This window comes from Eptesicus fuscus, chromosome 3 (genome assembly GCF_027574615.1).
Source record: "Eptesicus fuscus isolate TK198812 chromosome 3, DD_ASM_mEF_20220401, whole genome shotgun sequence".
Classification (NCBI taxonomy): domain Eukaryota; kingdom Metazoa; phylum Chordata; class Mammalia; order Chiroptera; family Vespertilionidae; genus Eptesicus; species Eptesicus fuscus.
The window spans coordinates 57,990,949-58,050,261 of NC_072475.1; the positions used below are offsets into that span (position 1 = coordinate 57,990,949).

General features: G+C 42.3%; 2 protein-coding genes across 3 annotated transcripts; one reads left to right on the plus strand and one right to left on the minus strand.

Moving 5' to 3' along the window:
- Positions 1–1,718: 1,718 nt before the first annotated feature.
- On the minus strand, positions 1,719–10,804 carry DTX3L (deltex E3 ubiquitin ligase 3L). 2 transcript variants are annotated; one of them, XM_054713921.1, is made up of 5 exons: positions 10,590–10,804; positions 9,473–9,675; positions 6,395–6,514; positions 4,452–4,669; positions 1,719–3,327 (listed from the first exon to the last, which is right to left on the minus strand). In XM_054713921.1, the coding sequence occupies exons 1-5, from the start codon at positions 10,762–10,764 to the stop codon at positions 3,258–3,260; spliced, it is 786 nt and encodes a 261-aa protein (XP_054569896.1). In that variant the 5' UTR covers positions 10,765–10,804; the 3' UTR covers positions 1,719–3,257. The 2 variants fall into 2 exon arrangements, with proteins under 2 accessions (XP_054569896.1, XP_008144893.2); XM_008146671.3 differs by having other exon boundaries at positions 5,066–6,514.
- Positions 10,805–10,905: 101 nt separating this feature from the next.
- On the plus strand, positions 10,906–41,974 carry PARP9 (poly(ADP-ribose) polymerase family member 9). Its single transcript, XM_054713920.1, has 11 exons — positions 10,906–10,975; positions 14,179–14,282; positions 15,098–15,131; positions 17,078–17,925; positions 21,114–21,341; positions 22,655–22,873; positions 27,024–27,084; positions 32,100–32,477; positions 35,970–36,106; positions 36,726–36,900; positions 41,185–41,974. The coding sequence occupies exons 2-11, from the start codon at positions 14,268–14,270 to the stop codon at positions 41,562–41,564; spliced, it is 2,475 nt and encodes an 824-aa protein (XP_054569895.1). The 5' UTR covers positions 10,906–10,975; positions 14,179–14,267; the 3' UTR covers positions 41,565–41,974.
- Positions 41,975–59,313: the final 17,339 nt, after the last annotated feature.

The following is a 59,313-nucleotide window of genomic DNA, read 5'->3' on the forward strand; positions in this document are numbered from 1 at the left end:
CTTTATAAAATCACCATTTCCACAGTCCTTTTCGACTCCCATGCCAAGCAAATAAAGCTGTAGAGTGACCTGCTGTGTCTTTTCGAAGCTCCGTGAGAAGCAGTGGTTGGAATGATAACCCATGGCATTGTACTGTATCACATCTTAGTTGGCCTCACTTCCCTTTTTGTTTGTCCTTCCTTCACTGATCTGGGTTGGCACCTCCCAAACAAGTTGCTAACATCTTGATTTTTGCCTAAGGCTCTGTTTTGGAGGACTCAGAACCCAACCAATAGAAAAGAAAATGGTACCCAACTCCCATTTGGCAATCAAAGCAAAACCAGTACTACACCCCAAGATAAATGTAAGTAGTAGCACAAAGCTTTGATTTTTCTGCTAATGATTGCTTTGATGACACCTGTGATGTTGTGATTTATAATAGGAAATATGTATTTGGTATCTGTCCCAGTTTGTGGCACAGACCTCCTAAGATCCTTGGAATTTCCCAAAAGCTGAAAGCCGATAAAAATGTATTTTATGTTAATGAAGTGACTTATAATTATAACGAGGTTGTTATAGAATTGGCGTGTAAGAAGACAGTTGGACACTCGGAGGTTCAGGAAAAGCCTTTATTCAAAGCAGTGCTGCTGGTTCAGGGGACTCAAAGATCCAGATCCTGAACAACTTAGACAATGAGATTTTCTCATTATATATTTCTGAGTTTCTTTGTTTCCTAACTACCAAGTTTCTGTAATGGACTCGCCCAGCCCCCCTCGAGTCAGTTAGAATGGTTAATTTAGATTATTTCTAATGCCCATCCTGGATGGTGCCAGTGACCTCCCTCTAGTTAAGCTGTTAATCTGGTTTATGGCCCCTTATAAATTGGAAGTATTTAGGTAAATAGGTCTTGCAATACCAGATAATTAAGGAAGGGGCAGTGACTTCAGGAATGTGCATTAGGGACACTGATTAACTAAGTACAGAGTCCGGCTACTAGTCTCCTACATTCTTTCACACATGGAGTTAACTATCGGCTAGAGAAAGTGTGCAGAAGGCAGGTTACTGGAACAAATTCAGATTGCTAGCCCACAAAAATGTCTTATGCTCCCCATCAAGGTGACTAAAAATAGGGTTTGGTTACCAGAGGAGCCAACCACATGATTAGAGGGTTGGAACTTTCAGTCCCACTCCTGACATCTGGGGAGGAGAGAGGAGCTGGAAATGAAGTTAAATCACCAATGGTTGATGATTTAATCAAATGTCTATGTAATAAAGCTTCCAAAAGGACAGGGTTCAGAGAGCTTCTCGGTTGGTGATCAAGTGAAGGTGCTGGTAGAATGGAATGTTCAGAGGGCATGGAAGTCCATGCTCTTTCCTACATAACTTGCCCTGTGCAACTCTTCCATCTGGTCGGTTGTTTCTGAGTTTTATCCTTTTGTAATACACAGATAATCTAGGGAGTCAATTGGTTTCCTGAATTCTGGGAGTCACTCTAGCAAATTAGTTGAATCCAAGGGGTAGTTGGTGTGGGAAGAAGGAGAAAAGAGATGAAACTGCAGCCTACTCTTACCTTTGTGTTAAGGAGGAAAAATATTAAGAAATGTGATTTTTCATAGCTGAAAATGACAGCAATGAAGTCAAAGTACTTTTGTTGTGCACTGTATGTGTTGTAGGAAACCACCAGAATCTCAACCTAAGGAAAAAGAAAAAAGGAGTAGGGAAAGAACACAGACCATCTGTTCCTAATATGTAACTTTATTTGAAGCAGATACAGCTGATAATACCTCACACAGAGCAAAAGCAACAATCTAAAGCTCACCAACCACTCACACCATTAAAATGCCAATGCACACACTACATTGTAATCAAGGATCTAGACCTAAGCAGGAACCAAACTTTTGGTTTTTTGAAGCAAATTTAGCTAAAAGTTTAATAGATACAAAATAACTACTCACAATGGTTAAGATTTTAATGAATAATCAAAAATTAAATGTATCATCTAATATTTTCAAAGGCCTATCATTTAGTTTAAGCTTCCTCAACTCTCTAGATAAAGGAAAAGATTCTGGGTTTTTAAGTTCTTCAAATAGGACTTCTTTGGAGGAAATGTGCTGTGAGCAATGTGTAGGAATGCATTTTTTGAGAGAAGACCAGAATAACAGGAACTCCTCAGTCACTCCATGGAGAAGTCCCCCTATGGGAGGCAGTATAGCTCTGGGGTGTAGAAGCCTTGCAGCCAAACTGTCTCCTTCAAATCCCAGCACTTCTACTTATTAACTATGTGACCTTTGTCAAGGTATCCTTTCTTTTAATTAGTTTTCTCAGTTATAAAATAGGGATGCTAATAGTATCAATCACACAGATATAAAGATCTTACAAAGGGGACAAAGTAAGTCCACAATAAATATTAACTATTACCCTCTAACCAAAAATGTGTGTGTGTGTGTGTGTGTGTGTGTGTGTGTGTGTGTGTGTGTCTTTAGGAAAAGAAAAAGACATCTTGTTCATCATTTTCAGAGAGAGGCTGGGATGTGATAACCAGATAAGAAATTCAGTTTTCCAAATCAGTGGTGAAGACTTCAGAAATGGCTTCTTACTCCTGACTCTGCTCAAGATTTAGGGAGTATATATATCCCTCTGCTGGGATATTAGCATCCTGAATCAGGCAGCAAAAATATATTATGCACCAACTGTATATACCAGGCTCTATGTCATGAAAAATAATAGCCTTATACTATTTATTAGCAAAGGTTGCCCAATTTTTGCCCCTGGCCATTTTTCTGGCCACCAGGGAGGGAAATGTGTCTTAATTTTCCTTAACCAAAGCCTCTCCCCTCACCCATTCACACTAGGATTTTACCTTTGCGGTACTTAAAGGGCTAGCCAACCAGCCAACCAACCAACCAACCAACAAAAACTAAAGGACCACCCAGAGATGGTAATTTAAAAAGGATCAATTGGCAGCCAATATTTCAACTGAAGAGCACAAAGATGATTTCAGACCCACAGTACTCCATTCCCCCCAACAATGACACAAGAATGAGGCACAAGACCTCTGCAGCAAAAATCACATACTGGTAGATCTTTGGGGCTTTTATCTTTCATAAAAAGTGACAATCCAGAAATGACAGACTACCAGATTCTTACTCTTACATGAATCTCCTTGAGATGAGTATTTTTAAAGGTTGTTTCTACATTAAGATTTACATTGGTATTTACTCTGCCTTTTCAACTGTGTCTTTGGAACGCTTGGCTCAAATATCCTTCCAGCAGTCTTCTTACTCAATTCCTTTATCTTTCAGCTCCTTCTTGACGCGTTTCAGATAATCAGGATCAGGATAGCCATAGCTGCAAAAGGAAAAGCCCCTTAGTTTCACACATGGTTTTAAAGATTCTGTACAGCAGGTCCCTGGCATTAACATTGTGTTGCAAACATTAACAAGCAATCCTGGAGGCGGATGAATTATAATCACTTGTAAGTGTGCAGATGTGAGTCATTCAGCTAGTGAGTGAGCCTAGCTGTCTGTCTAGGATCTGCCTGCCAGCAAGACTTTTCATTTTCAGTTTGTGGTAAGTAGTGACTCTAATAAAGTTATACTTACTCTACTATAAATATATAAAAAATAAATATATAAAATGTATTAAAAACATGTTACATATAAAAATATAGTATAGTATATATTTTTATTATATATATATATGTGGTATATGCTACAGGAGAATTTTCAAAAATCTCAGGACCCATCTGAATATTAAGGATCAGAGATATTCTATCTGAATTTTACTAAGAACAATTGGGTTGCCTACAATACAACTTTCACAACATTAAATAAGAGCTTTTCTAGAGTACTACTAGCCAAGTAAATTAAGGATCTCTATGGACTGATGGGAGGAGAGGGTAGAAGGATGATCTTAAAAGAAGGCAAAGTAAATAACATTCCTAGGATCTACCCTTCAGATAAACAGGAAACCACAAATCAAGTCATCTGAGATATTATTGATCTTGGATTCTGAAGACCCTTGCCTTTTTATGAAAAATTTAATAACTGTATAATAACTGTATCATACAGTTAGGAGGTTATGGGAACTGATCGTTCTGCCTTTAAGATTAACATCTCTCAAAAGACAGTATCCAGCCCTAACTGGTTTGGCTCAGTGGATAGAGCGTCAGCCTACGGACTGAAAGATTCCAGGTTCGATTCCAGTCCAAGGGCATGTACCTTGGTTGCGGGCACATCCCCAGTAGGAGGCGTGCAAGAGGCAACTGATTGATGTTTCTCTCTCATCTATGTTTCTAGCTCTCTATCCCTCTCCCTTCCTCTCAGTAAAATATCAATAAAATATATATTTTAAAAAAAGACTGTATCCAATCCCACTGCTATAAATAGTCCCTTACAGCCATATGCTCAAATTGCCATAGCTTACAACCTCTAAATTCTGTTTAGCAATCATTGTATTTCAGAACTTCTCACTTTGCTGGTCCCCCACTCCTGGAGGTTTTGTGGTGGATATCATTCCATGTAATGACGTCTGACGCTCCTGTAACTCGAGAATCCCCCACTGTGAAAATTAGCTTTTGGTCAAAGGCCTTTTGAAGCAGTGTCAAAACCTCCTTTCCTTCCTCATTAGCAGGCAAGAATGCAGTTCGGTGTGTTCGAGAATATGGCATTCCTGGGCGTGGATGCTCTTTCTGTGTGAAGACAAAACAATGTCACACTCACGAGTCTAAATTTTACTATAGAGGATAGATGTGTTCATTTGCAGATAGAGTAAGTAAAAACAAAAACAAAGAAAGTATAGAAATTTTGCTCATATTCCCAATAATTCATATTTCTCCCCTTTCCCTAAATTCATGCTGGGAATACCATCCACCCTAACACATAATCACCACCCACCCTTCCTCCCCCTTAACAGACACAAAAGGTAAGTTCTAAGCTAACACTTAACTTCATCACTACTTAAAGCTTTAGAAACATGACCATAGAAATAAGTCCCTGGGAAACCCAGTAACTGGCAACAGCAGTCTCTTTGGCCCTGGTAATCCTAGCACAGTGGAAAGAAACACAGGGATCTCAGAAACACTTACTGTTTGTATGCCTCCTCTCATATCGTAATTAATCACGATGGAGCCATAGGCTTCATAACCTGGAAGTGAATCTCTTACATAATTGACAGACATCGTTCCCTCTGGCTGATTCCCTTTTAGGACACCATAAACAGTCTGGCACACAGGACAGACTGGCTTATATGTCATGTATTTGTTGATACAAGGGGTGCAGAATTCGTGCTTGCACTTTGGTAGCACTAGCTTGTTAGCAATGGGCTCCAAACAGATGATACAGATATCCTCTTCCTTGTTCATTCCTGATGCCCCAGAACTGGCAGAGGGCTGGGATGTTGGTAAAACTGTTTCTGAATCATTACTATCTACGTCCATGGGTGTTTCACGATCCTCATTCGATTTCTCTCCAGCTAATGGGGACATGCCCCCTGTCTGTAAGACATATTGTTTTGCCTTTGCTACGTGATTTGGCAATCCTGATTCTTGATTTACCACAAAGTCTACACCTGGATGTCTTTTTGTAAGGTTATCAGCAAACTTGATCCCAGAGAAGTCCTTTCTCTCCTTACCCAAAGGTTTCAGTGAAACAACTTCTCTCATCAGCTGACAAGAAACATGCTGATAGGCATCAATGAAACTTGCATAAGCATGCACAGACAGATCTAACTCCTTGTCCTTAGGTTCAAATAGAATGCTGGTTTTATGACCTTTCCTCAAAATCTTACTTTGAGTGTTGTACTTTTTTTCTATCTCTGGTATCTCCTGGGATAATTCAGCTTCTAAAAACTTATAGTGAGCCGTGTCAACCTCAATCCCATTCACCATGCACGTCGGAGTCAATATTTTCACAGGTACCTTGACACGACTTTCAGAGATTTGAGGGGCAAGAAAATGTGATAGTCCCGGCTTGATTTTATTTGCCTGCTTCTTGTCTGCTAATGCAACATATTCCTGCTCCATATTTCCTATGCTTTTCTGAAATTCACTGGCAAAAGTCTCTTCGGCTGCTCTGAGGTCACCAGATTGACTTGAGGTGAAGTATAAAGAGACTACATTCGGAGAACTCTCCTGGCTTTCTATTTTTACACCAAATCTTCTCTCTATCGAGTTCATTTTTTCAGGGTAGGTATTTTTGAAGTATTCAAATAAAGGCAAGGGAATTTTGTAACAAGTGCTTTTTCCTTCTGACTTCGTTCTTGGTTCAGAGGGAGAAACACAGCTGTCCTGGTCCTGCTGATGGAGTGGCTCCCTCTCTGTTGTCAAAGGGGCCGATTCCTGTTTCTGCTCACTTTTTAGGAGTTGCTCACTCAAGAAGTCATGTATTTTTTCAATATCTCTGAAGTCACCACACACCTTCTCAATTCCATCGTAGCCCTCCATTTTTTTGACATTGGGGCAGAGAGTGGTTATGTGTTCCCTCTGCTCTTTAGAGAACAGGTGACAGTTCAGGTCGGCTGTGACAGTAAGGAAGATCTGAAAATTTAAAAGGAACAAATGAAATCTTTCAGACATCCAGGCCTACAGTCTCTTCTAAGGAGAATGTCTAAAGACTAGAGAAACAACTACTATGTCCTCCCTTAGAAGATTTGTTATTTCAAATCCTTTTCACAGAGGATGGAGCACACTATAGCCCAGAGAGAGGTTCAGCCCTGTCTGCACATTAGAACCACCTGGGAAGTTAAAAGAGAGGGAGTGGGAGGGGGGGGAGCCAAGGCCTATGCACATCTCCAGAGATTCTGATGTAAACGTAGAGCCTGGACATGAGCATATTTTAAAGGCTCTGTGGACAAGCAATCTGGATTTGCCACTATCTGTTTGATGGAGGGAAGGCACTTTGTCTTTTCAAGCAAGCTGCTGTGGTTCTCACAAAAGAGTCTGTAAGCCAGGAAGGGACCCATAAATCTGAGGAGGATGTTTTTTCCTCTGTGTTTCCTAGTCTTCAACCCCTCTCCTTTTTTTTTTTTTTTTTTTTAACAAAACACCTAAGTGCATGCAATGTTGCTGAGTCCTCTAAACCTGAGCCTTTAGTAGCTCAAGTATAAGGCAAGCACAACAAATTAGGCTAAAAAAAATATAGGCAAATTAAATGGAATAAAAAAAGATTTCTAATGTTTTTTCCCCCTCAAGGTCTTTTGCACATGTTATTTCCTCTGCATATAACATCCTCTTTTTGGATCTTCCTTCAAAATGTTTACTGAATCCAGACACTTCTTAAACCTTGATTAGAACCACCCGAAGTCCAAGCCATTCTCATCTTGCACTTGGCCTACAGCAACTCCTCCTAATTGGGCTCTGACCTTCCACTCTAGCCCCTTTCTAAAATCAGTTATCCATGCAGCAGCCAAAGTGATCCTTTAGAGACATAAATCAGATCACTCCACTCCCCTGGCTCAAAACCATCTGATGAATCCCCTAACATTTAAGTGAAAATCCAAAGTCCTTACTTTCATCCCCAAAAACCTGACTTCTGGTTATTTCTCCAAGTTCCTCTCATATCACTCTCTCCCTTGCTCACTGCCCTCTAGCCCACTGACCTCCTTTCTTGAAGCTTTGGGGCTCAGGATGTAAGCTCCCATCTTGCCTTTGCTCTTGTGCTCCCCTCTACTTAGAACATTCTTTCCCCCAATATCCACTGAGCTAGCTCCCTTACTTCATGCATGTCTCTACTCAGATGTTACCTCATTCAAGAGGTTTTTCCAGATAGCCCAAAGTAGTGGTCCTGTCACTGTCATTTACCCTGCTTTATTCTTCTTCCTAGCACTTATCACTGTCAGACATCTATAATAATAAAAGGGTAATATGCAAATCGACCAAACGACCAAACAGCAGACCACCTGTACGACCTTCTGGATGACCACACTATGACACGCACCAGTGCCAGGCCAGCCAAGGTGGGTGTGATGTGATTGGTCTGGGGGCCCCACCATCACCCCATGATCACCCCGCAGGGGGAGACCCAGGTGAGGCAATCAGTTTGGGAGGCAGAAGGGGCTCTGTGATTGCCCCAAAGAGGGAGGCCCAGGCTACCCGGCTGGCGGCACTGCGGTGGGTGGGCAGGGCCTCCCTCTGCAGGGCGATCCATCTGGGGGCCCTGCGATCTGGGGGCCCCACAGAGGGAGGCCCAGGCCACTAGCCAGCGACGCTGTGGCGGGTGTGCAGGGCCAGCAAGCAGTCTCCCCATAGAGGGAGGCCCAGGCCAGCCAAGCAATCGCATCCCACGCCTGTCGCCGCAGAGGGAGGCGACCGGTGGCAGGGGAGGGAGGAGGCAGCACCACACAGATGTCTAGCTGTGGCAGCAGCGGGGGCGGGGCCAGCTGCCAGCAGCCAAGGGAAGGAAAGCCCCGATAGGCCCTGATCACTGGCCAGGCCAAGGACACTACCCAAGGGGTCCCAGATTGCGAGAGGGCGCAGGCCGGGCTGAGGGACACCCTCCCCCCTACACGAATTTCATGCACCAGGCCTCTAGTTTTATTATAAATCTACCAGAGGCCTAGTTCATGAAATTTGAGCACAGGTAGGGTCCCCAGGCCTGGCTGGCAATCAGGGCTGATCCAGGCCTTCCGGATGCTTCCTGGGGCCTTTGTTTGTTCCACACTGCCCCCTGGTGGTCAGCGCACGTCATAGCAGGCAGTCGAACGCCCGAGGGGACAATTTGCATATTAGCCTTTTATTATATAGAAGGATTTGTTTACTATTAGGATCTGTATCCCTCACTAGAATTTGTGCACGGGTGGGGTCCCTATGCCTGGCCTGCAATCAGGGTCGATCTGCGGGGCAATTGGGAGTGGGGAGGGCCCTGTTGGCACCTGCCTTGGCTGGTCTGGGGCCTGTGGGCTGGGGGGCAGCTCCTGTGTTGAGCGTTAGCCCCCTGATGGTCAGTGCACATCATAGAGACTGTTCGTTCTACCGTTCAGTCAATTTGCATATTAGGCTTTTATTATATAGGAGGATTTGTTTACTATTAGGAACTGTATCCCTCACTAGAATGTAAGGTCCCTGAGGGCAGGATCTGCTATGTAGCTGGCTGTGTCCCCAGCTTTTGTGACAGTGCCTGGCACACAGTAGGCAGTTGCTATTGATTTGTCAAATGACTCTTGGCATGGCTAGCTCCTTCTCATTCAAGTCACAGGCCAAATGTCACCTTAGACTTTGTCTCTGACTCCTGGTCAGAAGTAGCAAGACCTCCTTCCCCTTCCTCACCCTGGCACATATTACTGTGTAAAATTGTCTTATTTGGTTTACTTGCTTATTGTCCTTTTACGTAGCGCCCCCCTCCCCCCCTGCAGGGACTTACTGTCCTCTGGGTCCCAGTACCTGAAACACTGCCTGGCTCATAGTAAGTCCTCAGCCAATGGTTGTGGGACAATAATGAAATACATGGTGACTGGAGAGGAAGTTGCAAATACACACCTACCTCCTTTCAATACTCACCTTTTGGACACAGGAATCCACAGAATTAGGAATATGTTCTTCATTTGGATGCTTCTCACCAGACCTTGCCCCTTCTTGTGAGTGTGTTTGCACTGGAGACATTCCATTCTTCTCTACTGAATTTGCAGTGGGTTCCAGGGAAATAGTCACAATTTTGTCATCAACCAGAATTTCATGCTTTTTTTCCAACACTCCCTTCTTAGCTTCAGTGGAAACATTAAACACACACATACACAAAAACAAGGGAGTGATTTCAAATAATCCTCTATTCAGGCATCTGTACCCTGCCCAAGCACCCTCCCAGTGAGGGCTGCTCCCCGCATGCTGGGAGGGTGTTTATGTTAGGGAATGTGAGGGAACTATTCAAAACTCTCACATCGGCAGCTTCCATTTTCTTGCACAAATGAAAGCTCAAGGATAATAAAACATCGACAACTCGTGACAAGTCATGTCTCTGAAACTGTCTCGGTTTCCTTTTTCAATCAGATGGGATAATACTCATGGAAAGATTGGAAAAACAGGGACTGAGATGGGAGTCCGCAGTGCAGACTCAGAATTTTGTAAATATACCTGTGCGTATTGACCTGTATAGAAAAAGGCTGGAAGAAATATACCAAAATGTTCACATTGCTTATCTCCAGGTGTTGTTCTTTATTCTTTTTTTCTCTCTCTTTTCCATGGCGGGCATCTATTATTTTTGTAATCCTCAAAAATAAACCAGTGGAATAATTATTTAAAACATACAAGTGGAATATCTAAAATAGCCGGGAGCGACAGGCCTCCGGGGGACGGGAAGGTGTTAGAGCTGAGAAAGAGGAGTCAGGGCCTGGATGCTGGAAGGTGCCCGCGGCAAGGTGCAGGCAGGCCAGACCAGCCCGGGCACCTCTGGGCTCTGTCCTCCCGTGGGGGCTGCGTCTCTTGGCGGGAAGAGACCCCAGGTCCTGTCCCCCCCGCCCCCCTCGGCCCCAGGCGGTGCCATGCTTTCTCCCGCCCTTTTCCCTAGTCGGCTGGCTCTGGGTCTGCCGGGAATCCCGTGAGGCTGGGCCCCAGGCTCGGCTTTTGCTCCCGCCCCCACCCCCACCCCCACCCCCACCCCGGCCCCAGGCCTGCCGCTCACCTGCCCTTTCCAAGAACTCCACCCGGTAGGCGCCGGAGCCCAGGCTGCGGACGCTGCACTCCCCGCCGCCCGACCGCCGGCTCTGGAAGTAGCTTTCCAGCTTCCGAGTTAAGTTCAGGCCGGGCTCGGACACCCGCACCAGCAGCGGGGAGGGCGGGCTGGGGTTCGAGGCCATGGCTGCGGACGGGCGTCGGGCTGCGCGGCGGCTCCGGACGGTGCTCGGCCTGGACTGAGGGGGGGGGGGGGGGGGAGCGTCCCGCCCCCGCGCCGCCCCGCCGCCGCCCGGCGGCAAAGTTTCAGTTTCGCTTTCCCCGAAGTCGCTCCCGGTTCCCCGCACGGCCGCTCCCCTCCTCACCCTGCAGCCTCCTCTCCCGCGGCCCTCCGGAGTGAGTAGGTTCCGTCCCGCGTCCCCCGGGGCGGTGGGCGACCGGGCGGTGGGCACCGACGGCCGGCGCCCCCTCCTGCGGGCTCGGGCTGGGGCTCGGGCTGGGGCTCGGCGGCGGCGAGCGGGCGGAGGGGGAGAGTGGGGGCGGGGGGGCCGCCCGTGGGAGCGGGAGGGGGAGACGGTCAGGTGCTCAAGTCAAAGGAAGTTTCCCCGGAGCTTGCGATGCCTCCCAACTCTTACTGTTGTTAGCATTACTGTTACGCGCAGCTCGCCTGTCATTCCCGTTCGGAACTCAGATTAATACCTGCATTTTTTAAAAAATTGGAAGTGGTTCGCTTGCGTTATGACGTAGCTCCAGGCACCTCCCTCCAACTTGGTCCTTTAGACGACTCTCCCGGTTTCCCGTCCTCCTTCCTGGACTTGACCGGCACTGTGAACCGGGGCAGCCCCGTGCCCTGGAGAATGAAGATGAGAATGCTCTCGGGCCAGTGACGGGAGGTGCACTTGTGAAGCAAATCTCTTGAAGGCCTCGAAGAGGACATCTGAGGCAAAATCTTAGAGAGAGAGGTGGGGGTGGGGGAATGGGGGGGTGCATCTGAGGCACAGAGAGCACTGGGGCCTTGGGGGAGAGGAGATGGGTGAGGGACATGATGGAGGAAGGGGCTAGATCAGTGCTGTCCGTACAAGTACAATGGAACCAAAGATCTAATTTTAGTTTTTAAAGTGTTATGAGCCATATTTTATAAACAAGTGAAATCAATTTTAATGATGTTGTTTAACTCAATAGATCCTAAATGTAATCATATCTATCCTAAATTAATCATTCAGCATGTGATCATTGTTAAAAACGTTTTTAAATTTTATCTTTAGTTGTTGAAAGTTATACAGATGTACCCATTTTTTTCCTCACCGAACCACTCTAGCCCGTCCCCCTCCTCCCCACCAGGCCTTCACCACACCATTGTCAGTTCCATGTCTCTATGTCTCTGGATCTGTTTTGTTCATGTTTACTTTGTCCTTTAGATTCTACATGTGAGTGAGGTGATGTGATACTTTTCTTTATCTGACTGGCTTATTGGATATTTTACGTTCTTTCTGTCATTCTGAGTCTTTGTGATTCAGTGTTTATCTCACACTTACGTCACATCTCAGGTGGGACTAGCCACACTTCAGGAGCTCAAGAGCGGCATGTGGCTAATGGTCCACACTGGACATACAACACGGGTCTGGACAGTGAAAGGCATGAATATCAGTGGGAAGAAGCGGAAGGGTTGTCAGATGTGCATTTTGGAAAGATGGTGTTGACAACCATGTGGAGGACCAAGCAGGGATGAATGAAGGCAGAGAAGCCAGAGAGAAAGTTTTTGCACATGGCTGGTAAGACTGGAAATGGGTCAGTCTTTATGGAAAGCAGTTTGGCAGTACTATCAGAATTACAACTGCATAGACTTTATGATTCTGCAGTTCGGGGTAGGAGGGAGCCTTTCACACTTCTAAATTTGAACCAGGAAACATAACACCTATTCAAACAATAAAATGTAAAATTAAGTACATTTAAATTTTTAAAGAGAATGTGTTGACCTAGCTCAGGCAAGAGGCCCTGAGGCCCTGAAGTGAAGTGGTCAATGGGTAAGAAGGATAGGAGCGTAAGTGACTTAGGTGTTTAGGCCTAATTGATAGGTTGTTTAAGGGCCTCTGTGTGACCCTTGGACAATGTGTGACCCTGGGCCTCTGTGCTCAGCGCTTGATGTTCATTGGGAATACACCCTGGGCCAGCCGGCAGCCTCCGCCCTTCTTCAAGCACAGGGAAGATTCTAGATTTCTGACTTGAGTAGATAAATGGTATTATCATCGAACTGTGGAGTCTAGGAGAGAAACCATGGACTTTGGAGGGAGTCGGGTGAGGATAGGAAGGTGAATCCAGGCCAAAGGCCTGTAAAGGTAAAGTGAAAGGTAACAAAAGAACCAAGTGAAGATGGTTCACTTCTGCTAAGAAAGCAGAGTTTTGGGACACAATGAAATATAGAAGAGAGTCTGTTGAGGTTAACCTCATGGAGGACACTGATGAGCGGAGTACTGGGGGTGAGGCAGGAACCCACTACAGTGGGCTGAGCAGGCGATTGGCTAGAGGAGAGTCCGTTTCTTCATGTTCCCATGCAGAGAAAAGAACTCCGTAGGAACCAGTGATGGAAAGTTGGGAAGGCTTTTTTGTTGCTATTGGTGTTATTATTAAAATTGAAGAGACTGTATTATGGGCAGTATGCTCCTTGTTCCTGATTTCTTTGGAGATATATACGCACACACACACATCCCTACGCCTTTAAAGCCTGACCTAAAAGGAAAAAAAAAACAAACAAGAGTAACACCATAGAAAGCAAAAGCCCCAGCCAGACTTCCTTCTTTTCTGAAAACAGCAGTGCCCTCTGGAGGCAAAAATGCATCTTGTCCTGGGACTTGAGGATTGGACTGAACTTGCTGTTTGTTCCTGACATGGAAGAAGAATAGTGCACTGATGCTGCAGATAGCTACACAAAATTTTTTCTATTGCAAAGGCATTACAGATCATTTCAGAGGCCTGTTGCCAGCGCTGGACAACAAGTGTAGGCGACTGTGTCATTAAGCATTGTCATTTCCACCTATTAGATAGAAAATCATTAACATAGTTTTTTCAGAGTTTCTGATTTTTATCCAGATATTCCCCTTATTTGATCAAGAATTTATCACAAATTCAGTACACATACCCATGACAGCAAAACTACAACCCTTTCTTCAAACACTCTCCAGGGCTCTTGACATGTTCACGCAGAAGGCTGGTTTTTCCTCATTGTTTTTTTTTTTTTTTTTTTGAAAGCTGTGCTCAGTCTTACCACTTGGTATCATTCTCCTCTTCTAATTGTAAAAACCTGTTCCACCCTTCAGGGTCTTGTTCTAGTCTCACCTTCTCCATGAAGCTCTCCCTGCTGTAGCCCGTATGTCTCTTTCCCCTTTCTGAACTGCCTTTACGGTTTCACTTGGAACCTCATGGCAAAGGATAGAAGGTAAACAGTAACTCTGGCAGCAAAACAATAGTGCTTTTTCACTGGTAAAACTATAACCTACTAATGACCAGAAGTCATCCTGTTTATAGTTTTCCTATGGTGCGTTCTTACCAAATTCCCTAAGACTCTGGTCAGTGCTTATGGCATCCTTTGTATTCATTCCTAGAAGTGGACCATCGTATTTGGGAACAGCAGTCTATGCTTGGAGAAGCAAAACAGGGTACAAACATTTGAAGACCCCCAAGGTCCTAGAGGATGGAGTTTTCTAAGGTAAAAGTACTTATATATAAACATATATAAATCATGAACTCTGATCAGCACATGAATAGTTCCTCCCATAATAGCAAGAAATCTGGGTCTTCGTTTTGGTATTAATAGCCCAATTAAAGTTTCTCCTTGTACCATGTGAGACAAAGGGAATCTAGAATATGCTAATCGAATCAACAGAGGCAGCCTGAGGATGGATGATTTGTAAAAGTGGGACCTCAATGTCATTTTGATTCTGTATACTCATTCAGCAATTCTGCCTTTGCTGGATGGGGCGAAGGGGGAGGAGGATTATGGAGGAAGAATAAAAACAAAGAAATTGAGAAAAGACACCTTATTTTTTCCAACCGTAAAATTCTGCATTCAGGCTTGTGTCATGAAATAAGCAATTGAAAGTGGGCCCTTACTGGTAGATGGGAAGGTGTAGCTGATGAGGCTCGGGTCCCCATGTCTTCTGTTCTGTCTGGAAAAACCCACAAGCCTTTGGAAATTGGAGGCCTATCTGAAAGTTTGGGTAATTTGGGCTGTGACCTTCGGACCTTTTTATGTGTTAATCTCTAACCCTTCATCTTATCCTGAATTAGAAGTGCATTGATTGGCCTCTAGGAAGTGGGGTAGGATCAGTGTTTGCTAGAATATTTAGTATTTCAGGCACACAGATTAAACAAATTAACAAACCTGTAGGTGTTCCCCTTCCCCTCAAACCCAGGGCTTTTAGCAGAGTATCGGTTGCTTTGTGATTTTTAGGCTGCATCTGTTACAGTAATCTGTAGTCATTCGGCTTCAATTTTTTTAAAACCACTCTCATTTTTTCACAGGATGCTGGAGCAGCAGCTTACAATGAGAAATCAGGTACGATCGCCTCATTCTCAGACTTCTTTCAGAAAATCTTTACTCATATCTATCCTCAGTGGAAAAAGGGGAATGCGGAAGGAGACTTTCTTCCCTGCAAGTGTTCAGGTGTGTAATTACAGGACCTGTGGCAACCCGGACCGTGCCTCAGATGGGGGACTGCTTCAGGGGCAGTGTGCATCAGCAGACACCTTCTCTTAGGGCTCCCATTGATCCCTTTCTTTGCCACATACAGTAATGTAAGACTCTTCTGACCACAGCCCTAGAAATGGATCAGAAGAGGTGACCAACTGATCGTCCCGTGCTCAATAAGGGCTGTAAGAGCCAAATGGAACCTGCCTAGTCCTAAGGGTGGCCCACTTGAGATTTTCTACCAAAGTGCAGGCCAATTGAATCTGGCTACTGCATGCTACTTCTATTTATTTATTTATCTTTTTATTTTTTTAAATTGTTGACAGTAATGCAGGTGTCCTCTTTTTGCCCCCCTCCACCACCCAGCCCCCGCCCCACCTCACACTGTTGTCTGTGTCCATGGGTTATGCATATATGCATGCTGCTGCTTTTAGATAATTGAAGCCGTCAGAGGTCTTTCTAGGTAGCTGAGATGAGAAATATAGTTGAAGTAAAATATAATTAATTACCACATTTTACCTATTTTAGGACACACAGTTTTTCACATCTGTTAAATGAAACTACTCTATCAACCAGTAATGTGCCATGTTTTAATTGGCATTGTTTTTCCTTAGTGGCATTTAATAATGACGTCTTAGATTCCATGAAATGCCGTCACAGGTTAGGTTCTCAAAGAAGCAGAAACTGAGATGGAGTTAGGAATGCAAAAGGTTCAGAGAAAGGAAAAGAGATGAAACCGGATTGGGCAGGTGGAGCCATCAGACTGCAGCCTGAGATCTCCCTTTAGGGGAGTCCCACATTGGACATAAGTGGCCTTGATCAGCCACTGATGGGGGGCCATCCTAAGAATAGTGTGACCCTGGATGGAAAGCTAAGATGGACCCTGAGGGGCTAACAACTGGAGGCTGTCAGCTAACCGTATTCCCTCCTTCATAACCACATTGAATGGGGATCTGAACAGCACATCCTATCTGCCACATACAGTAAGTAATTTTTAGTTAGTCAGTTTCAATTCCACCAAAATGGTTCCATGAAACTAGAGTATGATGTTCCACCCATTTGCTGGACCACGCCCCCCACAGAGCATCCTTGACCAATGACTGATACGAGGTTGGATGAATATCCCAGCTCCTTTCCCTTCTGGTGGTATTACTCTGAGGCACACTGTCCCCCAGTGGAATTATGCTTAATTTGCTTCATAACACATCCTTCGCTCATTTCCTTCCCTGTTCTGTCTTTCCCACTCTGCCCTCCCATCTCACGCCCCTGGTATTTTCTAGGATCAGCTCCCAAATAAACTTACGTTCAAATCCTTATCTCAGAGTCTGCTTCTACTAGTAAGAGAGCCCAGACTAAGGCACTAAGACTAAGCAAACAAGTTACCAATAAAGCCTCCACTTATTTTTGACTCATAATTAAATCCTTTCCAATATTTGTGCCTTAAGTGTGGTTCTTCCCAAACTCACCATTTTAATGCAGACTTAAAAATTCATGAGCTCACATACACATAGTTTTCTCACCATCATCATTGTATCATGGTAGTGTAACTACCACTTATGGAGTATTTACTGTATGCCAGACACACAAGACTAAGTACTTTATGGATGATTTACCATTGAAAACTCTTGGACATTCTTGGTCTAATTACATATCTAGGTGAGAAAGAGAATCAGGAAGAGGGGTAGCGGAAGTTCATCTCTCTTTTGTATATGGGACACTTAGTTTTCTGATGTGAAGTGGAATTACATTATTTTCAAAGGAACTCCTACCCGTTTCTTGATTTTTATTTTTTTTTTTAATCTCTTCTTTTCCAGAGACTGACATTCTTGGAGAAAACTATAGTTGGCAAATACCCATTAATCACAATGACTTCAAAATTTTGAAAAATAATGAGAGTCTGCTGTGTGAAGTCCTCCGGAATAAATTTGGCTGTGTCTCTACCCTGGTCTCTCCAGCCCAGGAAAGTAACAGTGAGTCTCAGCAAGTCTTCAGAAAAAGGCTGACTCCGAGACTAGAGCTATCTGTCTGGAAGGATGATCTCACCAGACATGCTGTTGATGTTGTGGTGAATGCAGCCAATGAAGAACTTCAACATGGAGGAGGCCTGGCGCAGGCCCTGGTGAAAGCTGGCGGCCAGCAAATCCAAGAGGAGAGTAATATGTATATTTTCGAACATGGTAAAATACCAACTGGTGAGATAGCTGTCACAGGAGCAGGGAAACTTCCCTGCAAATTCGTTATCCATGCCGTTGGGCCTCGGTGGGCGGAGAGGGATGCAGAGAGATGTAAAGCTGATCTGCAAAAAGCCATAATAAGTATTCTGAATTGTGTCATCTTTAACTATCCATCCACTGAGACAGTAGCAATTCCAGCCCTGAGCTCTGGGATTTTCCAGTTCCCTCTGGGTTTGTGTACACGGATCATTGTGAAAACTATCGAGCTTTATTTCCAAGGGAAGCAACTGGCCAGTAATTTAAAAGAAATTCATCTGGTAAGCAATGAGGATCCCACTGTTGCTGCCTTTAAAACTGCTTCAGAAGTCATTCTAGGGAGTAACGAGCTGGGGTCCTCAGTGAGTCCAGGAGCCATCCTTCCTTTCAATACGATGGTTGTGAACAACGTGACTCTCCAGATTGTCCAAGACTGCATTGAACTGCAGCAGGTAAGTCTTTGTTCCTGTATTCTTGCACTGCCAAAGGGGATCCCGGAACTGTTTATTACCTATCAAGTATGTTTTGAGTATAAACTATTTCAAACACTGTTTAATCTTGTTAAGGTTAAGAGTATGGACTTTAGGGACAGACCATCTGGATTTGAATACTAGCTGTGCCATTTACTAGCAGGGTAACATGAATCTAGTTACTTTATCTTTTGATCCTCAATTTCCTCACCTGAAAAATGAGGATAATAATAAGACTTATATCTTAGAATTGGAATTAATACACATAAAATGCTTAGAATAAATTTTGACACATGACAAGTATTTATAACTATTATTGCTATTATTCTTAGGCACCATGAGGAAATAAAACAATCTTTGATTCTAAGGAACTTAAGATCTGTTATACTCTTTTTATGTTAAAAAAAATTCTCTATTTGAAAAATCTCATTGGGAGACAAACCATCTGAACATTTCTGAAGCAACCTACCAATAGTAAACAATGTATTCATTAATACAGTGAATTCATAATATTTAAGAGTATGTCCATTTGTGACAAAAGAGTGTGGTGGACCAAGAAAGATTACTTCCGAAGATGTGTGTTTTGGATCTGATCTCAAGTTGTTATAGATGTGAATTGGCAGGAGGTGTGGCCTGGTTGTTAGAATGACTTGATTAGAGAGACACGGAGAATAATAGAGAATAATGGGCTGGACCAGGTGGAGCTATAAGTTGTATTCTGCATATATGGCTCTGTGCCACGGGCCATGGATGATACAAAGTGTGACTTAGCATTTAGCCAGGATTCCTTGGGCACAAAGGAGAGGGCTCTGGCAGGAAGGGGAGGGAGTCAGGGTAACAGTGAACTTAAGTATTTCTGGGTTAGTGTAGCTCCCCCGTTAGGCGTAGATACCTTGAGGATGGGGATCATGGCCTGTTCATCTCTGTAGCCCCAAAGCCCAGTCTGGGCCTGCTTCTAGGTGTTGAGCAAATTATTGATGAATAAGTGAAGGAGGAAGCAGGTAGCAGGAACTGCAACAGAGAATTCTTTTTCTTTTCTGGATCAATAATGTCACACTTAATGGCTGTGGCTGCAATCAAATAGACTTAATCATACATGAAAAAAGACCATATACTGCCTGCAAGACAGAAGATTGAGGGGATCCCCACAAAATGCAATATAGTCAGACCTCAGTTCTTGAACAATTCGGTTCTAGAACAAGTTGTTCATGAAAAATGTCTTGATTGTCAAACAAAACTTCAGTTCTAGAACTCTCTCATGCTGATACATGTATGATCAGTCACACATTTCTCAAGTGACAAACAAGGAAGAGGTTGCATGAGTATGAGTCAGTTTACTGCTAAACCTTGAGTTATTGACATCTCAGGAAATTTTACTGTGATTATTATGTTGTTGTTGCTGCTGCTTATTATTAAACTAGAGGCCCAGTGCACAAAATTCATGCACTCGGGTGGGGGGGGGTCCCTTAGCCCGGCCTGCGCCTTCTCACAGTCTGTGAGCCCTCAGGGGGTGTCCCTGTGGGGAGCGGGCCTAAGCTGTCAGTTGGACATCCTTAGCACTGCTGCAGAGTCATGAGAGGCTCCAGCCACCGCCACTGCACTCAGCAGCCATGAGCCTGGCTTCTGGCTGAGCAGCGCTCCCCCTGTGGGAGCGCACTGACCACCAGGGGGCAGCTCCTGCATTGAGCGTCTGCCCCCTGGTGGTCAGTGCACATCATAGCGACCGGTCATTCCACCGTCGGTGGATTTGCATATTAACCTTTTATATAGGATATGAACAGTAAGTCTCATGGGTTCTAAGAAGGTTAGTGATAGCAGCAAAGTGAAAAGGAAGTTGTGAGAACAACAGTAGAGCTTAGACATGTACTGTATATAAGAAAGGTTAAAACAGGAAATCATTTGGGAGTCTGGGACAGATTAATTTAATTTACATTATTTCTATTAGGAAAAATGATTCCGTTTTCAAACAAATTTCTTCTTGAGCAGTCTTCTGGAATGAATTAAGTTCAAGTACTGAGGTTCCACTGTATTTATTTAATGTCATTAATATGTCAATTTAAAATTTAAGTGGAAACATCCTTGTTAAATAACTTTACATTTGACTAAAATTTTATTGTATTTATTTATTGCGAAAAACATTAGGAACCTTAAGATTTAAAAAGGAAGCAGTACCCCCAAGTTGAAAATTCTGATTGTACTTTCAAAGTGAAGCATTCATTAACATCTATGAGAAATACCTAAGTTATCCTCAAATGGAGCCAAAACCATCAGGATGGTTTGGGGATTTGGGCATGAGGGAGAAAAAGGATACAACCCTGTTAGCACAGTTCTTAAAGCTAATTAGGTGACATTACTTAAAATACAGCCTATGGGAATATACAGTCTATTTCTTTTTTTTAACAGAGAGGGAGAGAGAGAGAGAGAGGAATTTCAATTATGAGAGAGAACCATTGATTAGCTACCTCCTGTATGCCCCACACTAGGTATGGAGTCCGAAACCCGGGCATGTGCCCTGACCAAGAATCAAACCGTGGCCTCCTAGTTCATAAGTCGATGCTCAACCACTGAGCCATGCCAGCCAGGACAGATGAAAAACTGATAAAAGTGATTGCCTGTAGGATAGGTGGATGAGTGGTAGATATGGGACCTCACCAAGATGGAGGCCTACTTTTCACTGAAGACTTTTTTGTCTCATTTGTACTTTCTTTAACTATGTACTACTCACCTTTAAACAAAATAGGAGGTGAAAATTTCCTGAGAAATTTTATTTCCACTCTGTTTAAAACAAAACAGAAAATTCACACAAAAATAGCAAAAAGAAATGACAGTGGAGCAAGGAATGAAAGCATTCATTGATAAAGCTTAAAATAAATCACAGGGAATGTGCAGAATCTGGGAATATGGGACGGATAAGCCAGCAAGGGGCTAATAGATGCTTGTAATAAAAATTGTATCATCCACACACTTTACCTAATTACTGAATAGGATAAACAGACTAATCAAATGTTCACTCTTTGGAAATAGGAGTTTCTATCCATTATTAAATGATATTTTTGTGGACTTAGAATCTTCAGTATTTTTCAAAGCTCTTCAGGGAAATAAAGACTTAAATTAGTCATTTAACAAAAAATAATTTAAAAAGGAATCCTGTCCATTGTTTCCCTTTTCAGACGGATGTAATTGTTAATTCTGTAAGTCCAGGTTTTAATTTCCGAGATGGTCCTGTGTCGCTGTCAATTCTACAACAAGCAGGACATGAAATAGAAAAGGAATTTCACAAAAAAAGGCAGCAGACATCTCAGGATTCCCAGTTGGTACTGGTCACAAAAGGATTTAAATTGTCCTGTCAGTATGTATTCCATGTGTTGTGGCTTTCAAAACATTCTGACCCAGATCAGGTAAGCTCAAAATAAATTTATCTTTTTGTTTTGTAGCTTGAAAGTCTGTGTAGTCTTTGTTGAATTTCTATTATATCATTACATTAATGAAATATTGTCAGGTTGTATAATCCCCATTTTCTTTTACTCCTATGAAAATTTGAAATACTGAATAACTTTGGTTGTCTTTTGTTGTTGTTGTTGTTAATCCTCACCCGAGGATATTTTTCCATTGATTTTTATAAAGAGTGGAAGGGAGGGGGAGAGAGAAACATTGATGTGAGAGAGACACATCAATTGGTTGCCTCCCACACACACCCTAACCAGGGCCAGGGATCAAGCCTGCAACCTCGGTATGTGCTTTGACCGGAATCAAACCTAAGGCCCTTCAGTCCACAGGCCAACGCTCTATCCACTGAGCCAAATCGGCTAGGGCTGTTGTTGTCTTAATAAGTTATCTTAAGAAGTTTAATCTAAAATATTACCTAACACATGTCTAACTTTTAAGTGGGTTTACCGCAAATAGGCACAGAAACATCCATCTTCACACTATTCACCTCACCGCACTGTACCCTGTAGGCCTTTTCCTAAGGGGGCCTGGGAGTCCGCCTCTCTCTGTTTCCTTCCAACTGTTAAGTTCCAGGAGGACCTGGATTTCCCTTCTAGCACCATTCTAGTCAGATCTATTCCCTGTGGTGTCTTCCCATCTGCCTTTATCTTTGTTTTGTCACCATTTCCGGTTCTTTCTTGGCTAGAGGGCCCTGTAATCCCTATCATCTCTATTTCTCAGTTTTCCTGTATTAGTATTCAGACAACCTTCCTGTATTAGTATTCATTTGGATGTTGAAACATTGATAGAAAGTTTAAATCTGCCAAATATACTAGGAGAACTACATGGCAGACCTTAAAAGACTTTGAATAAATGCTGCTTATTCATTTTAACCTCTACCTCCTTTATTAAACTCCCAGAGCTCTTTATGTTGACCTGGAAGTGACAGATGAGTGGGGATAAACTGATGATTGGCTCTCTGACCTGGGCAGGTCAGCAAGACTACATAAGCTGGGAGAAATCATGGTGCCCAAAGGTCCTGAATAGCACAAAAAGGACCAGTCAATTACTTCAGTTTCTTTAGCCTTTTCATTTTTCATCATTTAACCTTATAGCTACAATGGGTTGCCGATGGAGTGGGACCTTTTCTGCCCTCTGAGGAGGCATGGACATGACCCTGAGGGAGAGTGGAGATTAGCATTGTTAAATATGGGCAGGATCAAGGGGTAAGTGAAATCTTACTTTTGACTTGAAGGCTGATATTAAAATTGTGTTTTTTCTACAGAGATTGAAATTTGCAGTGAAGAACTGTTTGCAAAAATGCCTTGACCTAAATATAACTTCCATTTCCTTTCCTGCTCTTGGGGCTGGAGGCATTGGTATTTACAACAGTAAAGTAGCACAGATTATGTTTGATCAAGTTTTAATGTTTGCCAAACAACTTCCTGAAAAACAACTAACTATAAAGTTTGTGATCTTTCCTAAAGACCTGGACATATACAAGGTAAGTTAATATCTTAGAAATATCCTACAGTTCATTCATTCATTCGTTCATTCAACAACATCTGTTTAGTATCCATGTAAGACACGGGGCTAAGCTGTATGGCATGGTGATCTTTTCTAACTTGGTGAAACTTAACTTTTGTAAATTGTGCACCTCAGACCTTCCTGTATTAGTATGAGACATTAGAATGCCATTAGAGAAGCCATGTTTAACCCACTACCTTGCTTCACTCTTTTCCTTTGTTGGCACTTATTCTTCCCTCTGGTCCTTAAAGGTAAGCAAACTCCTAATTTCAGTGTAGGATCCTATGTTCCTCTCTCTTCTATCTTATTCTAACACAACTATTCTTACATTTCTGCCATAACTTCTGCAGAGTCCTATCTTCTGAGCCAACTTCAGATCCACATCACCAACCCTCTCTCATTTCCACTTAGATATCAAACTGTCATCTTAAATCCAACATATTTAAAATAAATTATTTGTCTTTTCCTCTCCAATCAACATCCTTGGGCAAGTCCTTAGCTTTAATATGGGGGTAATAACCACCATCTTCAGGAGCTGTTGTGAGAATTCAAGGAGTTAATACATGTAAAACACTTAAAACAGTACCTCATGTACAGTAAGTCCTCTATGAAGGCAAATTGTTATATTAGCTGTAATGGGATAAGGTTCACTGAGTTCTGAACTGAATACTAAATTAAGTGAATTGTTTGTTATCTTTTTTCCAATTAGATTAGTTTTTTAACAGCAAGGGTGTATTTGACTACTTTTGCCATGTCTCAAGTACTGTCTTCAAATTCATCCTATTTTTTCTTAACTCACCTATAGGTGGCTTCAGAGGGAAATCAGCTGTGGTGTAGGAGACTGTGTCTATGTGTCTGAGTGCATCTTGATTTCACTTCATCTCAGCTTCTTGTTTTTGAGTGGCCAGGTCAGCTGAGTTCCTCACATGTGAATAGGTCACTGACGTATTCAGCATAATTAGTATATATTATGCTGAATATGCTGTACTGTTCTGCACTTAAGAGTACTATCTCTTTGCTTTATTCTCACTTAGCTGGCATTTTCCAGAAGGACTTTAATGATGTTAAGAAAGACTAAAAAAGAAATGAGATAAGGTATAGCACCTTGCACTAGATTTTGAAGACATAGGTTTCTGATTCTGTCAACAGCAGCATCGAAGTGCTAGTGCGATTTCCCAGGCATGTGTCTGGGTTTGGGGTATAAAGGGACTTCTGAGGGCCTGGCCCAGAGCATGGCTCTGAACATTAGTCCTCTTTCCCACCCCTAGCCTGTCTCTATGTGGGTGGTTGCCATTTTTTCTCCTTGTACAGGAAAACGGACATATTGGTTCCAGCTTGCTCCTTCCTGGAACAAGTGTAAAGGTTCTTATTCGTTTTGCTGCCTGACTAGACACAAGGAGGTTTGTAGTGTTTGCTGATTTCCCCTGCTGACTTCAAATGATCAATGTGACACCACTGAAGGTGGAGGTGAGAGGATACGTGAACAATGGGTTCTTGTAAGCCAGTATCAGCCGGCACCAGCATACCTCTGTGTATCATCCATAGAACATGGGGGTCAATTACCCAGTGAAGTAGCCTGCCTTCTTGATAAAATGAATCATCCTGTCCTTCAAATGAAATTCACCAGTTCCCCCCACGCAGAGGACTATAATTGGGCCCTGGTTATATCTTTGAACTATTCATGAAGTACCATATCCCTACAAGAAGAATGAACCATGTCTAGAAAAGAAAGTTCATTCTTTCCAACCTACAATAAAAATGTACCTGGCAGTTCCAACAAAAGTAGAAAGACTAATCACAGTCTGAGGGCTAATAATAAAAATAGCTGCTGTGTATTGCATCAGCCAAGTACTGTGCTAAGAAGCTGTCTCATTCCATTCTCCCCCCCCTAAACCTTTGGTGAGACCACTATTGTCATCTCCATTTTACAAATGGAAACTACACACAGCTAGTCAAATGGCTAAACCAAAATTCCAACCTGGTCTGTCTGTCCCAAAAGCCTGTGTTCTGAACCACTAAAGAAAAACAGAAAAAAATAAATGGAGAGATGACACATCTCTCAGTTTTGTAATTCAAAGGAGAGGATAATCTTACACAGTAACTGACACTATACCCTAACATGGACCATCCCTTCAGGTTTATTTCAATACTAGAGGCCCGGTGCACAAAATTCATGCACGGGGGTGTGTCCCTCAGCCCAGCCTGCACCCTCTACAATTAAACGGGCAGTCAGACATCTCTCTCACAATTCAGGACTACTCGCTCCCAACTGCTCGCCTGCCTGCCTTCCTGATTGCCCCTAACCGCTTCTGCCTGCCAGCCTGATCACCCCCTAACCCCTCCCCTGCCAGCCTGATTGATGCCTAACTGCTCCCCTGCCAGCATTTTTGCCCCTAACTGCCCTCCCCTGCAGGCCTGGTCACCCCTAACTGCCCTCCCCTGCAGGCCTGGTCCCCCCAACTGCCCTTCCCTACAGGCCCGGTCGCCCCCAACTTCCCTCCTCTGCTGGCCTGGTCAACCCCAACTGCCCTCCCCTGCTGGCCTGGTTGCCCACAACTGCCCTCCCTTGCAGGCCTGGTCCCTCCCAACTGCCCTCCTCTACTGGCCATCTTGTGGCGGCCATCTTGTGTCCACATGGGGGCAGCCATCTTTGACCACATCAGGGCAGCCATCTTGTGTGTTGGAGTGATGGTCAATTTGCATATTACTCTTTTATTAGATAGGCTCAATACATTACATCCATGTGGAGGCATGATGTGTATGCACACATGTATACCCTCTGGCCTTCTGATAAATACATCTTTGCTTCCTAAATGCATCTTTCAGTGAGGAGTGTGTGTTCAGAAAGATCAGAGGGCAACTTACATATTTCTCACAGGGGCCTTACCTACAGGGGCAAGTCCCTACATTTCAGAAAATGGATTTGTCAGATATTCAGAGTTGACCTGACACAGGAAGACCAGCCTACACTAAACTCACAATAGGGTGATACTTACATTCAATGAGTAATACTTCACAGCTGACTGAAATACTTGTGTTCACCAGTATTTCATGGTGATAAAGGGTCCTGTTTGGAGCTGAGTATCTGTAAAAGGTGATGGATAGTCGTTCATTTGGTTATTTAACAAATATTTACTGTGTATCTACCTTGTGCCAGGCAGTATGTCTCAGAATAAGGAACACACTAGTGGTACCCTTCAATTTTGGCATTGGTCATTTGTGGACAGAGCTGGAATGACTTCCAGATTTCACTTTTCCAAACTTCTTGCAGACCATCTGCTTGGTATCCACACATTCTTCTAAGTTATTGCTGCTAGTTAAGTTATAGATTTCTTTCCAATTTAATTGGAAAGCCTTGCCTAATTGATTTCTCATCCTGAAACACATACTGACATTTAAAGGGACTTTGGGAGAGAGCTGATCTTTATCCATTTTGTGTATGGCAGCTATTCTTAATCTATCATCAGTAGATAATTTATCTCATTTGTTTCATTTCCAAGATTTTAGACAGGGAGTGCAGGGAAGTTTCCCATAATGACCTCTCCAGGTATAAAATATGGTAAGATGGAGGGCCTTTGGCTCTGGAAATAGAAGCTGCAAATATAATTTATGAAGAAAAATGGCTTACAGATTAAGAAATTTTTTCACCTCATTATTTACCATATTTTCCATGAGGTAATTACTGCCATTTGTATCAACTTTAAAAAAAGGAAGACACTGGATATGGTAATTCCAAACTCTAGGAGAGATGAGTTTCTTTAAAATAGACAATCGTCTTCTATGTGCCAGATACAATAGCATTGTATAGGAATTGATCATTTATTCGATCTACAGAAAAAGCAATGTGTGTGTATCTTTTTTTGAAATGAATTTTTTTATTAACTATAAGAGCTTCTGCCTGTTGGTTTTCTTTCCATTTTTCCTATACTTGGTTCTCGTCCATGTTCGAACAGATTGTGGTGCTGCACTTGTTATTCCCCAAGATGTTCCTACAGGATGCTTTAGATTTGTGGCAGTGGAAATGGGGACTCACAGAGTGGATGTCAAGTGTGGTGTGTACAGGTAGAGGGAGGGATTTTGATGACAATGACTAAAAGCCCTGCTCTGCTCTGTTTTGCTTCTTACAGGCTTTCAGCACTGCAATGGACAAGGTTAAGTCTAAGCTGCAGCTCCCCAACAATTACAGTGGTGAGTAGGAAATTCATGGACCTAGAAGCAGCATCTCCCACCCTAGGCTCATTCTATTCTTTTTCTTTTTTTTTTTTTTTTGTACTTTTAAAAAATACTTTTTATTGTATGTCTTTTAAGTGCTTTAAATGAACAAACTTGTGGATGTAACACATATTCAAACAATTTGATATGGTCTGAATTTATGTGTCCCCTTAAAATTTTTATTTTATTTTATTTTATTGTTTAAAGTATTACAAATAGTAGTACATATGTCTCCTTTTTTTGCCCCATTGACCTTCTCCTGGCCTCCCCTACCCCTGGCACATGCCCTTACCCCCCGTACCTCCAGTGTCTTGTGTCCATTGGTTATGCTTATTTGCATGCATACAAGTCCTTCTGTTGATCTCTTACCTCCCCCCCACCAATATTCCCCAGCCTTCCCGCTGTAATTTGACAGTCTGTTCAATGCTTCTCTGCCTCTGTATCTGTCTTTTTATTCATCAGGTTATAATGTTCTTTATTATCAATAAATGAGTGAGATCATGTGGTATTTTTCTTTCACTGCCTGGCTTAATTCACTTAGCATAAAGCTCTCCAGTTCCATCCATGCTGCTACAAATGGTAAGAATTCCTTCTTTTTTATAGCAGCGTAGTATTCCATTGTGTAGAAGTACCATAGTTTTCTAATCCACTCATCTGCTGATGGGCATTTAGACTGTTTCCAAATCTTAGCTATGGTGAATTGTGCTGCTATGAACATAGGGGTGCATATATCCTTTCTGATTGGTGTTTCTGTTTTCTTCGGATATAGTCCTAGAAGTGGGATTACTGGGTCAAATGGAAGTTCCATTTTTAAATTTTTGAGGAAACGCCATATTGTTTTCCACAGTGGCTGCACCAGTCTGCATTCCCACCAGCAGTGAAGGAGGGTTCCTTTTTTTCTGCATCCTTTCCAGCACTTGTCATTTGTTGATTTGTTGATGATAGCCATTCTGACAGGTGTGAGGTGGTTATTGTTTTGATTTGCATCTCTCTGATGATTAGTGACTTTGAGCATGTTTTCATGTGTCTCTTGGCTTTCTGAATGTCCTTTTTTGAAGAGTGTCTATTTAGGTGCTTTGCCCATTTTTTGATTGAATCGTTTATCTTCCTTTTGTTAAGTTGTATACGAGTTCCCTGTAAATGTTGGAGATTAAATCCTTATCGGAGATAACATTGGCAAATATGTTCTCCCATGTAGTGGGCTTTCTTGTTGCTTTGTTTATGGTTTATTTTGCTGTGCAGAAGCTTTTTATTTTGATGTAGTCCCATTTGTTTATTTTCTCCTTAGTCTCTCTTGCCCTAAGATCTGTGTCTGTAAAGATATTGCTACGACATATGTCTATAATTTTGCTGCCTATGGAGTCTTGTAGGATTTTTATGGTTTCCCGTCTTACATTCAAGTCCTTTAGCCATTTTGAACTTGTTTTTGTGTATGGTGTAAGTTGGTGATCTAGTTTCATTTTTTTGCATGTATCTGACCAAATTTCCAAGCACCATTTATTAAAGAGGCTGTTTTGGCTCCACTGTATGTATGCTCTTGCCTCTTTTGTCAAATATTAATTGAGTATAATGGCTCGGGTCAATTTCTGGGTCCTCTTTTCTGTTCCATTGGTCTATATGTCTGTTCTTGTGCCAGTACCAGACAGCTCATTCTGTTCTTGATCATCTAAACTAATGGAGGGGAGGAGAAGAAGAATAAAGAAGCCAAATATATCTCATTGTGCTCCTGCTTAGATACCAACCTCCTCTATACCTGACCATGTTCTTGTTCAGTCCAGTTTTATGATATGAGCAGAAGTGAGGCAGAGTTGCATTAGGTAATTCAGTGATAGTTCATTTACAAATGCCGTCTATAATTTTTTTCTAAGAAAAAGCTCTGTCCTTCACAAACTGACTTAGCCAGCACTCTTTCTGCTCTGAATAAGCAAACATCTAAATGGAGTTACACTTTAATAATTATAGAAAACACATCTCAGTAATAACAGATAACAATAAATGGATTAACCCAATGCTATCCAAACCTAAGTAATCACTAGGATCATGATGGGAACTTTAAAAAACAAACAACCAACAAGCATATGTATACTAGTAAATCCCAACTCTATAGATTCTGATTCAGGAACTCTGGGTCTGGGCCAAGCATGTATATTTTTCAGTGCCCCTTAATCAATTTTGATACGAAACCAAGTTTGGGGATCACTGAACTAAACCAATCCTGATTATTGGGGGCTGGAGAATGTTTAACTCTGTCTTACATTCTTTTTTTTTTCTTTTTTTAAATATATTTTTATTAATTTCAGAGAAGAAGGGAGAGGGAGAGATAGAACATCAATGATGAGAGAGAATAATAATAATAATTAATGATAATTATCTCAGCCCTAGCCAGTTTGACTCAGTGGACAGAGAGTCGGCCTGCAGACTGAAGGGTCCCAGGTTCGATTTTGGTCAACTGCACGTACCTCGGTTGCAGACTAAATCCCCGGCCCTGGTCGGGGCATGTGTGGGAAGCAACCAGTCTGTCTCTCTCTCCCCCTCCCATCCACCCTTTCTAAAAATCAATTGAAAAGTATCTTTGGGTGAGGACTTAAAAACAAAAAACAAATAGACAAAAAAGATAATGATCTCAGGTTACCAAGGAAAAGTTAAACTATTTAACTTTAGTGATCTGAACAATGTAGTTATCTAGAACAATTCTTCTTTCTTATTTTTTTTTAAATATATTTTATTGATTTTTTACAGAGAGACAGGGAGAGGGATAGAGAGCTAGAAACATCGATGAGAACGAAACATCAATCAGCTGCCTCCTGCACACTCCCCACTGGGTATGTGCCCGCAACCAAGGTACATGCCCTTGACCGGAATCTAACCCAGGACCTTTGAGTCCGCAGGCCAACGCTCTATCCACTGAGCCAAACCAGCCAGGGCCAGTTCTTTCTTGATGATGATGGATTAAAGAAATATCAACACATGTTTTTATTGTCTCCTAAAAAGTAATGTAAGCTCCCAAGCAGAACAAGAGTTAAAAAAAAAAAAGTATGCCTCCAATTTAAGAAACACTCACCACTCCCCTCCCATACACACACAGTTCTTAGAGTTGTATAAAACATTGACTTTGATTTTTACTCAGAGAGGGTCATCTTCCCCCCACCCTTCCACATCCCCCACTTCGAAGTCTGTCCTGATACTTTTCCATTGTTCCTGATACCACCCAACTGCTACATTAGGCAAAATATGTTAATTACCGCTATTGTCCTGGAATCACTTACTGGGAGGCAGAATTGTGTGAGCACTGGAATCGGACTGCCCACACCTACTAGCTCCCAGGCCACCACAGACTAGTCCTAAAACCATTGGCAAGTTTCGTTTTCTTTTTTTAATGTATTTATTTAAGAGAGGAAGGAAGAGGGAGAGAAAGATAGAAGCATCAGTGATGAGAGAGAATCATTGATCGGCTGCCTCCTGCACACCGCCCCCACTGGGGATCGAGCCCACAACTCAGGCATGTGCCCTTGACCAGAATTGAACCTGGGACCCTTCAGTCCACAGGCCGACGCTCTATCCACCGAGCCAACCCAGCTAGGGTGGCAAGTTTCTTAATAACTCTGAGTTAGTGTCTTCATTTGTAAGACGGGGCTACTATTAGTACTAATAGTATCTCATTGGGTTGTAAGGATTGAATAAAATTTATAAAGCTCTTAGAATAATGCCTAGAATATAGCAAGTGCTCAACTTACTTTTTCCCCTCAAAATGTTACTGAGATTCGTCCATGTAGCTAAATTCACTACTTTTCATTGCTATAATAATATTCCATTGTTGAAGGGCATGGGTTATTTCCGTTCTTGGCCTTTACAAACAAGAATGTGAACTTTCTTGTACACATTCCCTGGTACACATGTGCCAGAGTTTTTCTAAATAACATAATTATAGGAGTGGTTGCTCCAATTTTACATCTATCGTGAATACCTAGGAGTTCCAGTTGCTCTGTGTCCTTCCCAACACTGGAGATTGTCAGACTTATGAATTTTTGCCAATATGGTGGGTGATTTTTCATGTCCCTGGTTACCAATGAAGAGAAACATCTTTTCACACATATATAGGCCATGTGTGTTTCCTTTTCTGTGAATTCTTTTGCCCAGCTGGCTATTGGGTTGTTTCTTTTTATTAGTGATTTGAGGGAATTCTTTATATATTTTAGGTGCTGCTTCACCTATGAATTCTCTCTCAACTGGTCCACCCTCCCCCCACCCCCACCTCTTTCTTTTGGAATTTGGGTTCAGAGCCACCCTAATCCATCAGAGATTCTTCTTCTTGATATAGATCTTTACTCCTTGTGGAGGGGGTTGCAGAGAGAGGTATGCATGGGTGGGTTGGAATCAGATCCTGTTTCTTTTTCTGCTGGGATCTACTGTGTCCAGCAGCAGGAGCTGCTAAGCTCCCAGTGCTTGTGGAGGGGCGAAATGTCCTGTCACTCACAGATCAGATGTAAATAAGAATCGCAGGTAGTGGAATTATGGGTATTTCCTTATTTCATTATACTTTGATAATTTTCCAACTTTTCAATAATAAACCTCTATCCTTTTTATAATCAGAAATACATTTTTTTAAAAAGAATTTTACTCTTTAAGCTCTGTTGCTGCTGAGATGTTTGATTTTTAAACCTGGGATTAGTAAGAGGTTGAGGGAAATCCCATTCAGCAGAAAATAATAGTTGGTCAACATCCTGAGTGAGATCACAAGGTGAACTCATCTGTGAATTGGTAAATGCAACACAGAAGGGGCAGGGCATGATAAACCCAACTCAGGGAAACTGCAAACTATACATTTAGATTTCCTTTATACCCAACACAGCTCTCAGAGATAGTACTTAATTGAAGCTGCTACAGCCAACAACAGTGACAATATCCTGGGGCAAATACTGGCCATGGGGTATTGTTCTGCCCTGGTTTAAAACTCACCTGTCTTCTGTGGTTGTTTATGATAGTCTTTTCAGTCCCCCAGGAGATCAGAGGGAACCAAGAAAAGGAGCTAAAAGCTAAATCTCCTGCCATCAATCTGATGGGCTCTAACGAGGAAAAAATGAGTGAGGCCCACGAGTGGATCCAGAGGATGCTGACCCTCCAGGATAAGCACATCATTGAGAATAATCATATCCTCTTCCTTGGAAAAAAGGAACATGACATTTTGTCTCAGCTTCAGGAAATCTCAAGGGTCTCTATCTCAGAGATTATCAGTCCCGGAAAGGCAACTTTAGAGATTAAAGGAGCCCAGGCTGACCTCATTGAGGTGGTTATGAACATTGAACGAATGCTGTGTGAAGTTCAAGAGGAAATAGCAAAAAAAAAGGAGCGAGCCCTTTGGAGCTTGTCCGGTGAGTAACTTTCTATTTAGTTGGAAAGTCAGCTCTCCCTGCTGTCCTTTGGGTGTGATTATGTATGTCTGTGTGTGGATAAGAGATAGAATAGAAGAGAGAGAGAGAGCAAACTGTGCAGGTTCTGTGCTAGGCCATAAACTTTTATAACCACTTTGGGGCTCTGTTTCTACCAGCAGGGTTAATTATTAGTAGATGAACACACACACACACTCACAATTGGATCTACTTACGATGACTTGATTACCTAAGAGGAAGTTACCTGGAAAGCCTAGGGTAACCCACTCCTAGGCAGTGGGGGGAAAACGCACATCTCTAATTCTGCAGATGGAGCATTCAAATGTAGACACATTCCACTTGATTTTTTAAAAATTTGTTTTAGTGCATTTATCTGTTGCTGCCAACCTTAGGAACCCTAAAATTACTTACTTTGAGCCTTCTCACCAAAATAAATTATTAATTGGTACTATTAAGTACATGCAAACAGCACCCATTTCGTGGATCAAAAATCCATCAGGCTGATGGGGAATTGGGGTCTGTAGAGATCCTTTTAACATAGTCCTAGAGCTAACTAGGAAATTATACCATTGGAAACACCACCTAAGGAGACAGAAGCTTATCTCGTTCACTTATTCAGGTGATGAATATTGCATCTATGATATGTACCAAGCATTGTTCTAGGTGCTGAGGATACAGTGATAAAATGGACATTGTTTTCACTAAGAATCTAATTGGGGATTCTGAGAAGCAAGTAAGGTTAGTTAGGAAAGAGGGTGAAAGTGCTCTGGGAGCACCTAGGAGAGGCACCCTAACTAGACTTGTATTTTAGAAAGATCACTGGTTGTAATGTGGAGAATGGACTTAGTACAGCAATTCAGATGCAGGATTCTAAAGGACACCTTATTTTCACCTTGTGTTTATAAAAATTATTTAGGCAGAAATGGTCAAAATGAGTGGGAGTTTGCAGTAAATGTTGTAGCCACATTCCACAGAAAACTCAGTGTCCAAAAACATGGACAAAAATCATATGAAAGAATGACACCCAAGATTATGATTTCTACTTAGCTTTTAAAGTGTAATGCCTGTGAATATGTAAACTGACACTGATACCTCTCTAGAGAACAAGAGACCGAGAAATATTGATCTCCTGTAAAGCTTGTAGCATCACTTTAACTGCATTTGTAAGGTTGAGCCCTCCTCCAGCTACTGGCAATTTAGCCAGATAAGTCCCTTGTTCTGCTGCTGCAAGGTGGCATTTTTAGTAGCTGATGACTACATTTCAGAGGCTCATACAGACTCATCCTCTCTTAATCAGATTAAGATCATCGTTAACAAAATGGATAAATTTGAAATGAGCTCTTACTACAGAGAACATCAGCTATCCATCAGAATAAAATTTAAATGATAGAAGTGAGGCGTCGCCTCTCCGTTGTGTTGCTCTTTTAATCCTTCCTGGCGAGCTTTTCGGATAGCAAGAGTTTGTAGATTTTGAATCGCCAGTGCCCAGCCAGTGCCTGGCATGTAATAGTAATCCAATAAATGTTTGCTGAACTCAAGTCAGCTGGACTTAATAATATACTTCATCAACGTGAGCTATTGCTCTCCAGATTTAATTTAGAGTCTCTTCCTTTGAAATTTCCTGGCTTTGGAGTTCCTTTGCCTAGGGTGTTTTGTCCTTCCTGCCTTCCAGATGTACAACTTGACCTTCTAGCAAGTTTCTCTGGATGTATCATCTGCTTTTTTAGTTAAATTCAGCCCACTCCATTAGAACTGTGCTGGGCATTAGGTCATTTTAGTATACTTGGTCTACTAGTAAAGTCAAACTCAAACGGGAAAAAAGTAAGCCTGTTGGGGAATTTCCATTTTGTCCACCTGTGTATTTAGTCCAATAAGGACCTTCTTTGGACAATAACAGGTAGTCCCTTGAACTTAAAAAAAAAAAAAAGGAAATAAGTAAGTTAAGGGAGAAAGGGAGGAAATACATGACACAATTTAGTCTTAATCTCCAATTTTTGCTCTTCTTCCTTGGAAGTGGCATATGAGTGATGTATATGCCAAATATTCTGCCTTGCACCTTACAGAAGGCACTGGGGAAAGCCAGATTTATAACTTGGATCTCTTTACTTATTAGCTGTGTGATATTGGGCAAGTCACATAAGTCTCTGGGTTTCAATTTCCTTATTTGTAAAATTTCGTTGATTATTTCAGTGGTGGAGGTGTAATGATCATATGAGGTAGAGATATGAAAACTCTGAATACCTTGCTGTGTTATATAAACAGCATATTATTTTTTATTATCTCTTAACTAGTGACCCTGTGCATGAAATTCATGCACATTAAAAGGGGATTAATTAGAGGAAATAATTTAATATTGCTATTTGCCCTTTCTCTATAATAGAAGTGTCAGAGATGAAAGAAAATTAGTAAAATGTATATGAAAACCTTCCTCCTGTCAGAGGGGCCACCACAGGACCCAGAGTCAAGTCCCCGAGCACCTCAAAATAACATGAGAACCAGATCCAGCCGCCCCCCCCAATTGGGCTGGATCCAGACCTGGCCAGTCCCACCCTTTTCAAGCCCTGCCAGGCAGGGGGCATAGCCTCAGGTCCCCTGGCCCGGAGCCAGGACGGGGGGCATGGCCTGAGGTCCCCCAGCCCAGACCGGGGCGGGGGCGTGCCTTGAGGTCCTCCATCAAGCCCCGCCAGGTGGGGGGCATGGTCTGAGGTACCCTATCAAGCCCCACCAGGTGGGGGCGGGGGCACAGCCTCAGGTCCCCTGTCAAGCCCCACTGGGCAGGGTTGAGGCCTGAGGTTCCCCCGACCCAGCACTGGGGTGCACCTTGAGGTCCCCCATCAAGCCCCACTGGGTAGGGGGCACGGCCTGAGGTCCCCTGTCAAGCCCAGCCAGGCAGCGGGGGGCGCAGCCTCAGGTCCCCTGGCCTGGTGCTGGGGTGGGGGGTGCAGCCTGAAGTCCCCTGTCAAGCCCCACCGGGGCAGGGGAAGGCGTAGCCTGAGTTCCCTGCTGATTGCTTGTTAAGGCTCCTTATGGGAACTTGGCCTCAGCTGTGGGTGCAGCCATCTTTGTGACTGAGTGATGGCAATTTGCATATTCCCTCTTTATTAGATAGGATGTTTTCTTATGCCTCTTTTTTGTTGATGGGCATCTTGACTGGAAGTACAAACATTTTCTATGAACAACACCGTTATATATTATCACTACAGCATTGATGAGTGGAGTATGTATTAATGCTTTTTTTCCTCCTCAACCTCATAATCCAAATCATCTGAGGACAAATTTATTAATCCTCTCTATTATTTTATGACACCTCACAGTATTGTAGCTCTCCTTGCATTTCTTAAAAATATGTGACATACAGTTTAAACTGACTAATCTATTCCTTCAAATTTCTTTAATTTGTTTCATAATATTTCTTTATAAACCTATTGCCTCTCACAGAGCATTGAAAAAGAGTTTCGTGTTACTCATTTTTAGGACAATGGACTGATCAGCAGCCAGTACACCAAGATGAAATGAAAGAAAATAAGTTTCTGAAATGTCTAATGCTTTCAACTCCAGAAATTCAGGATCAAAAGAAAAAGTTTGAAAACTGTGGTTTTCGGGTTATAAAGGTATATGTGATTAAAGGAAAGATTTGACTTGCCTTGCTATTAATCCATTTGTTCTATAGCCAAAAACAAAACAAAACAAACAAAAAAAAAAAACACCTGCTAATGGCTGTTGACCGGGAATCTCAGAAATAAGATGGAGAAGAGGCTAGAGATGGGGAGATAACAAGGTATAAGAGGCATAAATGATGTCAGGATATACAGAAGCATAGATTAAGACCCAATTAAAAGCTGCCTATGTTGATGCAAAATAAAAGGACTGGAATAGAACTTACCACACTGCATTATTATAATTGTATACCTATTTTTATCTCTCACTAAACTATGAGCTTTAAGAGGGCAAAGACTGTAAATACATTGTTGACCATTTCATTAAAGTGATTATTCAGTGCATTTTTATTAAATGAATTTATCAAAGAAGGGACAGGGAATTTTGAAGAGATAGAAATCAAGCTAGGAGAGGGTTGGGGCCAGGAGAGACCCCTGTGTAACTTGAAATGAAAATCAAATTGCATGCAAAGCTATATGCACATAAGTGCCTTTATTTTTGAAGCAGTGCATCAGGCCATTTAAGTAGCAGTTCTCCAGTCTCTTTTCAGATTTTCATTCCCTTGGATTCCAGGTAGAGAAGATTAACAACATGCTTCTCATGGCTGCCTTCCAAAGAAAGAAGAAAATGATGGAAGAGAGAATGCCTGGGAAACGTTTGAGCCACCAGTTGTTTCAGCAAGTCCCACAGCAATTCTGCGAAGTGGTATGCAGAGTTGGCTTTCAAAGAATGTACTCAATGCCCTGCGGTAGGTGTCAGCCCTCATTATTGGAGCTACTGTGTGTGGAAATTGGTGAGCAGACATCAGCAGAGGACTCACCACAAATAGCATTTAGTGGTTAAGTCATTTGGAAAGGGTCCTTATTTTTATTTTCCTTCATATATTTTGTTGCTGATGGGTTTAATGTTGATGAAAGTATTAGCAGTAAGATGTACATACAGTTCAGGTTCTCTCCTTTCTGTGTTTATGTGTCTTATATACAGAGTACCCTGGAGCTATTCTTTCTCTTTCTTCCCCACCCCCCACTCCCTTCTGCCCCGCTTATCTCAAGCAAATTATTATCACTACCTAACCATTCTAATCCCTTAATTAAAAGGGCTTTTTCCTGAACTTAATAAAGTTGGTCTTTTCTCTTCCATCCTCTTCATTTCCTATAGCCTGATATCAGGTGAATGAATTCGATTTCATCTGGCAGGTGAAGTGACTAACATCTTAAGATCCCTCTCAGCTATAAGAGTTATGTGTGTGGCTTCCATGTCTCTTTTCAGTTGTACAAAAATATTGCATACAGCCCTGGTTGGTGAGGCTCAGCAGTTAAGAGTGTCAGCCCATGCACCAAAGGGTCTCAGGTTCGATTCCGGGTCAAGTGTACATACCTGGTACGATCCCCGGCCCCGGTCGGGGCACATGTGGGAGGCAACCAAATGATGTGTCTCTCTCACATTGATGTTTCTCTGTTTCTCTCCCCCTCCTTCCCTCCTTTCCACTCTCTCTGAAAAGCAATGGAAAAAATATCCTTGGGTGAAGATTAACAAAACAACAACACACTTCATTGCTATAGTGTCCCCTTTAGATCTATTCAAAGGAGGCCAAGAAGTTTTGTAATTATTGTGGGAGATACCTAGCAATGCAGCTTGATTTTGCCTCGTCCATGAAATCTCTTCATCTTTACCCTTCAAAATATGTAGCATGATCCTTGATTTCTGGAAAGCAAAGAGTTTTTAAATCTCTTTGCCCCGGAGAGAATATAAGCAGTACCTAGGGGAAAAATAGAGCATACTCACTCCTGGAGGTAAAAATTGATCAATGAATCCCCTCCAAGAAATCTCCCAGTGCAATCAGGAAAGTGATGATCGGTATGGTCCTTTCATTAGCAATCTTAAAAACTCACAACTTCTTTTGCTCCTAAACCATTGTAACTGGCTTCTCTGCACCCCACTCTTCCCGCCTCTCCACACACAATCACCACCTTCTACTCCAGGGGTCCTCAAACTTTTTAAACAGGGGGCCAGTTCACTGTCCCTCAGACCATTGGAGGGCCGGACTATAGTTTAAAAAAACTATGAACAAATTCCTATGCACACTGCACATATCTTATTTTGAAGTAAAAAAACAAAACAGCAAAAACACCCGCATGTGGCCCGCGGGCTGTAGTTTGAGGACGCCTGTTCTACTCAAATTACTCTAAGATCATCACTATCTTTCTATTTTCCAAATCCAGCGAGTGCCCTCTTTTCAGTCCTGTGGCAGATATGGCTAATTACCTCTCCATCTGTAACCTATCTCTCTCCTGACCTGCAGGTCCATATTTCAAACTATCTTTTGGACATTTCTACCTATGGTCCCATAGCCAACTCCAGCTGAACTCTTTTCTTGGCCATATTTTTCCCTAAGACATGGGCTGCTTTCTTTCTTTCTTTCTTTCTTTCTTTCTTTCTTTCTTTCTTTCTTTCTTTCTTTCTTTCTTTCCTTTCTTTCTTTCTTTCCTTCTTTCTTTCCTTCTTTCCTTCCTTTCTTTCTTATACTCCCTAACCTGGCTGACACCATCATCATCTATGAGGTCTTCTAAGGTAGAAACTGTATCTTCCTCCATTCCTTCCTTTCTCTCTTATATCCAGGCAGTCACAGAGTTCTGGTGATTCTCAATAAAATTCTCAGCACAGCCTCACTTCTCTATTCCTGCTGCCTTGGTTTACCTTCCCATAAGCCTAGATGATTACCAGGTCCTTCCTTTGCCTCAAAACACCTCTGTCTAACATGTCCTTTTCTCTTCCAGAATTATCGTGCTAAAAAATTACATGCCTGTTTAGCATCTGCATTCCTAAGTTACCTAGAAGGTAAAAACTCAGACTCCTTAGCAGAGTATAGAAGGCCCTAGCCCCACGTTATTTCACCAGCCTCATAACTCACTGTTCCCCAACACTCTAGCCATGAACTTCTTAGAGTTTCCTGAATATGCTGTATGCTCTCATGCCTTTGTGTCTTTGCATGTGGAATATCTTCCCTCTTCACCCTTTTCAGCCCTGCAAATTCCTATTCCTTCTTTAAGACATAGCTCAAATGACATCTCCTGGTTGACACTTGCCCGAACTCCTGCAGACGCAGTGAATTGCTTCCTTCTCTGTGTTCCTGCACTCCCTCCATTCCTTGGTTACAGCCTCTATAACTCTAACAAGTACACCAATTTAGTCCTACAAAATTCAGGTATGGGACTTGTTTTCTTTATGGCTGCATAATTGAACTTCACCTGCCTTTTATGCTCCCAAGTCCACAGATGTGGAAAACTCCATCTTGACAGATGAACTCAGTTGTTTTCAGAGTATCCTTAGTCCCTTTGGAGTTTAGACTCAGTTCCTGCAAGATTTTGCCTTTACTTCTCCTCTTCTGAGAGTGTTCTTCATGATGGGACAAGCATTGAGGGGAGGGTGGTTTGGTTCATGGCCCCATCTGTCCTCTGCCTGTCAATGTCCTTTGCTAGATTAAACACCTTTGGTCATTAGCACCTTCCTTTACTTAAATTTCCAGTCCCCTTTGCTCTTAGGTAGTGTCTACACAGGGCACTCTGTTTTTCATGTCAAGGGAATTCCTTTCCAGGCCATGTTTGTGTTCCTCCTACAGCATGCTAAGTGTTTGAGTGTGCATATCCTCCAAGATGAAATGTGTGGTCTTTCCTTCTGGAAATCTTCCCCGGCTATTGCTACTTTCCACTCAGGTGCCAGGCTGGATGAGGGGGCTGAAAACAGCCGAGTCAGGCAATGGTCCCTTCTATTCTGGAAGTCCCCCTAGTTTTTCTGAGGTTTCTGTTGGTTCTTCAGCATCTTGACTCTCAGGGCACTCTTGAGAGAGTGCGACAGAGAAGTGAGTAGTAGTTATGTCCTCCCTGATTCTTCTCTTCCCATAAGGTGGAAGAAAGAGCTTACATTTATCTTGAAATGAAAAAACTGCTCTTAGAATATCTTGTATTGTTCTCTTTTCTGTTATAGGTGGTATAAAATCCATGCTCTGAATCCTTCAGGCTTTTATCCTTTTGATTCAAAAAACTCTTTTCCTCACTCAGAAAATCTAACTGTCAAGGCCATACTTTCAAGACCATATCTTCTGCTTTGATTAAAAATAATTATATGTTATATGTGATATGTATCATATATATTCAAATGACTTTGTTCTAAGCTTTATATATTTTGCCCCTGTGTAAGTAGCAAGAATTCAATGGGTGGAGGAACAAAAAGCAAGAAGAAACTCCCAGGAAAGAAATCTTTGATATTTATCTCAAAATACTTGCTTACCACATGAAATTGTACTATATTTTATGTGGGGAGTTCCCATTGTGAACTTTTGAGAATAGGGATCATGTCTTAGTCATTTTTGAAGCTCTAAAGCTGTACGGTCCAATATGGTAGCCGTGAGCCAGTCACATGTGGCTGTTGAACATTTGAAATGTGTTTAATCTGAATTGAGGTACACAGTAAGTATAAAATATGCACTGTATTTAAAGACCACTACCAAATTTTTAAAAAAGTAAAATGCCTCCTTAATAACTTTGCATATTGATTACATGTTGGAATGATAACATTTGGATATAATAGGTTAAATAAATTTATTATTAAATTAATTTCACCTGTTTCTTTTTACCTTTTTTAATGTGGCTACTAGAGAATTTAAAATTATTTGTGTTGCTTACATTGCATTTCTATTGTTCAGTGCTGCTCTAGAACCTGACACAGTGTTTGGTTAAATCCCAAGTAAATGTAAAGAAAGAAGAGGAAGGTGAGGGAGGAAGGTGGGGAGGGACAGAAGGAAGGAAGAAAGCTATATTTAAATGTAAGCTATTATTATATTGATGATATCAGTGATAATTTGTCTTAAGGGAACAACTTTGGGTATCTTTGCTACAGACACAGGGACTTGGGACCAAAAAGTAGTGATTATTTGGTTTGGAGGACTAGACGGCGAATATATATTAGTACCCAAATAGGCAATATGTTTCTGTAGATCATAAAAACCGCTTACATTTTTTTTTTCTTTTTTCAGACCCAAAGTATGGAGCTGGCATATACTTCACCAAGAACCTCAGAAACCTACCAAACCAGGTCAAGAAAACATCTGCTACAGATAAGCTGATCTACGTGTTTGAGGCTGAAGTACTCACAGGCTCTTTCTGTCTGGGTCATCAGCAAAATATTGTTCCACCACCATTGAGTCCTGGAGCCACAGATAGACATGACAGTGTGGTAGACAAGGTCTCCAGCCCAGAAACCTTTGTTATTTTTAGTAGTGTGCAGGCTATGCCCCAATATTTGTGGACTTGCACCCACGAGCCTGTATGGTCACAGGATTACTTATCAAAACCAATGAGGTCATATCTACCATTGACTTGGGGGAAACACTCAAGTGGTAGCCCTGTTGATTAATCTCCATAGAATTTTAACTGGCATGGCCTTGCTTTGAGAAACTAACCAATAATGACCATCGATGACTCAAAGCATGGTTTGAATGTGTTAAGTGGGTTATCTGTCTGGACTAATTGGGTTATTGAAGGGGCCAGTTTCATACTACTAGCATCTTAGTCTTTATCTCCTGGGGCTGGGATAGATATATACCATGATCTATCATCCCTCTCCTTCAAGTTGTTCTTTTACCTCCTTTACTATAGGTAATAGCAAAAATGTTTTGCATGCAATGAAGAGACTTTTCTAATATATAATCCATTTTATTTTCTAAAGTGGTGATAGTGTAACATATTAGGAAAGCAGGATGATTTTATATTTTCCAGATAATCTTATACAGTGCTTTAGATAACAAAATAAATCACCTTTGCTTTGAAAAATCACATGTTAAATGAAATTATTTGAAGTGGAAGGACATCGAAAGGCTGATATTCTGCTGATAACCTGTGTGGATTCAGCCATATCAAACAATGCAACTCAAGTACCACTAGGCCAAATTATTAATTTACCAAATGTTTTTTGACCACCAGATGTGTTTCAGTCACTTTATGAGTCCTGGGGATATGATGCTGGACAAGACAAATGTCTTCATACAGCTTTCAGCCTGACTAATTAGAAAGGCAGCTATGGACAACTTAATAAGTATGTTGGAATGAGGAATCACAATTCTTTGGGAAAATATAAGAGGGAGAGTGACCATGGGTTGGAAACTAAAGGAGAGACCTGAAAAATTTGTAAGTCAGGTAAGTTAGGGATGCAGCAGATAAGGAGCAGAATCAAAGAGTATTTATTCAGAGAGAATCCTATCTAATAAAAGTAATATGCAAATAGACTGTACCCCTGCTACACCCACAAGCCACACCCACCAGCCAATCAGGAGCAAGTATGCAAATTAACCCAACCAAGATTGCTGCAGCCACGGAGAGAGCAGGAGGCTTGAGTTGCCCCTGGCGATGGCGGAAGCCAAGTTTCTGCAGCCCTGGCCTGCCTTGGCCTCCACTTAAGGCCACAGAGTTTCAATTATAGAAGACTAGAGACCCAGTGCACAAAATTCATGCACGGGGGGGGGGGGGGGTCCCTCAGCCCAGCCTGCACCCTCTCCAATCTGGGACCCCTCGAGGGATGTCCCACTGCCAACTGCCCTCCCTTGCAGGCCTGGTCCCTCCCCTGCTGGCCTGATTGCCCACAACTGCCCTCCCTTGCAGGACTGGTCCCTCCCAACTGCCCTCCCCTGCTGGCCTGATTGCCCACAACTGCCCTCTCTTGCAGGCCTGGTCCCTCCCAACTGCCCTCCCCTGCTGGCCATCTTGTGGTGGCCATCTTGTGACCACATGGGGGCAGCCATCTTGTGTGTTGGAGTGATGGTCAATCTGCATGTTACTCTTTTATTAGATAGGATAAATAAATCCCAGATGCCAGGGCCTCCGCTTGCGTCTCTGGTGGGCATGGCCGGCCTACAAACCACCACAGGCCACTCACCCATGCTGCCCCATACCCCAAGGGAATCCCCACCCTGATCCAGGACACCCTTCAGGGCAAACCAGCCAGCCCCCACCATGCACTAGGCCTCTATCCTATCGAATCCTATCTAATAAAAGAATAATAGGCAAATTGACTGTCACTCCAACACAAGATGGCTGCCACCATGTGGTCAAAGATGACTGACCCCATGTGGACACAAGATGGCTGCCACAAGATGGCCAGCAGGGGTGGGCAGTTGGGAGGGACCAGGCCTGCAAGGGAGGGCAGTTGGGGTGATCAAGCTTGCAGGGAAGGGCTGTTAGGGGTGACCTGGCCAGCAGAGGAGGGAAGTTGGGGGAGACCGGGCCTGCAGGGAAGGGCAGTTGGGGGAGACTCAGGCCTACAGGGGAGAGCAGTTGGGGGGACCAGGCCTGCAGCGGAGGGTAGTTAGGGGCAAACATGCTGGCAGGGGAGCAGTTAGGCATCAATCAGGCTGGCAGGGGAGTGGTTAGGTGGTTAGAGGGTGATCAGGCTGGCAGGCAGAAGCGGTTAGGGGCAATCAGAAAGGCAGGCAGGCGAGCAGTTGGGAGCCAGCAGTCCTGGATTGTGAGAGGGATGTCCGACTGCCCGTTTAGGACCGACCCAACTGCTCACCCCTGTAGGCCTGGGTCTCCCCCAACAGCCCTTCCCTGCAGGCCCGGGTCCCAGATTGGAGAGGGTGCAGGCTGGGCTGAGGGACACACACCCCTGTTCATGAATTTTGTGCACTGGGCCTCTAGTCCTATATAATAAAAGGCTAATATGCAAATCGACCGAACGGCAGAATGACCAGTCACTATGATGCACACTGACCACCAGGGGCATATGCTCAATGCAGGAGCTGCCCCCTGGTGGTCAGTGCACTTCCACAGGGGGAGTGCTGCTCAGCCAGAAGCCTTGAGCCAGGCTCACAGCTGGCAAGTGTAGTGGTGATGGCAGGAGCCTCTCCCGCCTCTGTGGCAGCGCTAAGGATGTCCAACTAATGGCTTAGGCCCGCTCCCCATGCCTAAGTTGTCAGTCAGACATCCCTCAGAGGTCCTGGACTGCGAGAGGGAACAGGCAGGGCTGAGGGACCCCTGCCCCCACCCCGAGTACATGAATTTTCATGCACTGGGCCTCTAGTAGTTCTTATAAAGGCTGAATCCACTGTGACTGCCCAAATTTGGCTTCATTTCTGCAATGTAGAGGCCAGCTAATCTCGCCATGCAACTCTTTCCTATTCTGAAATCCATATTTCTCTATACCAGTGGTCGGCAAACTCATTTGTCAACAGAGCCAAATATCAACAGTACAATGATTGAAATTTCTTTTGAGAGCCAATTTTTTTAAAAATATATTTTATTGATTTTTTTTTTACAGAGAGGAAGGGAGAGGGATAGAGAGTCAGAAACATCTATCAGCTGCCTCCTGCACACTCTCCACTGGGCATGCGCCAGCAACCAAGGTACATGCCCCTGACCGGAATCGAACCTGGGACCCCTGAGTTTGCAGGCCAACACTCTATCCACTGAGCCAAACCGGTCAGGGCGAGAGCCAAATTTTTTAAACTTAAACTTCTTCTAACGCCATTTCTTCAAAATAGACTCACCCAGGCCGTGATATTTTGTGGAAGAGCCACACTCAAGGGGCCAAAGAGCCGAATGTGGCTCGTGAGCCGCAGTTTGCCAACCACTGCTCTATACTTCCAAACTTTTCTGATTCTCACTTTCTCAACCTCTTGCATGAACACATTTCCTTCTCATCTTACTGTAACCAGCATTCTTTCCCTTAAAAGAAGATGCTTATTGTCTCACATGGTACTGCCCTTGGATATGGGCAAGCGGGCCCTACTATGGCCTTCCTCCAGCTGTGCCCTCCTCCACAAAGCGAGGGATCCCCAGGGTCATTGCATACCTCACTCCTAAACCACCTAATAGGTACCTGGAACCCCCAAATTTCCTGCCTAAACAGCTCCACCTCTACTTACAGGGCCTGATTGAACCTCTTTCTCAGATCTCCCCTCCAAAGGGTGGACAATGGCACAGTCTGCATCAAGAATGGCCTCAGGGCCCTAGCTCTCTTGTCTCAGTGGATAGAGCGTCAGCCTGTGGACTAAAAGGTCTCAGGTTCGATTCTGGTCAAGGGCACATGCCCGGGTTGCAGGCTTGATCCCCAATGGGAGGCGTGCAGGAGGCAACCAATTAATGAGTCTCCATCATCATTGATGTTTCTATCTCTCTCTTCCTCTCCCTCTCTGAAATCAATAAAAAGAAAAAAAGAATGGCCTCAGGATGACTGTTTGCAGAGATAGGGCTTGGACATGAGGCTGAGCTATTCATATGCCTATGGATTCGGCCTATGGCACAGAGCTGAGGTTAACAGGACAGCTTTGAAATAACTAGTATGTGTTTAATATGGGTTTCAGAAGAGAATGGAGGAGAGGCGATATTCACAAGGATAAGAACAAAAGAAAATCCATACCAAGAAACAGTGAAACTGTACACCACCAAAGAAGTGATCTTAAAAGCTGCCAGAGAGAACAGCCAAATCATCTACAAAGGAATGACAATTAGATTGACAGCACACGTCTATAGTAGGCAGAATAATGTCCTACCCCTGCCCATTGCAAAGATATCCACACTTATGTTATCGAAATCTGAATGTGTTACCTTAACATGGCAGAAGGAATTTTGCACATGTGATTAAGGTTACCCTTCAGACGGGAAGATTAGCCAGATTATTCAGATGGGCCCAATTTAACCACATATATCTTCAACAGTAGAGAACCTTTCCTAGCTGTGTCAAAGAGAGAGCAGCAGGAGGATTTGATGCCCTGTGCTGGTTCTGAGATGCAGGGAGTTATGTGCAAGGACCAGAAAGAAGCTTCTAGCAGGGAAGGGTAGCCCCAGCTGACAGACCCTAAGGAAACCAGTATCTGCCCTTTAACTGCGTGGAATTGAATTCTGCCTATACCTGAGTGAGCAAGGGAGTCGACTCAAAGGCTTCCGGAAATGAATGAAGCCTGCCAACACTTTTGATTTTAGTCCAGTGAGGCCCATAGCTGACTTCTGACCGACAGAACTGTGAGGCAATAAATATGTGCTCTTTTAAGTCACTAAGTTGTGGTTATTTGTTATGGCAGTAATAGAAAACTAATACACTTTTTTTTAAAAAAAACAGAAATAATGGAAACTTGAAGACATTAGTATAACAATTAACTGTTAACCTAGAATTCTATATGTAGCTAAACTTGTATTTTGCCTTTATTTTTGAATAAAGACACTCAGACCATCAAAAAAACTGAATTTACCAAAAATAGACTCCCATTTAAGAAACTTAAAGTTTAAAGGATATTCTTCAGGAAGAAGAGGGCAAAAAACAAAAATCTAAGCTGCAAGAAGGCATGATGAGCAAAGAAATTGTAAATATGAATACATGTAAACAGTCATTGTCTTCATAAAACAGCAGTAATAAGAATGTCTAGTTTGGGGAATAAAATAAGATTGAAATAAAATATTGAAAAATGAAGCATGTAAAAATGGTGGAGGGATGACTACAGTTAAAGGGGTTTAAAGTTATTGTGTTGTTCAAGAGATTAAAGTTTCTTATACAGATTAAAATTTAAGGACAGATACTATAAGAAGAGAAATAAAGTATCTAACTTATAAATAGTAGACCAAAAAAAAAAAGGAATCTAGTTTTGGGTTAAATTCTCAGGGCACATGCCCAGGTTGCAGGTCCCATCCCTGATCCTGGAGAGTACTGGAAATAACCAATAGATGTTTCTCTCTCACTTTGATCTTTCTCTCACTCCGTTCCTTTCTCTAAAATCAATGAAAACATACCCTCGAGCAAGGATTTTTTTAAAAAGGAATCCTATATAATAAAAGCCTAATATGCAAATTGTCCCCTCAGGCAGGAGTTTGACTAGGACCAGGAGTTAGACCGCTCACTATGATGTGCGCTGACCACCAGGGGGCAGCGTGGAACATGGCAGGCATCTGCGATGCAATGTGACCTCTCACTTGCTACCTGGGGGTGGGGGTGATGGGGACGAAGGTGTGGTGAGAATGCAGGATGTCTGCCAAGCTCACTCTCACTCACCCTGCTCCCCTCCCCTGGGATGCCAGGGAAGCCCCTGTGCTCAGGTGCCAGGCGTCCACAAGGAGCCCATCCCACAGCCGCCGGGACCACAGGGGCCGGTTGGGCTCCCCGTGGGTTCAGCCAGGAGCCGGTCTGTGAGGCCAGCAGGGAGAGAGCACACTACCAGCCTGGCATCCGTGCAGCACCACTGGGTAGCCCAGAGGCTCACGCTGCTCCCCGGTCTATGCTATCCAGCCAGGCTCACCATATCTCCGCCTGGGGACTCGGGCACCGTGACTCAGGCAGAGGGGAGCACCCAGGGCCCCAGGGTCCAGAGATAAGCTGGGACCTGCACTTCCACACCATAAACTCACAATTCAATCGCGGGCCAGGCCTAGAGACCGCACCCGTGCACGAATTTCATGATTAGGCCTCTAGTTTTAAAAATCTTACATAATAAAAGGCTAATATGCAAATTGTCCCCACAGTGGGAGTTCGCCTGATTGGGAGTTAGATGTGCACTGACCACCAGGGGGTGGCATGGAACATGGTGGGCATCAGGAACACAGCACTGGCAGAGGGCGGCAGTGAAGGGACTGCCAGCCTTGATGGGCCCCAACAGGAGCGGGACCGTGGTGGGATGGTGGAGCAGCACCAGACCAAGGTGGATATGAGCAGGGGCCCCGATTGCCCCACCGGTTACCCGATAGATCAGCCTTGATCGCCGGCCAGGCGTAGGGACCCTACCTGTGCACAAATTTTGTGCACCAGGCCTCTAGTAAACATATAAAAACAGCTAGAAAAGCAAGGAAGGCAGATAATAGAATCAGGAAAATAAGTGAGATAAAAAGCACAAAAGGTTAGAAGTAATTCCAAATATATGTGACCATAATATGTGTAATTTGGACTAAAATTTCTAGTTAAATCACAGACTGATAGATTGGATTTTGGAATCCAACTACAACCATACTGTTTACAGGAGATATAAAAAGCATTAAAATACATAAATATTTAAAATAAAAAGATAGAAAAATGTAATTACCAAATACCAAAAGAAAGCTGGTGTGCCTTTATTAATAACAACAAAATAGACCGTTAGTTAAAAAGTGTTATTAGGAGCCTGGCCCACATGGCTCAGTGGTTGAGCATTGAACTATGAACCGGGAGGTCATGGTTCAATTCCGGTCAGGGAATATGCCCTGGTTGCGGGCTTGATCCCCAGTGTGGGCATGCAAGAGGCAGACAATCAATGATTCTCATCATTGATGTTTCTATCTCCCTCTCCTCTCTGAAATCAATAAAAATATATATATTTTAAAAGTGTTATTAGGAATACAAATGACTTCTGATAATAACAAGACTTCTGTATTCTATTAATAACATAGCCCCAAACTATATAAAGCAAAAACTGACAGAATTGTAGGCAAAACTGACAACTCCACTATCAGAAGTTTAACATAGCTCTCTGAATAACTATATCAGTGGTTTAAAAAATAATAATACTATAGAAGATTTGGATAACACAATTTTTAGCTAATGTACTTATTAGAACTCTCCACCCAATAATTAGAGAATATAGATTCTTCTCAATTAAACACTAAACAGTTATATGTACTAACCATATTCTAAGTTCAACAATTTGAAAGACATTTTTCAACTGGACTGTGTTCTCTGACCATCATCCATGGTGCTATTAACTTAGAAATCAATAAAAAAGTAGCTTAAAAATAAATGTTTGGAGATAAGCTATACATTTCAAAATAATACTTCATGGGTCATGAAAATGTAACAAATTCGAAAATAGAAACAAGTTATAAAGACATACGGTTTGAGACATTAAAGCTAAAATAGTGCTTAAATTATTCATAACCTTAAAGCTTATATTAAAAAATAAAGGTAGCAATTAACCAGTAAACATCCAATTTAAGCTAAGAAAAGAAAATCAGGATAAACTTGAAAAATAAACACAAAAAATAAGGAAATAGGAAAAAATACAACATAGAATAAAACCAATAGCTATTTCTTTGTAAAGATTTGAAAAATAGACAAATCCTCGGTAAAACTGATCAAGAAAAAATAAGAAAAGGTACAAGTAAAGAATTAGAGAAATAAAAAGAGGATATAACTAAAATATATTAGAGATCTAAAGGTAATACTAGAAATAATTTTATGCTAATAAGTTGAAAATTAGACAAAAATTTAGATTTTCTTAGCAAACTATAACCTACCAAAATTGACTGAAAAAATAGAAAATCTGAATTTTTAACTATGTACAAGTTGAATTAGTAATTGAAAATTTACCTACCAAATAAACAAGTAAATTCAACAGGTTAAATTGATTTTACTAGTGTCATTTATGTAAATCAATGCACAAATCCTAATCAAAATATTAACAAATATAATTCAGCTTTGTATAAATAAATAAATCATGGTCAATTTGGGTTTATATCAGAAATGCAAAGATAATTTAACTTTAGAAAATCTATTAAAGTAACTTACCATTTAAACATAGTTGACCCATGAACAACTCCAGGTTTAGGGATACCGGCACAGTTGAAAATGCATATATACTGTAACATGACTCCCAATGGACACCCAAATCTGTGTAGATCAATGCATATAGTTGGTCCTCCACATCTGCAAAACCTCAACTGCAGATGGAATACATTATAGGTATTTACTTAAAAAATGTGCACATAAGTGGACCCATGCAGTTCAAACTCATGTTGTTCAGGGTCAACTGTATATTAAAGGGTATGCTCATTTCAATACATAGAGAAAAACTATTTGATAAACAAATCATAAAATGATGTCTACCAAAAACCTAGAACAAGCATCATATTTTCTGGTAAAACATTAAAATGATTCCTTAAAAAATTAGGAGTGAGACAGTGGATGCTTCCTATACCACTTATATTTAGCAATGAATTAGAGCTCCTGTCAAATACCACAAAGAACAAACAAACAAAAAGACTGAAAATGGAGAAATAAAAACATCATTAATCACAGGAAATATAGTTGCATAAGGAAAATACAAGAAAGTGTAGAGACAAATGATTAAAATTACTAAAAACATTCTCCAAAGTTCTAAATAGAAGTTATACATAAATCAATTTCACTCTTATGCATGAGAAACAGTAGATGTAATGACTTCTTTTTACCATTACCATAGCAACAGCAAAACAAGGTAAGGTAACTAGAAATAAATTTAACAAAAGATCTGTAAAAATTCATGAAAAAAAGTTTACAAAATGTCACTGCAAGACATTAAAGAAGACCTAAATAAATGGAGAGATATACTATATTTCCACCCAGAGGAAGACTCAATATAATAGAGATGATTATTCTCCAAAAATTGATCTTATCAATACAATTTAAAAATCATTCCAGAGTTTCTTCATAAAAATTGATGGTGTAATTATAAAATTTATATAAAATGAAAAGGCCCAAAAAGAGTCAAACCAGTTTTAAAGAAGAAAAACAAAGTGGAGGTGACTTGACCTACAAGATAGCATGACTTATTATACAACCACAGTATTTAAATGTGTTATTGGTACATAAGTAGATAAACAGACCAACTAAATGGAACTTACAGTGTTAAAAGTCCCAAATAGACCTGTGTTAAGAAAACTTGAGAATATATGTATCTTGAATATATATCTCAAAATATACAGGGTGGGGCAAAAGTAGGCTTACAGTTGTGAGAACAGAGTTTAGTCTAATATTATTATTTATTAACCAGTGGCCTGGTGCACGAAATTTGTGCATGGATGGGGGAGTTCCCTCAGCCCAGCCTGCACCCTCTCCAATCGGGGACTCCTTGGGGGATGTCCAACTGCCGGTTTAGGCCCTGTGGGATCGGGCCTAAACCGGCAGTTGGACATCCCTCTCACAATCTGGGACCATTGGCTCCTAACCACTCACCTGCCTGCCTGCCTGATCACCCCTAACTGCTCTCCCCTGCCGGCCGGATCTCACCCCCAACTGCTCACCCCTGCTGGCCTGATCTCGCCACAACTGCCTCTGTCTGTCTGATCTCACCCCCAACTGCCCTCCTCTGCCAGCCAATTTGGTTCTGATTGGTCGGTTTCTATGCCAGCCAGCATCAAAAGCTCTGCCTCCTAAGCAGCCATTGGTTCCTCACACTTCACCCAGATTTGGTTCTGATTGGTCGGTTTCTATGCCAGTCAGCATATCTGGGCCTATCAATGGGGCCTGATCAGAAAGGTGAGGCTGATCAGCGGCCCGGGTGGAGGCCTAGAGAGAAATGGAGGCGCGGCTGCTGGCCAGACTGGGAGAGAAAGAGAGAGGCAAGTGTTGATCAAAAGCTGCCACAGAGACAACAGATCAGTCCCTGCTTCTCTCTTCAGGCCTCTCTCGGGCCCTGATTCGCAGCCCCCTCAGCAGTCAGTGCTGGGGCACCGCGCCTCCAGCGAAGCAGTCAGGGAGCCTTCTAGCAAGCTGGCCCCTGTTAGGCCTGCAATTCTTCAGAGAAGGGTGCAGCTGAGAGTTATCAGGCAGCACTCACAGCAGGTAGGGGAAGGGTATACCGGCTATATGAAGGGGATACATCTGGCCACTACAAGTGGAAAAGAGTGACCAACTGTCCTGATTTGCCTGACAGATATTAGCACCAAAATTCCTGCATCCCAGACAACTCTCCCAGGACACACACACAAAAAAATTCCTGGTCTTCTCTGATGGGTGTGGGAAGTGGGGTGGGGGGGTACTACAAAATCCACGACCGCCCCCAAAAATAGGGGCTGAAAGCAACACTGTTTTTAAATATATTCTATTGATTTTAGAGAGGAAGGAAGAGGGAGAGAGAGAGAGAAACATCAATGATGAGCGAGAATAATTGATTGGCTGCCTCCTGCACGCCCCCTACTGGGGATCAAGCCCGCAACCCAGGCATGTGCCCTTGGCTGGAATCAAACCTGGGACCCTTTAGTCCGCAGGCTGACGCTTTATCCATTGAGCCAAACCAGCTAGGGCCAACACTGTTTTTAGTGTTGAATGGATACAGCATAGATTATTTGACTTTTATAGTCACTTTCTTTTTTTTTCCTGACCATTGGTGTTGGTAACCATGATTTGCAGTTCATAATGATCACCCATTGTTGCATCATTCTGAGGGATGTCACCTAAGTATGCAATTTAAGTACATTGTAATCATAAACATTAGCAGTCTATCTTTGGCTTTGCTTGTGGAAGGTGAATTTTTTAACACTGTGAGTATGGTGACCATGTATTGAGTTAAGATAATGAAAATGAGAATGTTTATAATACCAACAGCATGACCCACACCTCACTGAAAAAGAAAGCTAAACAACTGTGTAATATTAATAACAGACAGAGGAGAATATAACTGGACTAGAGACCTGATGCATGAAATTCGTGCAAGAGTAGGCCTTCCAGGTACCCGGGACCCGGGCTTCCCTCGCAGCCCTGGCTTCTTCTGGAAGGACATCTGGTCTAATGAGCATATTATGCTTTTATTATTATAGATTAGGAAGATAAAGGACAAAAATAGAGCATACTGCACGATATGCAGAGAAGAATTTTGGATTGGGTATAGTGGAGAAGGGGGTGTGAAAGCACATATGGAGACTGAAATTTATAAGTCTGGAATGAGACAGACAAGTACTTCAAAATCAATCAAAAGTCTTTTAGTTTCCCCCAAAGACACCCATGCTCAGTTGAAAATAGTGGCTGCTGAATTATCTTAGGAATATCATATGAACCAACATGCATTATTGTATCACACCTTTGATTGTTCCATGGAACTAAGGTTACATTTCCTGATTCAAAAGAAGTGTTCCCCCTAGCTCCGTGGTCAGCAAACTGCGGCTCACGAGCCACATGCGGCTCTTTGGCCCCTTGAGTGTGGCTCTTCCACAAAATACCACGGCCTGGGCGAGTCTATTTAGAAGTGGCGTTAGAAGAAATTTAAGTTTAAAAAATTTGGCTCTCAAAAGAAATTTCAATCGTTGTACTGTTGATATTTGGCTCTGTTGACTAATGAGTTTGCCGACCACTGCTCTAGCTCAAAAGGTAATTTGACTTAAAAATTTGAGTTATAATTGTCTTCTTGATATCTATTTAGATGTAAATGAAATCATGTTTTGTCCAAAGACCAAGTAGATTTGACTCATTTATCTGCTTTCAATGCAAATGTTAATTTTGACAAATTCTATTCAGTTTATAAACTTCTTACCAGAGAAAATGAAATTATCCCGTCTGGTAAATGCCTTACACAGAACGCTGTTAAAAGAGGGGTGTTGTAAATATTTCTCTCTTTTCCAAGTCCAGCACGGCTAGAGAGAGAGCCATCCAGTTCCTGAGTAGGGGCGGCTGGGGATTGAGAAAATGAAAGAAAGAGACAGACACAAAGATAGAAGGGAAGAGCTGGGGCCGGGTGGGACCACTGTCCTCTGATAGGGACAGAGACAGTGACACTGGGCCAATACAGCGTGTTTATTTTATACAGCAAAAAAAACAAACAGGAAGTTTTACTAAAAGTCAAGACAAAGGAGATTATGTGCATTCTTGGGTGAGCCTGAATCATATTCATTCCTGGTGCTTGGCTGGATTTAAATAACAAAACCCACCCCCTGGCACCTGGGCTGAAGGTCAAGCTGACAACACTCCTGCCTTTTGGCAAAGCATGTTTCCAGGACATGGCTTTGTCGGATGCCACTGAATTCAGCTGACAATAATTAAAGAAATGCCCATGTACCTTACCAGGCGCTCTCTATAGGGTGTGATTGATTACTGTGATATGGAGGTTTTCATAAGGAAATTTTGGTCATTTTAGTTTCCTCACAATGTGGAGAAGCATTTAATGAATTTTTTTACTTTATACAAATGGAAGGAGATAGCTTTCTTAAATTTGTGCCTACAAGATGGCTATCATTGTTGCCAGCCATAGAAAAGATGTTAAAATGTTGGCCTGCCATAAAATCATATTTCAAAGTGTGGCACAAGAAGAATGTCTTGCTCCAATTTGGAAATATGTAGAAGATGAGAATGGAGAGAAAGATGAAACAGAAATAAACTTGTTGATTCTCCAAAACTGTCTAATAATCTTTGAAGATGCCATAAGGAGTCTAGAAAAGGAACAACCAACTGCATCTGAGTTATTCAATGCTATATGTAGATTGTGACAAAAACTTTAACAGAAAAAAAAGACTAATTTTTTGTACGACTTTTTTGAAACTTAAAAAAAAAAAAAGTCCCTAGAAAAAGGCAACCACATTAAACAGAACTTTGTGAGGAGAGGGTAAAAAGGTGATACATGGTGATGAAAGGTGACTTGACTTGGGGTGGTGAACACACAATACAATATACAAATGATGTATTATAGAATTGCACCCCTGAAACCTATATAAATTATTAACCAACTAGAGGCCCGGTGCACGAAATTTGTGCACGGGGTGGGGTGTCCCTCAGCCCAGCCTACACCCTCTCCAATCTGGGACCCCTTGAGGGATGTCCGACTGCCCATTTAGGACTGCTGGCTCCCAACTGCTCGCCTGCCTGCCTTCCTGATTGCCCCTAACCGCTTCTGCCTGCCAGTCTGATCACCCCCTAACCACTCCCCTGCCAGCCTGATTGATGCCTAACTGCCCCCTGCCAGCCTGTTTGTCCCAAACTGCCCTCCCCTGCAGGCCTGGTCCCCCCCAACTGCTCTCCCTTGCAGGCCTGGGTCCCCCCCCCCCCAACTGCCTTCCCTGCAGGCCCAGTTGCCCCCAAATTCCCTCCTCTGCTGGCCTGGTCACCCCTAACTGCCCTCCCCTGCAGGCTTGATCATCCCCAAATATCCTCCCTTACAGGCATGGCCCGTCCCAACAGCCCTCCCCTGCTGGCCTGATTGCTCACAACTGCTCTCACTTGCAGACCTGGTCCCTCCCAACTGCCCTCCCCTGCTGGCCATCTTGTGGTGGCCATCTTGTGTCCACATGGGGGCAGTCATCTTTGTGTGTTGGAGTGACGGTCAACTTGCATATTATACTTTTATTAGATAGGATGTCACCCAATAAGTTTAGTTTTAAAAAAAATAACTTTCAGCTGAAACCGGTTTGGCTCAGTGGATAGAGCGTCGGCCTGCAGACTGAAAGGTCCCAGGTTCGATTCCGGTCAAGGGCACATACCTTGGTTGCGGGCACATCCCCAGTGGGAGGTGTGCAGGAGGTAGCTGATCGATGTTTCTAACTCTCTCTCCCTTCCTCTCTGTGAAAAATCAATAAAATATATTAAAAAACAAAACAAAACTGGTAGGAACCTCCAGTTTTCTTAAAAAATAAAAAAATAACTTTTTGAACTTCTTTATTAAAACTGTGAACTTAGCTGGACTCTAACTTCAGTTTCACAAGTTCAAATTACCTTTCTTCTTTTTTTAAATCCTCACCGGAAGATATGTTTTCATTGATTTTAGAAGGAGGGGAGGGAGAGAGAGAAACATTGATGTGAGAGACAAACATTGATCAATTGCCTCCACTACACACCCTGACAGGGGAATCTAACCCACAACCTAGGAATGTGCTGCAATCGGGAATCGAACCTGCAATCTTTTGGTGTACAGGACGATGTTCCAACCAACTGAGCCACTCAGCCAGAGCCAAATTACATCTATTCTTCTTTTTTTTTTTAATCCTCACCCAAGGATTTTTTTCCATTGATTTCTAGAGAGCTTAGAAGGGAGAGAGAGACAGAGAGAAACATCCACCAGGGCTGGGGAACCTGCAACTGAAGTATTTACCCTGGACCGGGAATCAAACCCGTGACCCTTCAGTCCACAGGCTGACGCTCTAACCATATTGCCACACTGGCTAGGGCAAATTACCTTTATTCCTTAAAGCCATTTTCCCCTAGGGAAGAGAGGTTAACTTAATATGACTTACAACGTGCTTCAGAGTGTTTTAACAATGATGGGAGAGGGCCTGCATGGTTAATTTATAGATGCAAAGGAAGTGATTGACAAGCAGTTGGTTTACCAAAATAAGTCAGTAGACACAAAATAGGTGGACATTTTGGAGAGTTGGAAACGAATTCCAACAAGTTTGAAACTCTGAATAAAATCCTAAGTATTCTATGCTCAAACATGGTTGTTGAGAGAATATTTAGTTTGACACCATTTGTACTAACAATAAGAATCAGTGCAATGTAGGCAAAACAAAGCTGCAAGTCAAAATTAATTTTATATTTGACTGTATTTGATTTCACCATTACATAGGAGAAAGGAGAGATGTCCTAAAGGCTCCAGGCAATTCAGGGAAATATTAATGAAAAAAGGAAACAGGAAGACTAAAAACATTCCACTGTATCATGGGATAGAAACATATTGCATTCTTTAAGTTAATATAGGTTATATGTTTAATTAGTTCTACTGTATTTACATTCTCCTTTAAAAGATAGTACAGAAAAAAACATAAAATATTGTTATATTTTTCTCACACATTATTTGCTTAATTAGTCCTTAATTAGTGTGTAATTATTACATATTGTTATTTATTTTCACATGCATCAGTTTGGCAAAAATAAAGTCAGCTATTTCCAAATGTTAGCAAGGATGTTTAGAAAAAAGAATCTTATATACTGCTTATGGAGTATAAACTGGTACAATTACTTTGTGAAATAATCCAGCAATATCTAATATATTAGTTTTATATTATTGTGTAACAAATTACTAGAAACCTGGTGTCCTAAAACATAGTGTGTCCCCCAAAAGTGTGTACACACTTTAACAGCTGATTTCTATTACAGTTTGAAAATGAAACGTATTTTAAAAAAAACACTGCCTTTATAATTATTTTAAGTGTGTATACATTTTGGGGGGACACCCTGTATTTATTATCTCACAATTTCTTCAGGCCAGGTACAACTTAGCTGGTTCCTCTGTTCAGGCTCTCACAAGGCTGCAATCAAGGTATAAGTCAAGTCATCTTTTCATTTGAAGGCTTGACTAGGGAAGAGTATACTGCCAAGTTCTCTCAGGTGTTGGCAGAATTCATATCCTTGTGGTTGTAGGACTGAGGGCCCTAGCTTCTTACTGGCTACCACCTAGAGGCTATACTCAGGTCCTAGAGGGCATCCACAGTTTTTTTGCCATGTGACCCTCTCTGTAGGCAGCTCACAACATGACATCTCACTTCTTCAGGGCCAGCTCCAGGCTGCTGAGATACTTACATATGAAATGGGATCATGGGAGTGACATTACATCATTGTTGCCCATTCTAGTAGCTAAAGTCTAAGGTACCACCCGCACTACAGGGGTAGGGATTATATACAGCAACACGAGCGGAGCAAAGACCATGATGCCATTTTAAATTCTGCCTACCATCTCAAATATAGTTAAAGATGCAATGTCCTAGTATCTAGCGGTTTCCCTGTATACACAAAGATATGTACAAGAATGTTCATAGCAGCATTGTTTGTATTAGCAAAACTACTGTTTTGTAGTTCTTAAATTTCTCAAAATACAAAAAGATATTGTCAGAAAGACATTAGCTAATAAAACACTATGTATGGTATAACATTTTTATAAAAGCAACATAAATAGTGTGCCCCCCCAAAATTTATACACAGTTTGAATAATTATAAAGGCAGTGTTTGTTAAAATACATTTCATTTTCAAAATTGAGCTATCAGCTGTTAAAGTGTGCATACAGCACTAAACAGTTTGGATCAGTGGATAGAGCGTCTGCCTGCGGACTGAAGGGTCCCAGGTTTGATTCCAGTCAAGTGCATGTACCTTGGTTGCGGGCACATCCCCAGTAGTGGGTGTGCAAGGAGGCAGCTGATGTTTCTCTCTCATTGATGTTTCTAACTCTCTATCCCTCGCCCTTCCTCTCTGTAAAAAATCAATTAAAATATATTTTAAAAATAAAGTGCGTATACATTTTTTGGGACACCCTGTATTCAGAATTCTCTTTCAGTAATGGCCTGCTGCTGTTGTCTTGAACAAATCCTCCCACCATTGAGAACAACTGGACAAAATAAAAAACATTAAGGCACTGAACTGTTACCATGGCAGTGAGAATTTGTGGGTCCAAGATCTGGAAGAAAAGGGAGCCATGAGAGATGATCTAGATATTTGCCATCACTTTTTCCACCTGAGGTGATTGCTAATTCTGAAAGCAATGGCTGAATAAAGCGTTTGGCTGTCTCATCGAGCTTAAGAGGCCTGGCTGAGGAAGAGAAGCCCTAGTAAATACACCAGACTTTTGGTTGTGTTAACTTAAAAATAAAAGGCCTTTCAAAGTGAGAGGCAAAAAAGAATAGCTATTCAGGAAACACTGATTCAGTAAGAAACCCAAATAGTGTTCCAAGTAGAGACAAAGGCATGGGATATTTATGAGAAAGTAAGGGGAACAATTACATTAATAGAAGGAAGTAATTTCTATTGATGCAGATAACAAAATAGTGATGCTAATTCCAAACAGTTTTTAAAATTTTTAGTCCGGTTTTCATGAGTCTGGTAGAAATACTACCTGCTTTCTTGTTATCTTTGCAACCAGTTCTTTGGGACACAATGTCGCATTAGGCCCAATCCAAAGGTTATTTTGCTATGCTTTAACATTTGAGGCATAAGATAGATGTGCAAGGCAGTTCCTCTGGGATGACAGCTCTGGCTCCATTTTAAAGTGACTCTGATATTATTCTTATAGTTGGGATCCTCAAAGGATACCCCAACTAGGATTAATGATGACCTGGAAATGAACTAGTTTTCACAAAGCTCCTGATTGGAATAAAGTGGTCAGTCCTCAGCTTTCCTGTGGTCAGGCATACTTGCCCCTAAGTCTCTCAGAATACCTTCCCTTTCCCTAGCCCTCTAACTTAAACTCAGATCTGGTCCTAGAAAACACATCATCACTGGGGAATACTGATGCTGCAGAAAAAGATCCAGGACAAATGAATATTGTATAGCCTAAGATTCTGGTAGTGTGATCCTCTTTCCCACACTTATAAATGTATTAAGCTACAACATCTCTTTCACCTTGCTTCTTAGTGGGTGTTTTAAATCAAGAGGGGGCCGGGGAACTCATGGACATGAACAATAGTGTGATGATTGTGGGGGTCACAGGGGATGGGTGAAGATGATAGAGGGAATAGAGGAAATAAAAGGTGATGGGAAAAATCAAAAGAATTT

Coding starts and splice junctions, on each gene's coding strand:
- DTX3L (XM_008146671.3), bottom strand. CDS start 10,764: ATGGCCTCGAACCCCAGCCCGCCCTCCCCGCTGCTGGTGCGGGTGTCC. Junction 6,515..9,472: donor TGGATTCCTGTGTCCAAAAG/GTGAGTATTGAA, acceptor TTAAATTTTCAG/ATCTTCCTTACTGTCACAGC. Junction 4,670..5,065: donor TGAGAGGAGGCATACAAACA/GTAAGTGTTTCT, acceptor GTCTTCACACAG/AAAGAGCATCCACGCCCAGG.
- PARP9 (XM_054713920.1), top strand. Junction 27,085..32,099: donor GCTCCCCAACAATTACAGTG/GTGAGTAGGAAA, acceptor TAGTCTTTTCAG/TCCCCCAGGAGATCAGAGGG. Junction 32,478..35,969: donor AGCCCTTTGGAGCTTGTCCG/GTGAGTAACTTT, acceptor ACTCATTTTTAG/GACAATGGACTGATCAGCAG.